General features: G+C 38.8%; 2 protein-coding genes across 2 annotated transcripts; one reads left to right on the top strand and one right to left on the bottom strand.

Annotated features, from left to right (window-relative positions):
* Positions 1–42,929: 42,929 nt before the first annotated feature.
* LOC106094376 (charged multivesicular body protein 3) lies at positions 42,930–44,472 on the bottom strand. Its single transcript, XM_013261587.2, has 3 exons — positions 44,291–44,472; positions 43,905–44,145; positions 42,930–43,835 (listed from the first exon to the last, which is right to left on the bottom strand). The coding sequence occupies exons 1-3, from the start codon at positions 44,333–44,335 to the stop codon at positions 43,447–43,449; spliced, it is 675 nt and encodes a 224-aa protein (XP_013117041.1). The 5' UTR covers positions 44,336–44,472; the 3' UTR covers positions 42,930–43,446.
* Positions 44,473–48,749: 4,277 nt separating this feature from the next.
* Positions 48,750–59,591, top strand: LOC106091541 (ATP-dependent RNA helicase SUV3 homolog, mitochondrial). Its single transcript, XM_013258086.2, has 9 exons — positions 48,750–49,231; positions 49,311–49,702; positions 49,762–49,873; positions 53,439–53,748; positions 53,806–53,940; positions 54,303–54,603; positions 54,670–54,849; positions 58,791–59,121; positions 59,196–59,591. The coding sequence occupies exons 1-9, from the start codon at positions 48,901–48,903 to the stop codon at positions 59,429–59,431; spliced, it is 2,328 nt and encodes a 775-aa protein (XP_013113540.2). The 5' UTR covers positions 48,750–48,900; the 3' UTR covers positions 59,432–59,591.
* Positions 59,592–72,089: the final 12,498 nt, after the last annotated feature.

Raw genomic sequence — 72,089 nt, 5'->3', positions numbered from 1 at the left:
CTAGATAGCGCAATTCTTATCCGATTTTAATGAAATTTTGCACGAAGTATTTTGTTATGATATCCAACAACTATGCCGAATCGCTTCATAAACTGATGTAGCTGCCATATAAACCAATCTGGGATCTTGACTTCTTGAGCCTCCAGAGGTCGCAATTATTATCCGATTTGCTTGAAATGATCTCATGATTATCAACATACGTGTTTATTATGATCTGAATCGTTCTTAAACCTGATACAGCTCCCATATAAATCGATCTCTCTCTATTTTACTTCTTGAGCCCCCAAATGGCGCAATTCTTATTCGAATTGGCTGATATTTTACACAGGTCTCCAACATATAATTTAATTGTGGTCCGAGCCGGACCATATTTTGATATCGCTCTAATAGCAGAGCATATCTTTTCTTTTATCCTTTTTTTGCTAAGAGGAGATGCCGGGAAAAGAACTCGACAAATACGATCCATTGTGGAGGGTATATAAGATTCGGCCCGGCCGAACTTAGCACACTTTTTTTTCCTGTTCTTACCGCATAGACGTTTTTCCTGTTCTTACGGAATAGACGTTTCTTTTCGCTTTTTTCTTCAGATTTTTTTTTGTATAACTCTACGTGGTATGCTACCAAGACTTAAATACTTCCTCTTGACCTTTTTATATAAAAAAGGACGTAAACTCCATTTAAAATTTTTAATATTTGAAATCTATTGTTTTGGGTCGGCAAACTTTTTCTCACGAACTAAAATTCCAAAAACATTCAAAGCGACTGCCTAATTCTTAGGGCCAGTTTTAACCAACCAAACATACAAATGAAACATCCAAAACTGTTAATAACCATTTACAAAAATTATTTAAGATAGACCCTTTTAAAAATAATACAAATTGGATTCATAAAGGTATTTTGCCCACAACAAAAGACCAAAAAGTTGGGAAAATGTTGGCTTAAAAATACATCTCTCTCCCCGCCATAATGGTTAGTCTATGGTAGTTTGGCCATTTTACAGTCAAGCTGTCAATATGAGAATTAGATATGTGTCCATGGCTGGCAAAAAAGAGTCCTAAGCAATTCACAAAACTGAAATGAGCATGCACAAACATAAAACCTGACTTGCATATCAAAGTGGTCAGTCACTTCAATTTGTATTCGAAATGATTTCCCTTTTCCTCAAAAAAAAAAAAGAAAATCTAAAAGTGATCCAAAATATGTAACCAACAAATGTTATGAAATGCCTCAAAATGCTAAGCACAAAACATGGAATGGTTATGACAGAGTCGTTTGTATAGATTTTATAAAAAGCAAAGGATAGAAATAGACATGGGTCAAAAGTGAGAGAGAGGGTAGGGTAGAGTTAAGGGGAAGTGAAGAAAGGGTAAGCATTTTCTTGTGTAAAAATCTGTAATATAATATAATTTCACATACGAGTATGTACGAGTCCATACTATTGCGTATGTTTTAGTATGTCTATATGAATGTATATGATGTATATCAGCAATTTAGTATATGTCATATCCCTGCAATAACATTATTCCTCGCTTTTGGTTTGGCTTCTTTCACAAATTCAAAAACCCACACAAACACACACGCGCAAACGTTGAGCAAAATACCACATAACAATTCGTTTTGCAATTATTTCCGTTTCCGGTTTGTGAAACATAACAGCTTTGCTTTTCGTGTGTATATGTGTTTGAGCGTGCGAGTATGGGTTTGACTTTTGAACAAAACGTGTCTAAAATCAACAACGCATATATCATTACAAGGGCTTAACCAGAAAAACCAAAAGAAACAAACCCAAAAATCAACTAAAATAAGCACCACAACACAATAAGCAAATTGTGGCCAAAATAGAAGTCAGAACTAGAAAACAGGCGAGACCATGTCACAAACGACTTTTCATTTCCTTCCGCTTTTTGACGCTTAGTAGATTGATCAGTTGGATTGTAAAATATCGGAATTTTTTGGAGGGCATGCCAAAAGGTCATCTACAATCATACATAGCAATATAAAAACGTAGAATGTTCTCAATAACTTGTGGACTTTTCAAGTGGAAAAACCAGTAAGGAAAGGCAAAAGTCGAGCTGTGCCGACTACACCTACCCTATAGGTACAGAGAGGGAGCTATTGGGTTGCCCAAAAAGTAATTGTCGGTAATATAGTAGTAATATAGTCGGCGTTGACGAATTTTTTCAACGGCTTATGACTCTGTAATTGCATTCTTTCTTCTGTCAGTTATCAGCTGTTACTTTTAGCGTGCTTTAGAAAAAAAGTGCGCGAAATTTTGTTTACATTTGTTTGTTTGGCCTCAATTTTAATATGGGTACCACATGTATTGAAAAAAGTTCATTTAACAAACCGAATCAACGCTTGTGATATGCACCTTAAACGCAATGAATTCGATCCGTTTTTAAAACGAATCATAACTGGAGATGAAAAATGGTTTGTTTACAACAACGTTAGTCGAAAACAATCATGGTCCAAGCATGATAAACCAGCTCAAACCACTTCAAAGGCTGATATCCACCAAAAGAAGGTTATGCTGTCTGTTTGGTGGGATTGGAAGGGTGTGGTATATTTTGAGCTGCTTTCAAGGAACCAAACGATTAATCCGGATGTTTACTGTCAACAATTGGACAAATTGAATACATCCATCAAAGAGAAGCGACCAGAATTGGTCAATCGTAAAGGTGTCATATTCCACCAGGACAACGCCAGACCGCACACATTTTTGGTCACTCGCCAAAAACTGAGTGAGCTTGACTGGGAACTTTTGATGCATCCACCATATAGCCCTGACCTTGCACCATCAGGCTACCATTTATTTCGATCTTTGCAGAACTCCTTAAATGGTAAAACTTTCGGCAATGATAAGGCTATAAAATCGCACTTGGTTCAGTTTTTTGCAGATAAAGGCCAGAAGTTCTATGAGCGTGGAATACTAAATTTGCCAGGAAGATGGCAAAAGGTTATCGAACAAAATGGCAATTATATATTTGATTAAAGTTCATTCTAAGTTTTACTAAAAATGCATTTACTTTCTTTTAAAAAATCCGCAATTACTTTTTAGGCAACCCAATATATCTAATTCCAAAACAATTTTGATGGACCTCGGCGGATGTTTTTACATGAGTTATCAAATTTCGGGCAATTATTTTCAAACTGTAATACATACGGTTAGCAAATGCCAACATAATTGCTAGATCTAAATCTGAACCGATTTTGACAAAACTTCTTAGATATTGTGGTAGGCATCAAGGAATGCGTAATGCCCAATTTTGGCAGTATTGGTCAATAAATGCGCTTACAGTGCCTCTAGGAGTAAAAATCGGGCAATATATACATATGAGAGCTATATCTAAATCTGAACCGATTTCTCCTTCCTGCCAAATTTCGAGAGAATATTACTGCAAATCGGACGAACATATGGGAGCTTATTCCAAATCTGTATCGATTTCTATGAAATTCACCCGTAATGTCGGGAGTTATAAAAAAATCCTTTCTGCCAAATTTCGAGAAAATCAGTTAACAAATGAGCATTTTATTGCAGTATTACTGCAAATCGGACTAACATATATATGGGAGCTATATCCAAATCTGAACCGATTTTTTCCAATTTCAATAAGCTTCGTCTCTAGGCCGAAAAACATGCCCATACCAAATTTGCAGACGATCAGATGAAAATTGTGACGTGTAGTTTGTACACAACATGGACAGACGGACGGACAGACAGACGGACATAGCTAAATCGAATCCGAAAGTAGTTCTTAGTCGATTGGTATATTCATCATTGGGTCTATCTCTTCCTTCTGGGTGTTAAAAACAAATTCACTAACTTATAATACCTTGTAGCACAGTAGTGATGCAGGGTATAATAAAGCATCAACAAAACAGGTGAAGGTGAAACTGTACACCCATCTCGTTGACAACTCTGCTATAGTCAAGGGTGGTCTGAGAAATATTTACTCCAACCGGTCATTGCAACACTTCCTTTACGAGGGCTGCTATATAAATTTCTGGTCTAATAATGAAAATGCTAATTTTTATCATCAACAAGTAAAAGCGTGTTATATTCGGCCGGGCCGAATCTTGGATCCATGGATTCTGCTAAAATTTTATTTTTTATTCTAAATACCAAACTTCTGTCAAACCAGCAAAAATTGAAGCTTCTAGGAACATGGATTCTGCTAAAAAATTATTTTTTATTCTAAATACCAAACTTCTGTCAAACCAGCAAAAATTGAAGCTTCTAGGAACCAAACAAGGATGATCGAGAGACGGCTTTACATGGGAGCTATATCAGGATATAAACCGATTCCGACCGTACTTGGCAAAGTTGTTGGAAGACTTAACGGAACACCACATGCATGACTTCCAAAAACTGTGACATGTACGGTCCAAATCGGTCTATAAACTGATATAGCTCCTATATAAACCGATCTCCCGATCTGACTTCTTCAGCCCTTACAAGCCGCAATTTTTTGTCCGATTTGGCTGAAATTTTACACGTGGTGTTTCGTTATGACTTCCAACATTTGTGGCATGTGCGGTCCAAATCAGTCTATAACCTGATATAGCTCCCATGTAAAGCGGTCTCTTGATCATCCTTGCTCGGTTCCTAGAAACTGCATTTTTTGCTGGTTTGACAAAAGTTTGGTATATAGCACAAAATTATGCCCTTCAACTAAATTTATTTTGTATAAATTTTTAGCAGAATTCATAGTGGTGGGTTTCCAAGGCTCGACCCGGCCGAACTTAGCACGCTGTTACTTGTTTCAAATTAATTTTTTTCAATTAACTGTAAACAACACAAGTTATGGTCGTACTTCAAAACGTCCTGAGCGCGATTATGCTAGAAAATGTCAAACTTTCCAATGGAATTGTCACATTGCATCTGTAAACACATAGTTTGCCTAGGCCAGAAACTTATTTATCAGCCTTCGTATCGCTTGAAACTCTTCCAGTTCTTCAGAGTACTGCCCAAAAACCCAGTCTAGGAGTCGATGTCCCTTGTATTGCCAGGGATATTGTATCAAATTATTTATAGTTGTAAAGTAAACCTCTCATTTATTTTTTACGTGCGGGAATAAAAAGAAGTCATCCGGTGCCAAGTCAAGACTGTACGGCGGATGACTCATTAAATCGATGTTTTTAGTGCTCAAAAATGCAGTTGTTTGAGCCGATGTGTGAGAGCTCGCATTGTCGGGGGAAAAAACGATCCGTTTTCGGCGGTTGGTTTTCCTGATTTCTTGGAAGACAAATGGCAAACAAGTGGTTGTATACCACTCAGAAATTACTGTTCTGTGATGAGCTAGCGGTACGATTTCGACATGTGCTTCGTGCGCGAGCAACTTTTGTTGGATGTGGCTCATTTTGAAGCACCCATACAGTCAACTGCTGTTCACTTTCGGGCTCATACGCGTAAATCCATAATTCATCGCCTGTCACGATGTCATAGACATGCTTCGAAGCACCGCTATCGTATTTTTGGAGCATTTCTTTCGACCAATCGACACGAGCCTTTTTTTGAGCGATTGACAAATTGTGTGGGATCCAACGCGAACAAATTTTTTTGACGGTCAACTGTTCATGCAATATTGACTGTATGCTGGTCCCACTAATGCCTAAGGTTGTCTCAATCTCACGATAGGTTACATGACGACCTATTAGTTGATGCACAACATCAATGGTTTTTGAAACAACAACTGATTTTGGACAACCTTCACGAAATTCGTCTTGGAATGAACTGCGAACTCGGTTGAATTCACCATACCATCGATAAACACTCGTCCTTGATGGAGCTTCTTCGCCAAAAATTTTACTTATGTTCATTCCACGTCGAAAGTTGTAAACAAACAAAAGCGTGCTAAGTTCGGCCGGGCCGAATCTTATATACCCTCCACCATGGATCGCATTTGTCGAGTTCTATGCGCAGTATCTCTTTTTAGGTAAACAAAGAATATTGAATAAGAACTGTTATGATATTGGAGCTATATCAAGTTATAGTCCGATTCGAACCATAAATGAATGCTGAACATTATAGAAGTCAAGTCAAGAAGCTAAATCGGGAGATAGGTTTATATTGGAACTGCATCAAGGTATTGATCGATTCAGACCATATTAGACACGTATATTGAAGGTCATGAGAGAAGCTGGTGTACAAAATTTCAGCCAAATCGGATGAGAATTGCGCCCTCTAGAGGCTCAAGAAATCAAGATCCAAGATCGGTTTATATGGCAGCTATATCAGGTTCTATACTGATTTACGCCATACTTAGCACAGTTATTGGAAGTCATAACAAAACATCTCATGCAAAATATCAGCCAAATCAGATGAGAATTGCTAATTGATCGGTCTATTGGCTCAAGAAGTCAAGATCCAAGATCGGTTTATATGACAGCTATACCAGATTATAAACCGATTTAAATCATCCTTAGCACAGTTGTTGGAAGTGATATCAAAACACCATGTGCAAAATTTCTGTTAAATCGGACGAGAATTGCGCCCTCTAAAGGCTCAAGAAATCAAGACCCAAGATCGGTTTATATGGCAGCTATATCAAAACATGGAACGATTTGAACCATACTTAGTGCAATTGCTGGAAGTGATACCAAACCACCACCAAAACATCACGTGCAAAATTTAAGTTAAATCGGTCGAGAATTGCGCCCTCTTTAGGCTCAAGAAATCAAGACCCAAGATCGGTTTATATGACAGCTATATCAAAACATGGACCGATTTGAACTATACATAGCGCAATTGCTGGAAGTGATACCAAAACACCACGTGCAAAATTTCAGTTGAATCAAACGAGAATTGCGCCCCCTAGAGGCTCAAGAAATCAAGACCCAAGATCGGTTTATATGGCAACTATATCAAAACATGGACCGATTTGGCCCATTTACAATCCCAACCTACCTACACTAATAAGAAGTATTTGTGCAAATATTCAAGCGGCTCGCTTTACTCCTTCGAAAGTTAGCGTGCTTTCGACAGACAGACGTACGGACGGACGGACGGACAGACGGACGGACATGGCTAGATCGACTTAAAATGATATGATGATCAAGAATATATATACTTTATGGGGTCTCAGACGCATATTTCGAGGTGTAGGTAGTATACCCCATCCTATGGTGGAGGGTATAAAAATAATCGCACGAAAATCTTCACGATTTAATTCCAATTTTTGGTCGAGATTAATCTTTTGTGTTACTGTAAACGTTCGGAATACGAATAATCTCAAAAATGTCAAGCTTTACGATAGAGCTGTCAGTTAGCAGATTGCAATACAAGGGTTGTCCAGTCCCAAAATATAAAACACAACCCATGTGTGTACATCTAAGCCAGTAATCTGCAGATTGTGCGCTTTGGTGTTACTTTCAAAAAGTAACACCAAAGAATTTTTTATCAGGAATTGCGTGTACCTCCCAAAATCCTTATTTATACCGTTTATATTACATCGAATATTGATCTGGGATCCAACAGCGTGTATACAGTTTTGGTCCTCTCGACATTCTGAGTGGATTAAGCCATGTCCGTCCGTCCGTGTGTCTGTCGGTCGAAAGCACGCTAACTTTCGATCAGAAGGATCTGTGAAAACCATTTTGATAGACCATTTGAGCCTACAAAAAATCAAATCTCGTTTGGCACCGAAAGCGCTCAATTTATTGCAAAAATGTTGCAAATTCTTGCAAAAAGCGTTCCGCAACCACCATATTCTACTGATTTGGTTTCGTGTAACTTCTGGATGTTCCCAAAACCCAGAGACCACTGGCGGGAACGCGTTTCGAGTCGAATGACAAGTTTCGAGGATTGGATGTTTCGAGGCTTGAGTTCAAAGATGGCCTATACCTTGACATAGCACCATTTATACCGATCTCCCGATAAGACGTTCATAAAGTCGTATTTTTCCCCCGATTTCAATGAACATCTGTTACGAGTTTGGATAAGGCTATCGCCTGATTTAAGCGTTTGAGCCCAGAAATGCTCTTGTACTACCAATTTTCGCCGTTACAGGGTGCTGCATGGACACCTCATCATCTGAGTATGGACCAGATCTCACCTTATTTGTATGCAGCTGCCACATAGCCCTGTTTTCCGTTTGATCCCTTAAAATTCGTACCATTTTTAGTCAATATCAGAACTTACACCCTTTTTCCTGAAATTTGAAGCAGTGGACTCACCCTTGTAACATTATTTGGCATCTGGACTTCCATGGATATATTCTGCATTCATAACAATTACACAGAACCGAGAAGAAGTAAATTAATTTTAAGTAATCCCCGGCAATTTTTGCAGTAATTAACTTGGTATTTATATATTGGAAAAACCTACCAAAAATTGAGGTCAGCCTACCAACGTACCAAAGAATAAAAACCTACCAATTTTGGTTAGAACCTGCCAAAAACGGCAACACTGATTTTGACATCGAAGAATTATTCTATTTTATGTACAATCTTGTGCAGAACGTTCTACTACTAGTATTTGAGAAATTCGCTGGGCACCGTACTCTTTGACATAGAATTCACCTTACGCTGTATAGCTTTAAGTAGAAAGAACGTAAAGCTTAGGGATCTATAAGCCTTCGATGTCTCATAGCTTGCCAAGTCGGCTTCAGTATAAATGCAACTCTTGCCTCCTGCCATGCCTCGAAAGTATATGCAATTCCTAGGTACGCTGTGAGTATTGCCAGATGAAGCGCCAGGCAATCCGCCTCCCGCTATAGTAACTCCCGACCTATCCTCCAGGTCTGGGTGACTTAAATGTTGGGATGCTCCTAAAGGCTTCCTTATTGTTGTAAGATTCTTGTGTTTCCGTGTATTCTGAAGTAAATGCAAATTTTGCCCATGAACATCCCACTAAGGAACAGGGGCAAACTTCTCACAAATCTATGAGTGCAGTCCGATTCATGTTTTAAGCTCAATGATAAGGGGCCTTCTTTTTACAACCGAGTCCGAACGACGTGCCGCAGTACAACACCTCTTTGAAGAAAATTTTTCATGGCATAGTACCTCACAAATGTTGCCAGCATTAGGAGGGGAAAACCACCGTTGAAAAAAAAATTGTTGATGGTCTCGCCTGGATTCGAACCTAGGGTCTTAAGCGTCATAGGCGGACATGCTAACCTCTGCGCTACGGTAGCCTCCAATATCAATGAGTGCAACCCGACTGAAGTTTTAGCTCCTTATTATTGAACTAAAACATCAATCGGACTGCACGTGCGTTGCCGTCTCCTTCCGATGTGGAGGTTTCTTGAAAACCTCAATTATTAGCTTTCCAGTAATCGGACTAGTCGATGACGGTATCGTCTCAGGCTGCCTCGTAATTAAGCTGGGATGGATTCCCCGCTTCTTCTCCCATCCTTGTATTCCCAATCTATAAAAGACAGTCTTGGACACTTACAACCTCATACCATAAATCTTGGAGTCTTATTATGGAGTCTCGGTCAAGGCCTGTGACAGGTAATATCTGTAGGTGAGTCTTTATCGACATGTAAGCAAATTCTTGGAGATAAGCCCAGAAGGAGATAAGACACAAGATCACAAATTATGGGCTCTGAACGCTTTAAGATTATGTTGCCCACTCTAAACATGAAAAGGTCAATGGCTTTGCTTTTGTGGTTTATACGGAAGTGTCACCAATTATACCCGCCTTGTAAGGTCACTCTGATTGGAAAACATGCGAAAAGTTGCAAGCAATGATTTTCGCAGATGCTGTAGAAACGTTAGGAAAGATGATATCTTCACTTTGACCTGTTCATTTGGTATAACAGTGGATTAAAATATCTAAGTGAATCTCATTCCAGAAGATGAAATACCCCATAACATACCCGTCCAGCAGAAAGTTCTAATAAAAAAAAAATATTTTCCAACTTATTGTACTCTCCGATGGTATAAGGACATACTTATGCATTCATAAGTAAATTGTCCTTCAGTTTTGTAAGTTGATTGACTTGATTGATTCCTTCTTAACTATCACAACAATAATGGAGAGGGACAAATGCTTTTCAATCAGGGAATCAATGTTTTAACTTTCCATGAATATGGACAGCACTGAATCGATGACTACGCTGGCAAACAACCCGCCAATAATCGTATTAGCTAAAATTGGTAATAAAAGTAAATTTTATTGTCATTTCAAGGAATGGAGAAACAATGAAAGAGAAACACCATTACAAAATCCAATAAAACAACCAATCATGGCTGCTGAGTTTGGTTGCCCCCGTTTCCTAGCGACAACAAGCCAATGATGATGACAGTGAGGTCGGCGACTAGGACTAGGACTACACATGCCTCCAGGATAAGGGGATATGTCCTGGCGGTAACAAGAACAACAGAAATGAATCTCTGATACGATTAACACGACTCTCACCAACGCAACGAAGCGCCACGATACAACAGTAATAGACGACCAATAATGGAAAATAATGGAAAATTTACAGCATTTTGAAAGCTGTTAAATGCCAAAAAGAAATTGTTTTTCTAGTCTTTCATCCTTACAGCAATTTCATGCACAGGCCATTGAATAGCTAGCCACATAGCCACCCTTCTTCCCAAATACACACACGCACACAGTGAGGCCAAATGGGCTCAGAAGGGGTAGGGGATATGGCAGCAAAACGATTGCCAAGAAGAAACATTCGAATTTTATTATGGTTCCTTTTTATGAAATTGTTTTAGGATTTATTACTTAAGTAAAGTCCTAGGCTGGCCTTACATCACCCCAGCCAACTCTACAATGGCCAACCAACGAATCGTAGACAAGAAATATGTCTTAACAATTTCAGATTGAAATTGGCCGGCAATCGTTCTGTTTTTCTCCTTCCTTGTTAGCTCAAGATATCCAAAGCAAGAAAAATACAGAGCAGAAAATAATTTTAAATAAAAAAGGGACACAACAATATTTCAAAAATAATGCCAGTTACCAAATGGTTATCTTAAGCAGGACATAACATAGTCCAGATGGGTTACTGTCTTCCCAAATACCATCATATATTGCAGGCATGTGGTGCATCATAAAACTAAAACCAAACCGAATACATGAAAGTTCCTTGCCGTTGTCATTGCGATTGATTGGCATATTTACTCAACAATTCGGCCAGGGATTAATTTAATTGAAATATTGGCAATCTTTGAAAAATACTATGATTTTGGGATACAGTTGGTATTAGAGTAATAGATATATATTTATACCTACAAGGAACAAAAAAAAATGGAAAATCAAACACTTTAAATCAACAAGTAAGTTAAGAAAGAATCTGTAAACATTTTAATGACTGTAGCTCAATAAGAGACATCCGATGCATATATCATAGCAAATCGCCTTAAAAGATCCAAATGACTTGCAAAGATTCGCTAATTCCTAATTCAAACAAGTCTTCGATAAAATAAGAACTTAGGGTTAGGTTAATGAGTAGTATGTTCATTCGAAGGACAGTCCGGTCCATTGTGGCAACCTGATAAGAAAAAGGTAAAACAAGTAAAACCGTGATAAGTACGGCCGGGCCGAATCTTATATACCCTCCACCATGGACCGCATTTGTCGAGCTCTTGCCACGGTATCTCTTTTTAGGCAAACAAAGAATAAAAGAAAAGAATTGCTATGTTATTGGAACAATATCAAGTAATGGTTCATTTCGGACCATAATTGAACTGAATATTGTAGACCATAGTAGAAGTCATTGTGTAAAATTTCATCCAAATCTAGTAAAAATTGCGCACTTAAGGGTTTGAAGAAGTAGAAGCGAGATCGGTTTATAGAGGAGCTGTATTAGGCTATAAACCGATTGATGCCATATTCGACACGTATGTTAAAGATCATGAGAGAAGCCGGTCTACAAAATTTCAGCCAAATCGGATAATACTTGCGCCCTTTAGAGGTTCAAGAAGGCAAGATTTCATATTGGTTTATATGGCAGCTATATCAGGTTTTGGACCGATTTGAATTATTCTTAGCACAGTTGTTGAAATTTATAACACCTCATGCAAAATTTCAGACAAATCGGATAAGAATTCCTCCCTGTATAGGCTCATGAAGTCAAGACCCCAGATAGGTTTATATGACAGCTATATCAGGTTATGGACCAATTTCAACCATACTAAACACAGTTATTGAAAGTCTTAATAAAACACCTCATGCGAAATTTCAGCCAAATCGGATAAGAATTGGGCCTTCTAGCGCTTCAAGGAGTCAAGACCCCAGATAGGTTTATATGACAGCTATATCAGGTTGTGGACCGATTTCAACCATACTCAGTTGTTGGAAGTCATAATAAAACACCTCATGCAAAATTTCAGCCAAATCGGATTAGAATTGTGCCCTCTAGCGGCGCAAGAAGTCAAGATCCAAGATCGGTTTATATGGCAGCTATTTCAAAACGTGGACCGATATAGCCCATTTACAATCCCAACCGACCTACACGAATAAGAAGTATTTGTGCAAAATTTCAAGCGGATAGCTTTTCTCCTTCGAAAGTTAGCATGCTTTCGAGAGACAGACGGACGGACAGACAGACGGACGCACGGACAGACGGACGGACGGACAGACGGACGGACGGACAGATGGACGGACGGACGGACGGACAGACGGACGGACGGACAGACGGACGGACGGACAGACGGACGGACGGACATGGCTGGTTCGACTTAAAATGTCTTGACGATCAAGACATAGACGAATATTTCGAGGAGTTTCAAACAAAATGACGAAATTAGTATACCCCCATCCTATGGTGGAGGGCATAAAAAGACCTGCTCCGACCTGAAGAAGAAACAGGGAGATAACGAAATATGAACAAGTAAAAGCGTGCTTAGTTCGGGCTGAATCTTCGGAACCCACCACCATTGATTATACAAAATAAACTTAGTTGAATGGCATAATTTTATTCTGCATAGCAAACTTCAATCAAACCAGCAAAAATTAAAGCTTCTAGGAACCGAGCAAGGATGACCGAGAGACCGGTTTATATGGGAGATATATCAGGTTATGAAATAAATTGGGCCGTACTTGGCACAGTTGTTGGAAGTCATAACAGAACATCGCATGCTATATTTCGGCCAAATCGGTCAAAAACTGCGTCTTGTAAGGGCTCAAAAAGTCAAATCGGGAGATCGGTTTATATGGGAGCTATATCAGGTTACAGACCAATTTTGACCTTACCGACTCTAGGTCAGGCATGCATGAGAAAGTGTTTAGGATTTTATCGATTCACTCGTCAAAACAAACCTGTCATATCCACGTTTTTGAGGAGAATTCCCGAAAAATCGCCCTTAAGAAGGAAAGCCTGTGTCCCAGTAGATCCGTGAGCAGAGCAGTTGTTCGATCATCCCATCCTCATCAATACAGCATCCACAGAAGTCGTTATAAAGATTTAGAGCGGGCCATATGGGCAATCGGGCAGTGCCCAGTTATGACTCCTGTAATCATACTCAGTGACCCCATATGAAGGGCCAGCAATTCTCTGTCTTCATTTGGTCGATAGTATACTAGTGTGTTCGGGCAATCGGACATCCATGCACAGATTTTTACCTCGCCACTCTGGTCATCTCCTCATAAGTTCAGTAATTCACCAAAAGGGACGTGTATAAGGCCGGCGACAGGGCTGCTGGGCATACTGGCCTTTCTTTTATATTCGAGAAGACTGACGAGGTCGGGAACACAGGGCGACACAATGTCATGTCAGATTTTGGGTAATTTCCCATAATGTTGTCATTTTTCAACAGTAGTTTTTACAGTTTGAACGTATTTGCTCGCCGAGGTCCATCAAAATTGGTTCAGAATGGGATATAGGTCCCACATTGTACTTATAGTGTAGGTGTAGGTTATTATAAAGTCGGCACCGCCCGACTTTTGCCCTTCCTTACTGGTTTTTCAATATTTTAGCAAGTTTTTGCAGTTTTAAATAACAAATTTCGTTGAGTGTAGAGATGTCGAGTGCCTCTAAATCCATCTTGGAGCCCTCAGTGAAGATCGAGGTCCCATCCACTTCAAACACAGTTTCCATCTTCTCTCCGAATCGATCTCGGCTACCTCCTCAGTCTACCCCCTGTATCCATAATATCCAGATTGGAGCAGTATAGTGACTTTAGCGGCACAGCTTCCAATATAGATCTCAACAAGTTGAATAAGCCTTCAACATTACCATTGCTCCATATGTCAGCTCTGGTCTCCCAATAGCCGTGTACATGAAGTACATGATCTTCGGGCTAGGTTAGGTTAAAAGTGGGTGTGGATATCAATCCGATGCCACTACGGACATAAACCTAAGCCAATATTCGGCATATTGTGTATATATATTCTTGATCGTCATGTCGTTTTAAAGACCGATCCGCCGATTTAGGGTTTTAGGCCCATAAAAGCCACACTTATTATCCGATTTTGATGAAATTTGGAACAGTGGGTTGTGTTAAGTCTTTCAACATCCTTCTTTAATTTGGGCAAGATCGGTCCAGATTTGGATATAGCTGCCATATAGAGCGATCCGCCGATTTAGGGTCTTAGGACCATAAAAGCCACATTTATTATCCGATTCTGCTCAAATTTGGGACAGTGAGTTGTGTTAGGCCCTTCGACATCCTTCCTCAATTTGGCTAAGATCGGTCCAGATTTGGGTATAGCTGCCATATAGTGACTTGTGTTAGGATAGTCGGATAACTAAAAATCAAACCACAATTGCCTTCTGAAGTTGATGAAAAAATAATCGTTATTTCAATTTTTCAAAAAGTATTTATCTTTTCATCTATAACAATCTTGTCCCCTTCAAAGTAATCTCCCTCAGATATTTTTTCCAATTTTTCCCCCTTTTTCCGATCCTTGAAACACCTCTGTTACACAAAACTTAATACAGTTTCTTTAATCCATTTTTTCGAATAGTAAAAAATCTAAGAGTACACCAAACACAACTAATCTCTTTATCTGTCAAAAACAAACTGACAATCCAAAATAGCTGATATTAACAACGAATATAACAGGCATGTGTACCAACATAACAGAAAACATGCGAAAATCTAACATACGTACTCACAAAATTTGATTTTTTGATCAGATCTCATTTCATTTTTAAGAACTACCTAGTAAAAAAATTTTGGAAATCGGATCATAAATGAAGATTTGGGGGACCGAACAAGTTTTCGAAGCGAGAGTGACCAATTTTAGGGACCAGGAGACGCCAGGACCATGGGTACTCTAGAATTTTGTACATGATATCACTCACAGCTCAGCTGTAACCATTTAAAACTTCAACTTCAACTTACTAATTTTGTGATTCTATCCCACAGTGCGACGTCGTCCGCATGTTGAAATCTCTCCTCCATTGTTGGAGAGACATCTCTATTTCTTGTAGCACTTCATATAGTCCCGTCTAAATCGGCCTCCCCTTAATGTATGTATGTTGTATGTTGTGCCCCTCTGAAATTCTCCGCTGTCAGTCCCTCCCTCACCTTTAGACCTATCAGTCGTTATAATGTTTTAAGTAAAAACGATGACAAATTGATTGACCTATAATCCTTTGCAGTACTGTGGTTTATTTTTGCCAAATTGGGGATAAAAGCCACCCGGACATCCCTCCACGCCCTTGGTGCATAGTCCTGTCCAGCCAATTGGAACTGCTGGTTAGTGCGATTTGCCCATACTTTCTCCTTCTCATTAATGCTGTCACGAACAAGATCATCCATAGATTCAGCCCTTCATTCAGTAGGTATTACAATGTCCAGATCGTCGAACTCTTCCTGGCTGCCTGGAAAATGTGTATCCAACCGTAGTAGTTATTCTCTTCAAAGAGCGTGCTGTTCTAGGATCCTTGGACTACACTTTGCGCTCTAGGCTCCTTACTATAGCCCTCTAATTCTTAGTAGAAATTGACCCAGGAACTCCTCTTCGCTCTCCTCATCTCTGCCTTAAAGGAAAACTCATTTCGCATGCAAGTGCGTTCCCGTTGAACGACATCCTTAGCGCGTTTTCCAATTAGACAGTGTGATCTGTCACGACGGACACGATGACTGAGATTTCTGTTTTAGCTAAACACAACTGGGCGGTAGACGTTTTCAAATTCACAGCCCATTTGTCACCATCTGTCATCCATTGGCCTTCGAGACATACATCCAAGAATAAGATTACCTGTCGCTAGAGTCGTGCCAGCACCAAGAACCAGTAGCCCAGCCCCAAGGACAGGTATTCTGTGATCGAGGGCGGTTTTTGATTTAAGAAATACGTTTTCCAACTCTTGACTATTCTTTCCCTTATCTTGTTTACTTAAATTTTGCAGAAAGCATTTTAGAGTACTATATTTAGTTATCTGTTGTCAATTTCTGGCATCAACAAACTTATGCCACCAATTGTATCCGAAGCCATCTACATGAAATTGTTGTCCAACAATCTGAGTGAAGAAAATTGCCATCATAAGAAGCAATTACACAAGCATCAAAAACAGGAAAAGGAAATTCCTTGAAATTGCATTTAATGTAGAAGATTTCATTTACGCCTTCCCCTGCGCTGATTGAGATCTTTTGTGCGACTACTGCTTGAAAATTCATCATTTTAATGTTCCCCCCCAGCCCCAAATGACATGAATATGAACCAAATGGAAATGGTTTGCATGCTTAAAAAAGTACCAATGTAATTGTAATGGCAGCGGTTATGCCTCCAAAACATCTGAAGAATACAAGAAAATATTAAATTTTTGATTACGGTCTTCTAGAGTACGTCAAGTACACATAACATCACTTAAAAGGACTCAATTTATCAAAACGAAAAAGTGAGCGAAAAATAGGAAAGAAAATAATACCCAAAGATAAAGTACAAAATAATAAATAAACCACAAAATTTTAATAACTTTGGACAAAAGAATCAACAAACCATGAGAAAATGTTTGCAACTACATTTCCAGGGCAAGACACAATGACGAGCGCAACGAAAAAAAAATGCCTCAACTGCTGATACTACTCTCCACACGGTCACAGTCTCCAACAAAAGGCAGCATTTCATAGATACATTAAAGATTAACGCTCAGCAGAAAATCAAAAAAGAAAAGAGCAAAAACATCACAGGGAAAACGCCTCATGCCTCATGCCTAACAGCAACAAAAAACTGAGAAAAGGTCACATTAAAAATGTTTAATAATCATAAGGCGGCAGAAATTTTGTGAACGCTGCAAAATTAAACATTTTGTAATCGCACGGTGAAAGTCGACAGCCAACTCGATGACAGTGTTTGCATTGATGTCCTTTTTTTTGAAATAAAAGCAAAACAAAAAGGCCGAAGGTACCACACCATCAGGAAAAGAAAATTATAAATGAATGGACATAATGTTTTTCTTCTTGTACGTCGAAGGAGATTTTAGAGTTTTGCTTAAAAGCCCGAGGTACACTCGAGAAAAAATCTATTCAAATTGCAAGAAAAACAACGATACATAATTTTTTTTTCTTTTCTTTCGAGACTAGCTCAATAAGGGACGCGTTTTGTAATTTGGTTTAGAATTACACATCAGCCATATGTGAAGGCCGTACGTTGGTATGTTGTACATGTAACGTATTTATTGTGAAAACGCCTCTATGATGCAAATACCACTTTGACCACGCTCGACAACCCTGTCTATTAGCTGTACTTTTCCCAATGCATGTGTTTTTGTGAAAAGGCAGATTTGTTGTATGCAAATTTATAATACTCCCATGGTATATACATGGTTCTGTGCATCTGTTGGAAGTTGTATCGATGACCTCGAACGCTAGACTGGGCTCCGTCGACTGAGCTCCGCCGAATTTTTTCATTTTCAAGTTTTTTTCCAGTTAGGGCGAAGGCCATTGAAGCCTAAACCTAATTACGAAACGCGTCCCATAGTAGTTAGTGTGTGTTGCGATCTCGGGCTTTCCTTTTCCATTTGCGAAACAAACAAATAAAAAAAAAATAATAATCTTCGCCCTAAAAGGCAATAAAGTTGAATGTGAAACAATATATAAATACTAGCTGGAACGGGCCCGCTCCGCTGCGCCCTCTTTTACCCTATATGGAACAAAATTTTCCTTGGAATTTTTTTTTCGACAATTAAAGAGCTTTTAGTGAAATACCCTGCTACAAAAATAGTATATCGCTTGACCAACAGTTCAACAATATAAGTGCCTTTATCTGAATCCCATTGGATCTTTATTGGTCTACGAATTTAAGTCTGGATGCAAGGTGTACTCCATTCTTAAAATACTTTTTTTCAGCCCGATATTTTCATGATGTCTGATTTTGGGTGTGTTTTCTGGAGTAAGGTGGTTCCCCAGACACTTGGCCCTGAAAAAATATCAGCATGGTGCTCTTCTCTCAAATACCATTTATTTAAAGCCTACATTACCAACATTGGTTTTGAGGGGAGTTAACAGGATGAGGCGTCCCCCAAAATTGGTTATCAAATTCATTTTCTAATCTCAAATACCTTTCATTTGAGCCACATATTGGCATGGTCGAAAAATGTTTACCATTTGGTGTTTTTGGGGTAGGGGTGATGCCCAAAATATAGGTTTTACATTTGGATATCAATTTCGTATTCTACTCCCAAAAACCTTTATTTGATGGTCAGTAAAAAATTTCTGTTTATGGGGTATTTTGGGAAAGGGGAAGACCCCCAGAAAACTGGTCCCGGAGGTGGGTATCAATTCTTGCTCTACCACCCAATTCCTTTCATTTAAGTCCCACATTGACATGGTCGGTAAATATGCCCGATTTAGGGGTTTTTTGGGGAGTTGGGTGGTCCCCCAAACACTTAACCCTGAAAATATATCAGCAACGTGCTCTATTCTCATATAGTGCCATTGGCCTTAAAATTGGGTATCAAATTCGTTTTCTGATCTCAAATACCATTCACTTTAACCCCTTATTGAAAAAGCCAGCAAATATGTGCGGTTTGGGGTATGGACCCTAAAAGCTATGAATATCGAGCTTTGTGAGCAAACACGTCCTACTTGGGGGTTGTTATGGTGGTCGGACGTCCCCTAGACAGTTGGTTCCGAATGTTGCACTCGGATTCATGATCTACTGCCAAATACCCTTCATTTTAGCTCCATTTTTCAATAGTCGGCAAACAAGACCGGTTTGGGTGGTGTCTGGGGGATGGGGCGGCCACTCAGTGACTTGGCTTTGAAAATATATATCAGATTCGTGTTCTACTCTAAAATACCTCTTATTTGAGCCTTATATTGCAATGGTCAGCAAATACTTCCTATTTGGGTGGTGTTATGAGGGTGGGGTGGCCCCATAGACAATTTTCCCGAACATTGATATCAGATTCATGCTTTACTTCCAAAGACCTTTCATTTGAGCCCCATATTGCTATGGCCGTAAATTTGTCTTCTTTGCGGGATGTTCTCAAGGATGGGCGGCCCCCAAACACTTGGTCCCACATCTGGATATCAGATTCGTATTTTACTCGCAAATACCTTTCATTTAAGTCCCATATTGCCATGGTCGGTAAATATGTCAGATTTAAGATTGCTACTATAAACGGGTTCAACGTATTATAAGGTATTTTAAAAGTTGTAGCCAAAGTTTCCATCTAATCTGAACGAAATTTCGGTTTTTCTGTAAGGAGAAAACGTTAGAGTAGGTTAGGTTTAGCGGCATCAGACTCACTAAGACGTTTTCGTACATTGTGATACCACAGGAGCAGAAGAAGGATGATGACTTCTAGTTTCTATCGATGAACCATCAACATCGCTTAAAAACCACTTTTAAAAGTTCACACCCGCTAAATAAGACAAGTTCTCAAAGAAATGCAAACCTAAAGAGAAACTCCTTCTGACTTCCAGTGCAGATGTTGTAGAGTCCATTCAAACTCGACGTAATCACAGCTTCTATATAAGTCATTACTTGCTACCTTCAATCTATCTGCATGTTTACCGATCAGGCAGTGACCTGTCATAACGCACACAATGAGTGAGACGTCTGTTCCAACCAGCGGCAGCAAAGCGTTTAACCTTTTCGATTCTTAATTTGGCTACATCATTTTGTAAGGCAAAAAAATTTTTCATATAGAGTTATCTCCCGTTTTAAGTTCTTGGGCCCACAAAAGGCACATTTATTACCCGATTAAGCTGAAATTTGGAATAGTGAGCTATATTAGGATCTTCAACGTCTTTGCCTTATATGATCCAGATCGGTATATATTTGGATATAGCTGTCAAGTATACTGATCTCCCCTTTAGGTCTAAGGCCCACAAAAGGCGCATTTGTTTTACGATTTCAATAAAATAAGCCGCAATGAGATATGTTAGGCCCTTCGACGTTGGTACGGAGTATGGTTCAGATCGGCCTATTTTTGGATATAACTGCCATATATACCAAACTCCCGATTTAAGTTCTTCGGGCCATAAAAGGCGCCCAACGAACCATACTTGGCTCTTTAACATCCCTGTTCAATATGGTCTAAATTGGTCTATATTTAGATATAGCTGCCATATATACCTAACTCCCGATTTAAGGTCTTGGGCCCATAAAAGATGCATTTATTATTCCATTTGGTTGAAATTTGGCACTGTTAGTTGTGTTGGGCTCCTCGACCTCGGTGACCAACATGGTTCAGATCGGTCAATATGTAATTTTATCAGTCATATATACGCATTTCCCGATTTAGGTTCGGGAGCCATAAAAGTCATATTTTTAACCGATTTCGCAGAATTTTTGGGGCAATGAATTGTATTTATCCACTACACATCCTGAATATGGTGTATATCGGACTCTATTTGGATATAACTACCATATAGACTAATCACCAGTGAATTGTTAAAAACCCTCTGTCCAGATCGGACCATTTCGATATAGCTGCTAAGGTTTCAAAAATAGTGCACTTTTCATCGGACTTGATGTAATACTGTTAATAAGTGCATCCAAGGTAGTGGGTTTCCAAAGTCCGCCCGGCCGAACTTATGCGTTTTTACTTGAAATTCCCTATAATTCCGAAAATCCTTAATTCTAGATTCCAAATCCTCCTCAGAAAGCATTCCTATTGGTAAAGCTGCACATTGTATTATTTCAGAGTCATGTATTTTTATTTTGTGTAAGCTTGAAACCATATAGAGCCAAGGATTTAGTTCGAAAAAGTAAAAAACCACCATGGATTCTGCTAAAAATTTCTACCAAATCAGTGGAAGTCGCAATGAATCACTCATGCAAAATGTCAGCTCAATCGGACAACAATTGCGGCTTCTGTGGACTCAAGAAGACAAATGGGAAATTAGTTTATAGATCGATTCGAACCATACTTGGCATGATTATTGGGAGTCGTAACAGAACACTACGTGAAAAATTTCAGCTCAGTCGCACAACAATTGCGGCTTGCAGACGATGGGGAGTATACTTATCTAGTCATTCCGTTTGTAACACCTCGAAATATTGATCTGCGACCCCATAAAGTATATATATTCTTGATCGTCTTGACATTTTAAGTCGATCTAGCCATGTCCATCTGTCCGTCTATGGAAATCACGATAGCGGTCGAACGAGTAAGGCTATCCGCTTGAAATTTTGCACAGATGCTTCTTAGCGATGTGGAGGCACCGTAGCGCCGAGGTTAGCATGTTCGCCTATGACGCTGATCGCCTGGGTTCAAATCTTTGCAGGAACATCAGAAAATATTTCAGCGGTGGTTATCCCCTTCTAATGCTGGTGACATTTGTGAGGTACTATACCATGTAAAACTTCTCTCCAAAGAGGAGTCGCATTGCGGTACCCCGTTTGAAATCGGCTATAAAAATGAGGTCCCTTATCATTGAGCCTAAAATTGAAGCGGACAGCACTCATTGATTTGTGAGAAGTTTGCCCCAGTTCCTCAATGGAATGTTCATGGTCAAATTTGCATTTGGACTTCTTATCGATGTACGTCGTTGGAGATTGCAAATGGGCCATATCAGTTTAGATTTGGATATAGCCTCCATATAAACCCTTGGGATCGGTTTGACTTCTTGAGCCCCTAGAGACCCCAATTTCATCCGATTTGACTGAAATTTGATACAAGGACTTAGTTTCTGACGACGAAAATCCTAAGGGGAGATCCGGATTGTGCGAAGACGAGGCTGTTATTGAAAGGAAGCAAGAAGGAGGTCAGTATTGCTATTGGTATCATAACGGGACACATAGGACTACGAGCTCACTTATGCAAAATCGGTGCAAAAAGTGATAGCATGTGTAGGGCATGTGGGGAAGATGATGAGACATTGGAGCATTTATTATGTCATTGCCCGGCTTTTACGGCTAACAAATACCGGCACTTAGATGGGGACACAATATCCGACATGAACCAACTAATGGGCGTGGAATGGAAAACAACTAAGGATTTTGTAAGTAGCATGGTATTCCTAACCTAGATTTTCTTTTTGGTCTTACTTTTAAGTATTAAGAGCGAACAACAAGCCGATTACTGGCTTAGGTGTATGCCCATAGTGGCATGGGGCGGGTTGATGTCCACAGCCTTTTCTACTTTACCTAACTTAATTTCTGACTTTAAATAGCAGAGCCAAGAATAAATTGAATAGGTCTGTAAACTGAAAGAAGCCTCAGTTTTCATCCGATCTTGCTGAAATTCGGCACAATAACTTCCGTTCTGATATCCAACATCTTTGCTGATTGTGATCCAAATCAATCTTTAGACTGATATAGCCCCTTTATAAACCGCGGATCCCCGGATTTGACTTCTTCAGCTCCAAAATCCTCAGTTTTTATCCAATTTGGCTGAAACTGGGCGCAAGTACTTCCAACATTCTTACCGAGTACTATTCGAATCGGTCAATAAACTGGTATACCCCCCACATAAACTGATTTGCGGATTTGACTTCTTGAGCCCCTAGAAGCCTTAATTATACCTTACACTTATTTTGTCATTCCGTTTGTAACACCTCGAAATATTCGCCTAAGGCCCCATAGAGTACATATAATCTTGATTGTCATGACATTTTAAGTTGCTCTAGCCGTGTCCGTTCGCAATTCTTATCCGATTTGATTGACATTTTGCACATATTGTTTTGGTATGACACCTAGAAACTGAGTCGAGTATGGTCTAAATCAGTCCATAACCTGATATAGTTGCTATATAAACCGATCTTGGGTCATGGTTTCTAGAGGGCACAATTCTTATCCTATATGGCTGAAATTTTACATGACGTATTTTTCTATGACCTCCAACAACTGTGCCAAATATGGTTCAAATCGGTTTATAATCCGATATAAATATGTAGATGTCATATAAACCGATCTAGGATCTTGATTTCTTATTCGCAATAATAATTCGATTTGGCTGAAATTTTGTACATCGGCTTCTCTCATGACCTTTAACATACGTGTCAAATATGGTCTGGATCGGTTTATCGCCTGATACAGCTCCCATATAAACCGATCTCCCTATTATACTTCTTGAGCCCTAAAGCCCGCAATTTGTATTCGAATTGGCTGAAATTTTATACAATGGCTTCTACTATAATCTCCAACATTCAATCCGAATCGAACCATAACTTGATATAGCTCCAATAACATAGCAATTCTTTTTTTATCCTTTGTCTAAAAAGAGATACCGTGAAAAGAACCCGACAAATTTGATCCATGCTGGAGGGTATATAGGGTTCGGCCCGGCCGAACTTAACACGCTTTAACTTGTTTCCACCTAATTTCATCTAAGCTGAAATTTGACATAAAGACATCTGCTATGACTTCCAGCGTCCTTACCAAGTATGAAACGAATCGGTCTATGTACTGATATAGGGCTATAAATACCGATTCCCCAATATGACAATTTGGCACGACCATAGCAGCCGCAACCAATTCCCGATTTATTTGTTATAAAATTATTCAAATACGAGCTGATTTAATAAAGGGAAATTTTTAGCTGAGTCCATGGTGGCGGGTATCCAAAATTCGCCCTGGCCGAATTTAACACGTTTTTACTTGTTTTAGGCTGGTACGAATAAATGACGACCACTTTTCACAGTCCCGATGGGAGGCACGGATCAGTATGGCTTTGGGCATCATAAAGGGACTTATAGAACTACGGGCGGGAGAGTAATAGCGTTTGTAGAGTTTGTGGGAAAAGCGACGCACAGTGGGCCAAATGGCAAAAAAATTGGAAATAAGTCTACAACTTTTTATCTGTTGATTTTAGCCATACAAAATGTTCTAGACATTTGTAGAGGAGGACATAGGCTTTCAGAAAAGTGCTGTTGTTGGTCCATATCTTTAATACAGGGTGAGCTACAGGGTGTCAAAGTTGACCACTTTTGACTTCTCCAAGCTTCTGGGGGCCATAACTTTTGATCTACTCAACCGATTTACATGATTTAGGACTCTAGAGAAAGAGCTTGACAAGATCTAAAAAACTTATGCATAAAGTACCATGCCATCGTGTACTGTTAAGGAGTTATGAATTGTTTAATTTTAAAATATGAAAATTTGGCCTTGGTTTTTTTCAGTGTTTTTTTAATAACTCCGTCAATTTTAAAGCTATAAACTTCATACTTCACACAAATTATGCCAGCATATGTGTGCATAAAATACAAAAGGAATCACGTGAATATCTTTAGCGGTTTAAAAATGGCATCGTTTTCAATATGAAAAATATTTTTTTTGTCAAAAAATTGCAAAATTTTTCAAAAAAGATACTCCCATTTCCTTTAAGTTTTCGCAAACTTTGGCCGTCAAAGCATTATCATTTCTTTCCATTTTCACAAAGTCGAGGTATTAAGAAAAGTTTTAAGTGCTAATTTGGCTAATTTCGATATCAAACAACACCGTTATCTTAAGACCAAAATGGCCAATTTTTTTACTAAACTTCAAAAGTTTCTCACTGGAAAAAAAGTTCCACGGGGATTTTTTCGCTTTTTTTGAACTTAAATGAAAGCTTAAAATGTTCCCAACATTTTAAGGTATGTCTCGCCATATCCTAGCCATAAATGAGATCGTAGCGATCAAAATACTGAAAAAAGTCAATTTTCAAGTAGTGCTATATTCATTGCTAAAAAACAAGTATTACGTCACATTTTATTGCAAAGATGTTAAATAAACTTTTATTTGGTAACACTTCTTCTACAAAACACAAAAAGAATCATGGAAATATCTCTATTCTATTCCATTTTATGGAACCGGCAATAAAAAAGTCAATTTTTCAAAAAAGTCGAATTTCCCAAATTTTGTTTTTGTTGTCCTAATTGCACATGACACACTATAGCCATATTTACGCAACATACCTTATCGTAAAGGAAATTTTCATACCTTTCCAACGATGTATAAAACATTTCTCAACTCGGATTCTATCTACTCTAAAATTCATTTACACTTCATTAAACTCTATATAAAAATGTCTATTTGTGAAATGGAACCTTATATGGGGCCTACACTAAAACATTGATAGATTTGCCCAGGGTTTACAATACAAATGTGTTAGAATAAAAAAAGGTCTCCTGCCAAAGTTTAAAAAAATTGGAATAAAAATATGTGTTTTAGAGCGAAAACACTTCGCATCGGCGTGCGTTTATATGTATATTAGCTACTCCCAAAATAAAAAAGCATTTTAGTTTTGTATTATTTGATTTTATTCTCTACCAAATAATCTAAGGTATCAAAATTTAAAAGCTCTTTAATTTGAATGGCATCGGGATCGTCCTTATCTATATCGTCACATATTTTTGGTAGCCATTTAGTTCTGATGCTGTATAGTACCGGATCAGACGATAACAATAAATATTGAAGTAAATCATAATTTTGGTTAAATTTGGTGCTCTTTCGGGTATTGAAAAGCCGGAACTGTTTAACATCTCTATTACGGGATTCCTGAGCTTCTTCTGTAAGTTCTCCTAACGGAAGTATGTTGTATTCCACAATTTCCTTGCCATGATGTAAGACTTTATGTACTGTCGGTGTTAAAGCTTTCCACGAATATAAATCAGATAAAATGTTTTTTGTGTCATTACTATAAGCTTCAAATTTGGTTGAATTTATCATCTTTTTGCTATTGATTACAGCCAAAATCACTTTGAATCGTCTTAGCAAGTGTTCATCAAGACCGGTTATTTTAGATGTCGATACGGGGTCCTCAAAAAACCGCCTTGCCGAGTTGCCATCATTTGTGCTTCCGTATCCGTAAAGAGGTTTATCTATTATAAGTCCCTTTTGTTTAAACTCCAACTGGATTCGATTCTTCTCTTCCTGCCTCATTTTGTGAAGATCTTGGTTGTTTCTAGCAGAGACATCGCGGTTTCCAGGGCTAGTCCGATATTTAAGGTCATACGATAAATGCAAACAATACTCCATGAATCGAATTCTACAGTGCAGGGGCGAAATACCGAAATTGAGCGCATTTTCGTTTACTAAATTTTCATCAGACTTGTCCTCGAATTGCCCATTCTTCTTGCCACAAATATTGCATCTCCAATTGGACATAACGCCAGTTAATGCGTTTGCCACCTTTCCATCGATCATAGTGAGTTGTAGTTGAAACGAAACTTTTATATTTCTTCCCAATTGGTTTATAACAATCATGGGTAATGCAGCAATTTCTTCCTTTATTTCGTTCACCAAAGATCGTGTTGTGTTCCGGTCTTCCTTTGTATACTCAAACCGAATTGGGCGACATAAATATTTTGACCCAGGTGTTCTATTTATCCATATATCTTGAAATGCATTTTCTTTCGATGATGAAGATTGGTCCTTGTACAATCTCATTCTCAATGGTACTAATGATGCCATGAAAATTGATGCGAAGTTGGTATCTATTTCTGTTTGTTGCTTATATTCGGAAAATCCAGATGATCCATCACAACCCCATTTGCTGATCAAAACCACTTCGGAATTATTACATGTGTTCAACTGTTCTTCAGTAAAATTAGAAATAATTCTAACAGCTGTATTTTCAACAAGATCAGCAAGTTTCACTCTTGCTTTTAATTCGTCCACGTATATATTTGATGGCACCATTTTCGTCCTGGTGTTGTACAATTTATGTTTTGAGGGTAAACAACCCCATCCTTTTTCACGAAGAGCCTTCCTCATTGTTGAGTATTTGTTTCTTGAGAGGCCTAGGTTCAAAATCAGGGCCAGTGCATCTTCCTCCGTGAATTCTGTAGTCGATTTTGGAGTTGGAATACTTTCTACCATTCTCTTTACCCTTTTCGGAGATGCTAATGGTAAAACATCGACAATTCGTCCAACATTTTTTGGTTGTGTTTTTAACAATGCTGTTTTGAACGTATCTTTTATTAAATTTGGCGGATGTGCCGCCAATAGTTCCTCTTGTTTTTTCTTTTTGGTTTTCTCCGTAACTTCGTCGTATGCTTTGCTAGGCCGGCCGGGAATCAGCGGTTTAATTTCAATAAGTAGATCCGATTTCAGCCACTTCTCATACATTTTGAAAAACTTGATTTTTGCGAATGAACATTCTGGCAACCTTCTCTCAAATGATTTGTAGAATTTTTCAAGTTTGTCTAAAGCGTCTTTATTTAGCCTTATTCCATATATGTGGTCCAAAGTGTAAACAAGTTCCTTAAATGACTCCGTGTATGATTTGGAATCATTTTTGATGTCCCATACAATTTTCGAAAGAGTGGAATACTTCAGTATGACTTCCATAACTTATAAATGTCCTTTACGCCTCTACAAAATATAATGAAGAAAATTTGGATTTTGTTCAAATATTTATGCAATATATTCACAATTAATGACCCATTTCAGGTATCAGACGCAATCGTAAAAAGGGGTCCAAAGTGCCTCTTTTTACTTACTCTTCTATAATTATTTACCTGGACTCGAATTTGGTTAAAAAAAATGACAATGAATTTTTTATGGGTAGGTTTTTTCACATTCATTGATACGGTGGATTTCCTGGGAATTCGACATAGCGAAACAGGTAACATTTGTCTGCATCAAATCTTAACACAAATATATATATATATGCAGGTATATTTCTAGGTTACTTTTTATTCAAAAATCATCAGCTTACATTAAAAATAGATGTAGGTACTATACAAACGCACGCCGATGCGAAGTGTTTTCGCTCTAAAACACATATTTTTATTCCAATTTTTTTAAACTTTGGCAGGAGACCTTTTTTTATTCTAACACATTTGTATTGTAAACCCTGGGCAAATCTATCAATGTTTTAGTGTAGGCCCCATATAAGGTTCCATTTCACAAATAGACATTTTTATATAGAGTTTAATGAAGTGTAAATGAATTTTAGAGTAGATAGAATCCGAGTTGAGAAATGTTTTATACATTGTTGGAAAGGTATGAAAATTTCCTTTACGATAAGGTATGTTGCGTAAATATGGCTATAGTGTGTCATGTGCAATTAGGACAACAAAAACAAAATTTGGGAAATTCGACTTTTTTGAAAAATTGACTTTTTTATTGCCGGTTCCATAAAATGGAATAGAATAGAGATATTTCCATGATTCTTTTTGTGTTTTGTAGAAGAAGTGTTACCAAATAAAAGTTTATTTAACATCTTTGCAATAAAATGTGACGTAATACTTGTTTTTTAGCAATGAATATAGCACTACTTGAAAATTGACTTTTTTCAGTATTTTGATCGCTACGATCTCATTTATGGCTAGGATATGGCGAGACATACCTTAAAATGTTGGGAACATTTTAAGCTTTCATTTAAGTTCAAAAAAAGCGAAAAAATCCCCGTGGAACTTTTTTTCCAGTGAGAAACTTTTGAAGTTTAGTAAAAAAATTGGCCATTTTGGTCTTAAGATAACGGTGTTGTTTGATATCGAAATTAGCCAAATTAGCACTTAAAACTTTTCTTAATACCTCGACTTTGTGAAAATGGAAAGAAATGATAATGCTTTGACGGCCAAAGTTTGCGAAAACTTAAAGGAAATGGGAGTATCTTTTTTGAAAAATTTTGCAATTTTTTGACAAAAAAAATATTTTTCATATTGAAAACGATGCCATTTTTAAACCGCCAAAGATATTTACGTGATTCCTTTAGTATTTTATGCACACATATGCTGGCATAATTTGTGTGAAGTATGAAGTTTATAGCTTTAAAATTGACGGAGTTATTTAAAAAACACTGAAAAAAACCAAGGCCAAATTTTCATATTTTAAAATTAAACAATTCATAACTCCTTAACAGTACACGATGGCATGGTACTTTATGCATAAGTTTTTTAGATCTTGTCAAGCTCTTTCTCTAGAGTCCTAAATCATGTAAATCGGTTGAGTAGATCAAAAGTTATGGCCCCCAGAAGCTTGGAGAAGTCAAAAGTGGTCAACTTTGACACCCTGTAGCTCATCCTGTATTAAAGATATGGACCAACAACAGCACTTTTCTGAAAGCCTATGTCCTCCTCTACAAATGTCTAGAACATTTTGTATGGCTAAAATCAACAGATAAAAAGTTGTAGACTTATTTCCAATTTTTTTGCCATTTGGCCCACTGTGCGACGAGACGGTGCGAACCAGTCTATGCTTAGATAAAGCTTTTGTATTAAAAATCTACCAATTCGACAATCAATTTCCTACAAATTTCTTTTTTTGTTTGGTTATAATAGCATGTTCTATTGTGACTTTCAGTAGCTATGGTTCAAGTAAAATGTTCTATATGGACCTCTGTCCTATCTTCGAAAGTACCCAGATCATGGTTGGTTTTAATTCGTGCCTATGTTATGAAAATCGTGGGAAGAACTTGCATAACGTGGTTAGGTTAGGCCGGCTAAAATTAGAGGGATTTTCTATGCAACCCAATTTTCTTTCACTCACGATTTTCGTTTTCATATTTTTTGCGGAATCGACTTTTCCTTTCTTCACAAAGCTTTCCATTGGGAAGGCGTCTGCTACACATACCACATTCAAATTATTTATCCTTGACACACTGAATTTAGTCGAGTGTTTTTCATTTGAATCTTCGTCCCCATTTAAATTCACGCCCCCGCAAACGAAACTTCCACCCGCCCACCAAAAGTATCATCTAAACATGTACACTTCCGCACATCCGGCTAAAATTGGTTTGGGTGCAAGATGGCACAAACAAAATAAGAAGGACTAACAAGCCAAATTATGGCAATTAAGTGACAGTATTTCATGCCACAAAATAACGGAAATACTGCTGATGCCGGGCTATTAAATATTTTTTTTTTTGCTTTTCATCTTGGGCATTATTCCTACCCGCAGCCTCTGCATGCGGCAAATACAAACGAACATAAATTAAGAAAAGTGCGTAGAAAAGCGCCTAATTTAGAGCAAAAATTAAATTAACTTTCATCCAAACGACAGCGAAACTTTAAAAAGGACCTTTTTTGCTTTTCAACTTTTGAATACTGAAGTTGTTGGTGCCGTGGGCAACGCACGTAGTTTGTGTGTGTGTTTGTGAGCATTAGAGGATAAATGATCATGTTGAGCAAAGTATAGACGGACAGTCCATTGATTAGGAAGATTCTAATTATAAAAGGCCTTGTCTCAAACTTGGCGTAAATAAACACATGACGTGGTTGACAGGCACGAGAAAAGTATTTACGAGTGTAAAAAAATTTAATATTAACCTTTTTGGCAACTCTACCAAAAGTTAAAAATTTAAATTCAACATAAAGGTTGCAGGGGTATTTTAAATACTAATTATAAATGATACAGAACTAAGAGGCGAATAAGGAGAATGGATGAAATAATATTTCCATAAATAAAGCTGCAAAGCCTGTATACAAATTGTATTCTTATAGAAAATTGTCGATATTCATGCATCTGTTTAAATCACGCCAGCCTTAGCACAGATAATTTTGCGCAGATTTGGTAGAATACTTTTAATAACACATTTTTTGGGAAATAAAAATACATCCATTTAAAAAAAAAATAGAATTAACATTTTTATACCCTCCACCATAGGATGGGGTATACTAATTTCGATATTATGTTTGTAACACCTCGAAATATGCTTCTCAGACCCCATAAAGTATCCATATTCTTGATCGTCATGTCATTTTAAGTCGATCTAGCCATGTCCGTCCGTCTGTCCGTCCGTCCGCCCGAAGGAGTAAAGCTAGCCGCTCGAAATTTTGCACAACTACTTTTTATTAGTGTAGGTGGGTTTGAATTGTAAATGGGCCAAATCGGTCCATGTTTTGATATAGCTGCCGTATAAACCTATCTTGGGTCTTGACTTCTTGAGCCTCTAGACGGCGCAATTCTCGTCCGATTTGGCTGAAATTTTGCACATGGTGTTTTGGTATCACATTCAACAACTACGTTAAGAATGGCTCAAATCGGTACATGTTTTGATATAGCTGCCATGTAAACCGATCTTGGGTTTTGATTTCTTGAGCCTCTCGAGAGCGCAATTATCGTCCGATTTGACTGAAATTTTGCACGTAGTATTTTGGTATCACCTTCAACAAATGTACTAAGTATGATTCAAATCGGTTCATAATCTGGTATAGCTGTCATATAAACCGATCTTGGAGCTTGACTTCTTAAGCCAATAGAGCGAGCAATTCTCATCAGATTTGGCTGAAATTTTGCATGAGGTGTTTTGTTATGACTTTCAATAACTGTGCCAAGTATGGCGCAAATCAGTATATAACCTGATATAGCTGTCATATAAATCGATCTGGGATCTTGACTTCTTGAGCCTCTAGAGGGCGCAATTCTCATCCGATTTGGCAGAAATTTTGTCCAATGGCTTCTCTCGCGACTTTCAACATACGTGTCTAATAGGGTCTGAATCGATAAATAGCTTGATGCAGCTCCCATATAAACCTATCTCCCGATTTTGCTTCTTGAGGCCCTACAAGGCGCAATTCTTATCCGAATGAACTGAAATATTACACAATGACTTCTACAATGTTCAGCATTCATTTATGGTCCGAATCGGACTATAACTTGATATAGCTCCAATAGCATAACAGTTCTTATTCAATATTCTTTGTTTGCCTAAAAAGAGATACCGCGCATAGAACTCGACAAATGTGATCCATGGTGGAGGATATAGAAGATTCGGCCCGGCCGAACTTAGCACGCTCTTACTTGTTTTTAATTACTCTTTTCAAAAAAGATGATTGACATTAATATTTTCTTGATTGCAGCAGTTTAATTAAAACAAGTAAAAGCGTGCTAAGTTCGGCCGGGCCGAATCTTACATACCCTCCACCATGGATCGCATTTGCCGAGTTCTTCTCCCGGCATCTCTTCTTAGGCAAAAAAGGATATAAGAAAAGATTTGCTCTGCTATTATTATATTATTACATGTTGGAGACCTGTGTAAAATGTCAGCCAATTCGAATAAGAATTGCGCCCTTTGGGGGCTCAAGAAGTAAAATAGAGAGATCGATTTATATGGGAGCTCTATCGGGCTATAGACCGATTCAGATCATAATAAACACGTATGTTGATGGTCATCCGTCGTACAAAATTTCAGCAAAATCGGATAAGAATTGCGCACTCTAGAGGCTCAAGAAGTCAAGACCCAAGATCGGTTTATATGGCAGCTATATCAGGTCATGAACCGATTTGAACCACTTGGCACAGTTATTGCATATCATGACAAAACACGTCGTGCAAAATTTCATTCCAATCGGATAAGAATTCCGCACTCTAGAGGCTCAAGAAGTCAAAACCCAAGATCGGTTTGTATGACAGATATATCAGGTTATGGACCGATTTGAACCATACTTGGTAAAGTAGTTGGATATCATGGGTTTGATTTAACAAGGGATACAATGAAATCTTCAACACGCTGTCTTGCATGCGCAGACGCGGAGCAAAAATGCTTGGTACTTAACGAGTGAATACTTGAGTGAGTATGAGCCAAGTATGGCCTGAACCTGAATGCCAATAATTTGCCTGTACCATCGGCCTTCTTGGCAAATAAATACGCTCTTTAAGGGGTTTTAATAATAAAAAGCGCATAGCTCCCAGAATTATTGAAAATCTTGGTGCGAATGATCCTAAAACTCTCACCATAAAAGGGTGAGGCTCCCATATTTGGGCTTGGAGATTTGCTGAACAGGCTACACCAAAGGCTCCACCACTCTATAGTCGGAAACGGCACAGCATATAGCCAAAGGGTGCGGTCATACCCAAAAGCATTAAGGCGAACAACAGTAATATAGGCCCAAGAACTTTTGTAAATGACGCTAAGGACAGCTTGGTGATGATAGTTCTCGACAAGGGAGAAGAACAGGGCTGAATCCCTAGGAACAGTTCGAGTACGATAGTCAATTGACTGTCATCTGTATATTCCGACGTCGTTACAAAATTAACCGGGCCCCCCAGGCGATGCAGGCTGAATCGAGGCCGATATAAAATAATGGCTTTCAGGGATCAACTTTCAATTTACATAGGTCGTTACGCCCTAAAAAAGAATGGTGAGATCTGAACAGGCGCAGCACTGCATTTAGTCAAAAAGGAAAATATTCATTCTTATGGACTAAGGGACTGCAGTCCTAATCTTTTAAACACCGACTGGAACATTGGTAGATTAGGTGAGGCTGATGGCGATCGGAGACATGCAGTATTCGTATTCGTACTAAACTAAAGGAGTTGTACCCTACGGATTCAACAAGCTGAAGGTCTATGGAAGCCCAGAAGGTCTATAGAAGCGGGGAAGGACGGATCTCAAAAGGTACTCCCATATCAGCGGCTAGTGAAGCGTCTAAGAAGGAATCGTCCACACCGTGAGTGTCCAGAGTCCTGAGGAAGAGTGGTTTCACTTTATTCTCAACTGCCCATAGATGCGTTAAGAAACTCATCGCGACAAGACCAAACGAATCTTGTGAAGGTGGAGTCCTGCTGGTGACAAGAAGATTTGACGTTGTTTCTATCCAGGAACCATGGGTTTTAATGGAGGAATGGTTCGAGGACTAAGTATTCCTAGATTTAAACTGCTCAAGTGAACGGGGAGTGGGAGACACAGAGCCCGTTTTAATGCAGAGAGTAGTCTACATGTTTTTCTTCTTCGAAGAAGATTAAAGATTCAGTAGAAGCACACGATTCAGAGATGCCACTTTCAAGCCTTAAGTTGCCACTTCTACAAGGGAAAGTGGCACTTCTCATTGAGGGAAGTGGTGCTAATGCAATCGCCAGATATGAGGAAGTTCGGATATCAACGAAAGCCGTGAGCTGCTTATCGAATATACTATAAGTTACAATCTGAATAAGAATTGCGCCCTTTGGGGGCTCAAGAAGTAAAATAGAGAGATCGATTTATATGGGAGCTCTATCGGGCTATAGACCGATTCAGATCATAATAAACACGTATGTTGATGGTCATCCGTCGTACAAAATTTCAGCAAAATCGGATAAGAATTGCGCACTCTAGAGGCTCAAGAAGTCAAGACCCAAGATCGGTTTATATGGCAGCTATATCAGGTCATGAACCGATTTGAACCACTTGGCACAGTTATTGCATATCATGACAAAACACGTCGTGCAAAATTTCATTCCAATCGGATAAGAATTCCGCACTCTAGAGGCTCAAGAAGTCAAAACCCAAGATCGGTTTGTATGACAGATATATCAGGTTATGGACCGATTTGAACCATACTTGGTAAAGTAGTTGGATATCATAACAAAACACGTCATGCAAAATTTCATTCCAATCGGATAAGAATTGCGCACTCTAGAGGCTCAAGAAGTCAAGACCCAAGATCGGTTGATATGGCAGCTATATCAGGTTATGGACCGATTTGAACTATACTTGGTTGGATATCATAACAAAACTCATCGTGCAAAATTTCATTCCAATCGGATAAGAATTGCGCACTCTAGAGGCTCAAGAAGTCAAGACCCAAGATCGGTTTGTATGACAGATATATCAGGTTATGGACCGATTTGAACCATACTTGGTAAAGTAGTTGGATATCATAACAAAACACGTCATGCAAAATTTCATTCCAATCGGATAAGAATTGCGCACGCTAGAGGCTCAAGAAGTCAAGACCCAAGATCGGTTGATATGGCAGCTATATCAGGTTATGGACCGATTTGAGCTATACTTGGTTGGATATCATAACAAAACTCATCGTGCAAAATTTCATTCCAATCGGATAAGAATTGCGCACTCTGGAGGCCCAAGATGTCAAGACCCAAGATCGGTTGATATGGCAGCTATATCAGGTTATGGACCGATTTGAACTATACTTGGTTGGATATCATAACAAAACACGTCGTGCAAAATTTCATTTCAATCGGATAAGAATTGCGCACTCTAGAGGCTCAAGAAATCAAGACCCAAGATCGGTTTATATGGCAGCTATATCAAAACATCGACCGATTTGAACCATACTTGGTAAAGTTGTTGGATATCATAACAAATCACGTCGTGCAAAATTTCATTCCAATCGGATAAGAATTGCGCACTCTAGATGCTCAAGAAGTCAAGACCCAAGATCGGTTTATATGGCAGCTATATCAGGTTATGAACCGATTTGAACTATACTTGGCACAGTTGTTGGATATCATAACAAAACACATCGTGCAAAATTTCATTCCAATCGGATAAGAATTGCGCACTCTAGAGGCTCAAGAAGTCAAGACCCAAGATCGGTTTATATGGCAGCTATATCAGGTTATGAACCGATTTGAACTATACTTAGCACATTTATTGGATATAATAACAAAACACGTCGTGCAAAATTTCATTTCAATCGGATAAGAATTGCGCACTCTAGAGGCTCAAGAAGTCAAGACCCAAGATCGGTTTATATGGCAGCTATATCAAAACATAGACCGATTTGAACCATACTTGTTAAAGTTGTTGGATGTCATAACAAAACACGTCGTGCAAAATTTCATTCCAATCGGATAAGAATTGCGCACTCTAGAGGCTCAAGAAGTCAAGACCCAAGATCGGTTTATATGGCAGCTATATCAAAACATCGACCTATTTGAACCATACTTGGCAAGGTTGTTGGATATCATAACAAAACAAGTCGTGCAAAATTTCATTCCAATCGGATAAGAATTGCGCACTCTAGAGGCTCAAGAAGTCAAGACCCAAGATCGGTTTATATGGCAGCTATATCAAAACATGGACCGATATGGCCCATTTACAATACCAACCGACCTACTTTAATAAGAAGTATTTGTGCAAAATTTCAAGCGGCTAGCTTTACTCCTTCGGAAGTTAGCGTGATTTCGACAGACAGACGGACGGACGGACGGACGGACGGACGGACAGACAGACGGACGCACATGGCTAGATCGACATAAAATGTCGCGACGATCATGAATATATATACTTTATGGGGTCTCAGACGAATATTTCGAGTAGTTACAAACAGAATGACGAAATTAGTATACCCCCCATCTTATGGTGGAGGGTATAAAAATACCTGGCTACTCAATAAGTGGAAATTGTAGCTATATCTAAAGGGTAATTTTTTAAGAGTCATATGAAAGTGGACGATGTCTTAATGAGGATGAGGAGGAGATGATGGGACAAATGATCTGCTCATGCCCGGGTCTACAGGATCATAGGCTTTCCATCCTAAGGTGGCAATTCTTCCCCGATCTCGGCGCACTTGGAGATGTGTCTCTGGGGAGTCTCCTCAAATATGTGGATAGGGTGGGTTTGATTTAACAAGGGACACAATGAAATCTTCAACACGCTGTCTTGCATGCGCAGACGCGGAGCAAAAATGCTTGGTACTTAACGAGTGAATACTTGAGTGAGTATGAGCCAAGTATGGCCTGAACCTGAATGCCAATAATTTGCCTGTACCATCGGCCTTCTTGGCAAATAAATACGCTCTTTAAGGGGTTTTAATAATAAAAAGCGCATAGCTCCCAGAATTATTGAAAATCTTGGTGCGAATGATCCTAAAACTCTCACCATAAAAGGGTGAGGCTCCCATATTTGGGCTTGGAGATTTGCTGAACAGGCTACACCAAAGGCTCCACCACTCTATAGTCGGAAACGGCACAGCATATAGCCAAAGGGTGCGGTCATACCCAAAAGCATTAAGGCGAACAACAGTAATATAGGCCCAAGAACTTTTGTAAATGACGCTAAGGACAGCTTGGTGATGATAGTTCTCGACAAGGGAGAAGAACAGGGCTGAATCCCTAGGAACAGTTCGAGTACGATAGTCAATTGACTGTCATCTGTATATTCCGACGTCGTTACAAAATTAACCGGGCCCCCCAGGCGATGCAGGCTGAATCGAGGCCGATATAAAATAATGGCTTTCAGGGATCAACTTTCAATTTACATAGGTCGTTACGCCCTAAAAAAGAATGGTGAGATCTGAACAGGCGCAGCACTGCATTTAGTCAAAAAGGAAAATATTCATTCTTATGGACTAAGGGACTGCAGTCCTAATCTTTTAAACACCGACTGGAACATTGGTAGATTAGGTGAGGCTGATGGCGATCGGAGACATGCAGTATTCGTATTCGTACTAAACTAAAGGAGTTGTACCCTACGGATTCAACAAGCTGAAGGTCTATGGAAGCCCAGAAGGTCTATAGAAGCGGGGAAGGACGGATCTCAAAAGGTACTCCCATATCAGCGGCTAGTGAAGCGTCTAAGAAGGAATCGTCCACACCGTGAGTGTCCAGAGTCCTGAGGAAGAGTGGTTTCACTTTATTCTCAACTGCCCATAGATGCGTTAAGAAACTCATCGCGACAAGACCAAACGAATCTTGTGAAGGTGGAGTCCTGCTGGTGGCAAGAAGATTTGACGTTGTTTCTATCCAGGAACCATGGGTTTTAATGGAGGAATGGTTCGAGGACTAAGTATTCCTAGATTTAAACTGCTCAAGTGAACGGGGAGTGGGAGACACAGAGCCCGTTTTAATGCAGAGAGTAGTCTACATGTTTTTCTTCTTCGAAGAAGATTAAAGATTCAGTAGAAGCACACGATTCAGAGATGCCACTTTCAAGCCTTAAGTTGCCACTTCTACAAGGGAAAGTGGCACTTCTCATTGAGGGAAGTGGTGCTAATGCAATCGCCAGATATGAGGAAGTTCGGATATCAACGAAAGCCGTGAGCTGCTTATCGAATATACTATAAGTTACAATCTGACGATATGTAATAAAGGAAATAAACCAATCCTTATCACACAGACAGGAGGTACCAGATGTTGGCTTTGTATCGGAAGATATAAGAGGAAGGATATGAGACTGGGAAGTGTTGAATGACAACAAATTGTCTGATCATCATTGTACAATATTAGTTTCAGCCTTGGAGAAAATTCGATTTGAGCAGTCAGAACAAATTTTGTAAGAGTCAACTTGAAGGTTCACAAGTAGGCCCTGGGCATTGTAGGGCCTTGAAGTTTTGGAACGCAAAAATTATTAATGTTATGAAATTGCCACCTCAATCGCCGAACTTTAATCCTATTAGAACCTTTGGATAACTGGAAAAATCTTTGGAGAAAAGTGCAAACCAAAGAAGATTTATTTAGAAATAGCCAGGGAAGCAATATCAACTGCAATCTATATATCTATATATATAAAAATTAATTTGTGTTTGTTTGTCGGTTTGTTTGTTTGTTCCGTATAGACTCAAAAACGGCTGATTTGATTACCTTGAAATTTTCACAGATTGTATAGGTTGGTCTGGAAGGAAACATAGGCTATATAATTTTTTGATATCGGGAGGGGAGCGGACCCTCTCCCTTACTCCAAAAGTACAACCCTAAATTAAAAGTGGAACGATCGGGACAATTTGGGAGTACGAACTTCATAATAAAAGTTGAGTCCAAGTACCTGGGAGGGGCGCTCCATCCCCAAAACCCCTTTGAAATAGGTTTATTTGACGATCATGACAATATGTGACTCAAATGAAAGGTTTTCGGGAGTAGATTTTGAATATAGTCAGTAAGTGGGAATAGGCTTTATAATTTACTGATAACGGAAGGGAGCGGACCCTCCACTGTTACCACAAAAACTCCACCCAACATCAAAAGTGGACCGATAAGGACAATATTGGGCTCAAATGGAAGGTATTCGGGAGTAGATTTCGAATCTGGCATACAAAATCAGATCGAAGTATAGGGGGTCACGCCACCCCTCAAAAACGCCATTAGACCCATTATGACTATATGATACCTGGCTGAACCGATTTTCTTAAAATTTTCATAGATTGTGTACGTTTGTCTGGAAGGAAACATAGGCATTAAAGTTTTTAGATATCGGGTGGAGGTGGACCTCCCCTTTACCCCAAAAACGCCACCCATATCCGAAAGTGGTTCGATAGGCACAATAAGGGTATCAAAATAAAGGTATTGGAGACTAGAAAACGAATATGGTATTAAAATTTGGGTCTAAGTACCCAGCGGGCACTCCCTGTCAAACTATCGATAATCGTGACATTCGATATTTTCGACAGTTTTAAAAATAAATATCGATAGTATCGATACTATCGTTAATTTCCCATCAACTATATTTCAAACGAAAATGAGAACTAAAAATTGGGAGACCGATTCATATAGAAGTAATATCAATGCACAGACCAAATAAAACCAAAGTTAATAAAGTCAGTTGGAAGTCATGAAGGAAATTATTGTACAAAATTTTAGCCTTATCGGATGAAAATTGCGCCCTCTATAGGTGCAACGCATCTTTGAGGATATATTCAGTGTCGGATTGTTATTTATGTTTAGTTTTGCAAAAACCTTTAACTTTTGCGATAGTATCCATGGCAAAAATATCAATCAATATTCAGTCAAAAAATTAAATATTGAAAGTGCCATCGATATTTTGCCGCCCACCCCCGATAAGCCCCCCAAATGGGAATATTACTCGATCATATTGCAGCTTGATGAAACTCAAATGTAAAGCATTTGAGAGCAGATTAAGAATATGACATTAAACTTTGTGTCCAAAAATCTAGGTGGTGCTTTACCTCCTAGCATCGCCTCCAATTTGACCCATTAAAACAAGGGGAGTCAAGTGATAGATATTTTTGAGTAGAATGCGTCATTCAAATTTATACTCAAGTAGCAGATGGGGTGTGGCGCACAACCCTCCTAAAGGCGCCCTCCACCTAACCGCGGTATACGCCAATCTTGACAACATGGGGTTCAAATGAACGTTATAAGGTTGTGGACTGCGTAAATGATCTCTTTATTCTACTCATATATCTAGCGGACCACCTCACCCCAAAACAGTCGATCAATCATAGTGACCTAACACTGTGTGATTTAATAATTTTAGGGACATAAATATATGTAGGCCGCCATATCCCGAAAATTATGACGTTCAGTGTGTTAGGAGATGCAAACCTTAACGTCAAGGTGGTCACCATTTTTGGCTCATCGAAAATGGACCTTCTTTTACAAGATAAGTCCAAACGACGTAGTTTAATTACTAAGAAGTGTCGCTACCGCACCAAATATATATTGTAGACCGACAAATTAGTTCTTTAGTTTAGTTTAGGTTGAAAAGAGGGCGCAGATATTAATCCGCCCCATGCCACTATGGACATACACCTAAGCCAGTAATCGACTAGTTGTGAGCTCTGAAAACTATAAAGTAACCTCTAAAATGACAATTTTAAGTTAGGAATTCCGTGCTACTTACAAAATCCTTAATTGTTTTCAATGCCACTCAACTAAGTTGGTTTATGTCTGATATTGTGTCTCCACCTAAGTACCGATATCTGTTGGACGCGACAGCTGGGCAATGACAAAGGAAATGCTCCAACGTCTCATCATCTTCCCCGCATGCCCTACACATGCTATCACGCCGCACCGATTTAACATAAGTGATCTCGTATTCCTATGTGTCCCGTTATGATACCAATAGCTATACTGACCTCTTTCTTGCTTTCTTTTTAGTTATAGTCTCGACTTCTCACAATCTGGATCCCCCCATAGCATTTTCGCCGTCCTACCGACCGTTTCGCTGTTCCACAATGTTGCATGCGCATTCGTCGCCCACTCCCTTAACTCGAACTGCGTCGACCCGAAAGGCTTCGGGTTAATCAAGTTTATTGACGGCAGTCCTCTGGCCTTCACCGCCAAATTGTCTGGGGAAAAAAGGAAAAAAGGGCCCCAAAAAATCGTTTAATATGACAGTTTGATTTGATTTAAATAATATAGTCCATTATAGACAACTACCACATGATGATCGGAAGCCACCGCAGCGCAGAGGTTAGCATGTCCGCCTATAACGCTGAACGCCTGAGTTCAAATCCTGGCGAGACCATCATACAATTTTCAGCTGTGGTTGTCCCCTCCTAATGCTGGCGACATTTGTGAGGTACTATACCATGTAAAAACTTCTCCTTAAAACAGGTGTCGCACTGCGGCACGCCGTTAGGACTCGGCTATAAAAAGAAGGTTCCTTATTATTGAGCTTAAACTTCAATCGGACTGCACTCATTGATATGTGAGATGTTTGCCCCTGTTCCTTAATGGAATGTTCAAGGGCAAAATTTGCAATTTGCATTTTACCACATGATGATCAATGTTATAGGCGTTAAGCCACTCCAAGCGTATGACACTAACATTTCATTTAGCACCATCTATTGGCTGTTTACTATTGGATGAACTGAATGGAGACGCCAACACGAACAGAGAGAGTGCAGAGTGGTAAAAATTTATCATATCGCATTTATCTTTTTTATGACAACCTATCGGTCCTTAATGTAAAGAAAATTCATATATAGGAGTTTAATTGCAGTTGTTTTAATTTTTTGTGGGTCTAAATAATAGGTGTTTTAGGTGGTTTAAATGTCTATCTTTGGCATAGATAAAAATAAAAATATATATAAAAAAATATCTATAGACTAAAGATCAACCTTCTGCATAGATTAAGAATAAGATACATATTTTTCGCGCGGTTCAAATCAAGGCGCAACGAAGCGGACAGGGCTCAGCTATAATTAATAATTGAAAATCCTCTATGAACAAAAGATGTGCATGTGTCATCCAGATTAAATATTCGTAACGAAATATTGATTTCAATAGTTTTTTTTTTTTGTATCTTAAATTGGGGGTGCTTTAATTCTGTCTACTTACATTTTCAAATATTTCTTTTATTAATTTAGTTTGCAATTTTTAATAATAATGACATAAATTAATAAAAATAAAAAAATTTAAAATTTTTTTCTTAAGAAAGTTATTATAAAAATGCACCGATTTGCTTAGATTTCGGCTGATACTGTAGATAAGGTTATAGTGGCAGTACTAAATCTGACTTACTTAGACAATTTTGCCTTTTGCGATACCACGACAGCGACAGATCACAACAATGTCAGAGCTTTTAAGCTAGGTGATGATGTCTACAGGAGATTTGCATACAAAATATGACAGCACATATCTGTCTACATGGTCTCCAGGGCCTCGGCCAGTGGTATAGCAGACCAGAAGAAATATATAAACCTCCTAAAGGAACAACAACAAATCTTAGTGGGCATTTTAGCGTGACCCTGTGTAATCTGATGATAGACGTCCTGACAATGATAGGATTAACGGACTTTTGTGCCCCCACTGTACCAATTCCTATACTAGCTAAACGAGAGTTAGGTTAGTTGGTTTCACTGGGCATCTTAATAGGTGATTGGTGTCTGGGGGTGTAGTGCCGTACTCAGAGCAGATATTTGCAATAAGATCATCTAACCTTGAACGATACAAGTTCAGTCTATCCGGATCTTAGTAGGGCCAGAGTGGTTCTGGTCCTCCCAGGCAGGTCTTTCTCGTCTTCAGCAAGGTTTATATTCGGTCGGTATGTTTAGATCGCACTAGTTACCGCATTTTGGTGGATATCCTGTAGACCTACTTTATATGTGAGACAGTTGTGAGCGGAACTGTGAGGTGTTGGCGGACTGCGTTCATTCGAGTGATAACACTATAGAAACATTTTTAACAACTGGCAGTAAACACATATAGACTAATAGTAAAGTGAGTTGGCTCGACAGTTGGCAAGCAGATTATTGTTGAAATCACCGATACTATTATTGCTGCAATTGTCCAATTACAATTGTCCAATACAACAAAAATTTTTTGCATACATTCCATTAATTTTGACATGAGAGGATTTCTAATAAATAGTTTTGTTTATTTTACGTTTGTTTTTCATATATTACAAAATATTAAATACTTAATGCATAAATAATTACGAAAGATTAAGCCATTAAAATTTGGTACGGAAACTAGTTAAAAACGTTAGTTAAGGTATAAGAAGCAAAGAAATTACTTTTAAATGCACACAAAACAATTGGCTGCAAAAATACGACTTGAATCGACAACATTATCAGTTTTCAATATAAATTTTCTTTTCAAAAGGATTTCGTTGAAATTGAAGAAAAAATAGTTAACAAATCGATTCGCAATGAGGTTTTAAAGGCCAATTATGTATGCACTCACTGATAGTAATAGTAAAAAATAATTGCCATATCGGAGGGGAACATGCTTATGTTCAACTTAATATCATACAAATTCTCACCTTGTACAAACAAAATGTTTAATGTGCAAATAAATCAAAGCTATCACGAAGGGCAAATAACGCAAGCATCTAAGCTAATTATTCGAAGGTGCTTTGCCTCTGGTTTTCCTTACGAGCGTAAAGAGGCCAGGCGAGATTGCATTTCCTGTAAATCTTCTTCGTCATCCTCTTCAGGATCATCTTCGACAGCGACGGCGGGTGTTTTTGTTTTCTCGGCTGCAGCCAGTTCTTGTGGGGGCAGGGGAGCTTCTCCCAACTTGCCATCGGTAATTTCCCAAAGAACTTTGTCCACCTCCTTAGCAGCCTCCTCCTCCATCTCTTCAGTATCTTCCAAGGAATCCATTGTTTCGTCGAGCATCTCCTCTATAATACCGGCCTTCATCATTTCTTTGGACATATCGCGCATGATGCCTGCGAGTTCCGGATAACGCACCAAATTTTGCATGGCCTGCATGACCTCGGTGGATTTGGAGAGGGATCCCGCTACGCGCAAAGTGGCTGTTATCAAGAAGCAAAATAAATTATTTTTCATACATACACAATTATGAAAGCCCAGTGCGTATTTACCCAATTGATTCTTCATTTGCAATTGAACTGAGTTTAAGTGAGCTTTTGTGGTATAAATTCGATTGATGGCTTTACGCGCTCCCACAATTTCCTTGGCAAGTATGACGCAAGTATCTCGATCGCCTTTAGCTGCGGCCTGTTTCAAGGACCTCTTGACCTTTTCCTCTTCACGTTGTATGCTCCGTATTTGCCTATCGAGTTGATTACCCTCCTTTCGTATTTTGTGTGTCCATTCTTGAACCTGAGGAAGAGTTAAAGTATATATCATTGTTTTGTTTTTGCAAAATCCAATCCGCCACTGTTGATGTCGTCATGCATCACAACCTTCAGTAGTTGTTCGCTTAGAAAATCCATAGATTTTCTCCATTGGATACATAAAAACCAACCTGCTCTTTGGGATCCTTGCTTTTCGTCTGTCCAAACAAACCCATTTTTGAAAATTCCTTTGGATTTTATGTTGTTTAAAGGCTCAAAAATTCAATTTTACTTCAAAAATGACTCATTTGCTAGGTGGTCAAATTATTATTTATTTTCGTTGGATGTTTGTTTTGACAAGTTCAACAGTGCTGCCAAGTTCCAAATCTATACGATATCAGTACCAAAGTATTATGTAGACATTACCAATAGTGAAGAAAAAGCGAGAGAAGAGTGAAAAAAGACGTAAAATCCCGACCAAAGTGATTCGTATTGAATTATGTCAGAGAACAGTATAATTACAAAGAAGTTTATATATTTTGAATGCATGAGCGATTCACTATTTTGATAGTAGGTGTGTTTTATTTACCCATTCAATCTGAGTATGCGCCTTTAGCGAAAGTTTCGGTTGCAGCCAAGACATTTATCACCACTAAAAAATAATTGTGTAGAAGACAAAGTGGCGATGAACATCGATTTATAATTTTGGCGGAATTTTAATAATTTTTGGCTAATAGAGGATTTTCTCGTTTAATTTGTATGGAGAAACATTCTATCCCCTATTAGCTAAACAGCAAAACTCATCGCTGTCATTATTCAATTTGAATGACTAAACTAAAAGAGGAAGAACGCAACATATTTACTCAATGATTAAAGGTTTTGGACTTGCAAAATTGCTTAGAATATTAATAAAATCATATTTATGAACTTCGAGGAACGTTTATTTAAAATTAAATGTCTTATTTTGCTTGTTTTGTTGATATTTGATTAGCTGCGTTTTGTTTTAGTACTATATAGTGCAGTGCTATGAAATTTATATGAAAACGACTTCTAGTCAGGGCAACAAAGTTCTGAATAAAACCCCATTTACACTGCTCATTAAAAAGGGAAAACATATAATCGAGCCATTAATTTAAAGAGCAATGTAAACGGGGTTTTAATTACCAGTGCAGTACCGCAATACCGTAACTTATAACGAACATAGTTTAGATAAATGTGTCAACAACAAAAAAAAAATAGTTTGCACTAACGGTTATGTTATTCTTTAACTCCACGTTAACAGAAATTGTTATCTATTTTTTCTCTCTGGCAACTCTAGCCAAAAATACAAAACACAGAAAGAGGAATCGACAAAAATCCATTCCTCTCATAACGTGAAATCCTTCTTTTATTTACTTAAAAACACCACAAATCTATATAAAATGTACACAATTATTTAGGAAAAGTGCTATCAATTAAAATTTATCCGTATAAAACTTTTGCGGGCATGTTTTTTTTTCATATTAAGAAACACACGCTTATAAATTGATTGTACACACATATCCGAAATGTTTTAAGAAAAACCTAGAGAGAAATATTCTTTAGCCATCGTAAATATTTATCTTTATTTATTTCGTTTAAGTAAACACCAAATAATTGTCCGTCGTTTAGTTAACGAATAGAAATTCGTTAGCGAAAACAGCTGATTTTAACAATGTCGATTATTAGGTTTGTTCGCGTACTTTTCCAGTAAGAATTTGCAGGGGAGTAAGAGCCATTTTACTCCCTTTAAAAAAATTTGCAAGCAAAAGTACGCGAATGACTTCCAGTGAAAATTTGCAAAACAGCTGATATTTTGTTTTGTTGGTTTTTTACTTACTTGCTTAGGAAAAGAATTGTTTTTAAATAAAAAATGCTGTCGATACTTGTAAGGTATTTTCTTGATATAAACTTCAAATTGTCGAACCGAGAGTGATAAGGCTAGAAGGGGAGCCATTCATAGTATCCATGATCTCCGTGCCCCTAGACAGCCATCGCAATTTACACGAAGCTACAAATGTCATCTGGGCGCCAAGTCGCTGGTCCCAGGCGGAAGCTCTACACTGGTGCTGAAGAATCTGGATCTGCCTAGAGTCGAGTACGCTACAACTGTCCTCAGCCTGTCCGAACTCTATTATAGTACCCAATGTTTAGAAGATGTGTAGTATGATCCCGCTACTGAAACCTGGAAAGGACATGAGCAAGAGGAAATCGTCCAGACCGATCTGACTTCTTTCATCAGTAGCCAAGATGCATGAGAGACTATTCCTTCATATCCTTCGTTGGATAATTTTCATTCGCCAAGCGTCAGCCTGCATTGGATTACAACTGCTTTACAAGCCATCACCGTACACAAAAGTAAAAACGTTCTCAAGTCCCTTGTCGGCAGCACTTGGTGTGCTGACAAAGAAACCTTGAACTAACCACCTAATGCTGGATATTGTGGCGAGACAAATTGCTGCCACTGATGTAAGGGAGCTATCTATTTGGTCATGTGGCTGCTACGGAGTGTTTTCATTGCAGATATCACAATTGACAGACTAATTTGCACTCATTTTTTCCAATCCCACTGTGCGTAACTTTTAACTGCCCAGCCAGACCCTTTAAATACCATGACAGCATCTTCCCTCCTTAACATATTTAAAGGAACGGTGTTGGTTTCATTGTATTGCGCTTTTTTTGGTGTGACAACATGACCTGGCCAACGCAGCTGTTGTATTTTGATGCGTGTAACTATGCTATCGTCGTCATACAGCTCGTGGTTCATACGTCGCCTATATTCTCCATTAACGCAAACTGGTCCATATGTTTACGAAGAATCTTTCTCTCAAATACTCCAAGCACTGCCTCATCTGCTTTCACAAGTACCCATGCTTCAGAACCATATAACAGCACGGGTAGTATCATTGTCTTGTATAGTGTAATCTTCGTCTGTCGACAGGTGGCCTTGTTTCTAAACTGCTTACTTAGTCCAAAGTAGCATCTGTTTGCCAGTATTGTTCTTCGCTTTATCTAAAAACTGGTGTCATTCGTTTCTGTTACGGCGGCGCCGAGGTAGATAAAGTTACTGACTGTTTCAAAGTTGTGGTTCCCAACTTTCTCCATTTTCTTTATCTGCTCGGTTTTGCAAGGCTTTTTGGGAGTTGAAACCATTCAAAGGCTGCAGTTACTACTTCCGGTGACCTACCTATGATATCGATCTCGTCGGCATAGAGGAGTAGACGAGCATGTGTTCTCTTGTGATGAGTGTGCCATATCTATTCACATCTGCATCTCGTATAATCTTCCCCAGCAGGATATTAAAGAGATCACACGATAGGCTGTCTCCTTGTCTGAAACCTTGTTTGGTATTAAATGGTTCGGAGAGATTCTTTCCTATTCTTACTGAGGAACGCGTATCAGCAAGTGTCATCCTGCTTACACACAAATGTGAGTGTGTGGACCATACTCAAATTCATATACATATGTTGTTGGAATTTCAACTAAAACCAATCCTTCGAAATAATGAAACACAAAACTATACAAAAAGAACCAATTCAGCTTTTATTTGTTAAAATAATTAAATTTTGTAGTATTTTCGTTGTAGTATATATTTTCCACCTCGAGTAAATACATGTGAACAAGATCACTAACACTAGCAAACACTTAGTTACAATTAGAAGTTTGGCGATCGCGTTTATTTTACATAAGAAAAAGACTTGTTGCGCAGCGACAGTGGTTGTGTGCTTTTTGGACGTCGTGAAATGTAAATTAAGCCTAGATTAAAAAACAAGTTATGGTGAAATTAACACTTTTCATCTATTTTTTTCGACTTGAGGTAAAATTACGGTAAAATTGTCAGCTGTTGTATTTTCATGTAACGGTTGCTTGTCATGAAACAGCTGACCTTTATAAAACATCTTTTTAAAGTTGCAAATTTCTGCTGGCAAAAAAGGTCCCAGTAGAAATTTGCAGGTTCTTTATTTTCGAACTGTTAAAATTTGCTCTCTCTCTTTCTCGTACTCTCTTCTGCTGGCAAATAAAGTACGCGGACGACTTCCAGAAAAAATTTGTGCACACATTTTTAAGTTTCCGAATACAGCTATTTTTAAAAGTGGCTACTGAATACCAAATTCGTTAACTTTTATGTTATCGCTTTTTAACTAAAAGATTTTCGTTAAAACACTACTGAATTCCATTACAGGTTTATGTAGAACACATGGCGAAACAACCAAAGATATCTCATTTGTAAAACAAATATAAATCATATGGTGCAATTCGCCATCTTGTCATCAAGCTGACCGACGTATTGCCAAAACACGCAAACAAATTTGTGTACGTGTGTGTATATGAGTGCGTACATGAACAGAGAATGGGAGAGAAAAGAGATAGCAACAAAGAGAATGCGAACAAAAATCTGATATTTTAATACTGCTATAAAATCAAAACAAAAATAAAAGAATTGTACTCAGCTGTTCGCATGACCTCACCTTATAAGTGCACCTGGGAAATGCAATAAAATTTTACGTTACGGTAAATTTGCAATAATTTAATATGCGCATAACCAGTATATGGAAATCAGCTGATTTTGGCAGCATTTTCTGCTTATTGCTTCTTCTGACATTTCGTATTATCAATGTTGAGGTTATGAGATGCGTTTTTGACATTAAGAAGTTTAATTGCATCACAAGTAATCAAATTTCGGTGTGATGCTGAATTTTATTAATTATTTCTGTAAATACACCTAATTAGTGAATGAAATTAACTGTGGAAAAATCTTCCAAGTGTCCTTTGTTATATTGCAATGCAAAATTCTCGAAAAAGTCTCCAGTTACTATGTACGGCTACACAAAATCTTTCACTAAAATGTCCACCAAGGCAAGCAAGAGATCTTGTGGTGATATCAAGCAGACACCTTTATGTTGGAGTGTCACAGCGGGCACGTAATAGGAAACAACCACCGACTAATGTCTCACAATTATTTAAACCTGTGCCAGTACAGCACAACGTGGATGAATTCGATGTTGGATCCGAATTGGCGGGCAAGCTGGAAAAGTCGGCTATATTAAAAATTCTTAATAAATTTACACAAAGAAGAGAAGTAAAGGTCCTTTGTACCGAGCACGGTCTGGACAGTAAGTAGAGCCTGTATATCATATATATTATAACTTTGAAAAAGCCTGAAGTCATAACTTTAGTGTTTCCTTTATTTAGATTATCTACAGCAGCAGGCATTTGCATCATTTCGGCGCTTTTGTATAGAATCGGAGAATTTACCCGTAGATCTTCACATAACATTTAGTGATATTTTTAATGGTGCTGGCCATGTGGATGACATATTTCCATATTTCATACGTCACGCCAAAACTATATTTCCCCATTTGGATTGTATGGACGATTTAAAGAAAATCTCCGATTTACGAACACCTGCTAATTGGTATCCTAGTGCTCGTGCTATAACACGAAAAATTGTTTTTCACGCTGGACCTACCAACTCAGGGAAAACATACCACGCCATGGAGAGATTCCTAAATGCAAAATCTGGTGTGTATTGTGGCCCTCTCAAGTTGCTGGCAACTGAAGTTTTTAATAAATCCAATGAAAAGGTAGACAAATACTATGGAACATTCTGAAGTGGTTTGCTAATTTATAGTTTATTTTTCAGGGTACACCCTGCGATTTAGTAACCGGTGAAGAGCGCAAATATGGAATAAATGAAAATACCCCTGCCGCGCATGTAGCCTGCACAGTAGAGATGACGTCCGTAAATACACCGTGTAAGTTCTATTTTTTTTTTAATTTGATCAGAAAATTTTCCAACTTACTCTCATCTTTAAAAATGTCATCTCGGCGATGGTTAAACCTAATGAGAATAGGAAACATAAACACACAAACACAAATAAGGCATAACTTTATTTCATTTCATTTTATTAATGGAATTCTTTAAGCCTTACGGCCAAAATATTGTACTGCTTTGTACTTTAGTTACCAAATATACTCCGATTTTTTAGTTCTTGTAAAAAAACACTATAGACATGGGACAAAACTACCACCAGAACTCTGATTTTCTTTTTTTTTAAAGATCTTATCTGTTCATACGTTTTCATAAGCTTAAATTTGCGTGGATCCCTAAAAATATATGCTCATTTTAGAAATTGATCCAAGAGCGCATTTTGGATCTTTATGTTATAGTTCATTGTATGAAACTGATGGGTGGATTCATTACAGGTAACATACCAAACCCTTGCCGCAAAATCCAAAGCAGCAACATCTAAGACTAGATCAGGTAAAGGGAGATACTTTAAGAAACCATGACCGTTATGGCGCTTTACCCTACTGACAGGCCATAATCGTCTGATTCTATGAGGCTTTAATGCACATCGCGCTTCATGGCTTTTACCCCTAGGCAACGACCAGTGGGACAAACCTTTCCCAGAGCATTTACTTTTAGCACGGTGAATAAGTATGCTCCCACTAGGATTATGAAGAGGTGCAGCAGTTCGCCAGACCACTTACCCATTATATTAATTATTGGCAAGGGACAGCTGTGAGCACCACGCAGGTAGGAGCATTGGGGTCCGATCTGTATGATGTTCATTGCTGTCACGAAAAGCTTAGCTGCGAGCTACCGGGCGCGTCCACAGGTTGCGGATAGTGAATTGCTCCATACAGAGTGGCTGCAACTGCAGTCGCGGACAATCAGCGATATCTAGCGCAGAGTCACAGTGAGAGGCCGGGCAGCACCCTCTCTTGCACAAATACTCAGTGCTTGTTATACTCGATATGACAGGCAAGTTATTGGAGCCTTTAAATAACCAAAGGCCACCCTGTTCCCGCGGCGATCGGTCCTTTGGGCCGGAACGAGCTTTCTTACCTACAGGAGTTTGACGATCGACATCTCCACATGAAAATGTGGCTACAACAACCACAACATCAAACAGAAGAAGGCAGATTGGGTCAGCTTCATAGTGTACACCAATCGCCGCTTTAGTGAGCTTACACATCCCTCAAATGTGCTAGTTGCCAAAAGGAAATTCCGTGACATTATTAACGCAGCAGCCGCTGGCTTTATACCAGCTGGTCAAATATCCCAAGTGCGGCCCAATTTCACGACACATGCAACTTTACGAGCGTGACGGGATTCAATGAGCTGCATTTAGAAATAAACGGGATAGTCAACGAACATAAGCGGAATAAGTGGCGGTAACACTTGGCACTTACATTAACTTAGATACCAGTTGTTGTTGTAGCAGTTTGTTGTGTTCTAACTTTCGTCTGCTTGATACTGTTGAGGGTCCAGATCCAGGAACTCCGCGACTAAGATGGGGTACGTCCACAGGAATCTTGGTATGAGGTGAGTGGGTCTGGCTGGATAGTTAAACAGGTGACGTGTATCGTTCGGTCCCTGGTTACAATCGGGACATACATCTTGCACGTCAGCATTAATCCTTGCTCTGTAGGAGTTGAGGCGGCTGCATCTGCCGGAACGTAATTGAGCCGGAACTACTCTGGTTTGCCGGGGGAGATAAATTTTTTCAGGTGCAATGGGAGGCGGTCGTTCTCCAAGGACTACATTCACTCGATAGCCGTTTACCGCATCTATTACCGTGTCTGCATGAATGTTGTCTGGGTCTGCTTGATATGCTGCTTGATCTAGAGGTTTTCTCTTGTAGCGCTGAACCTCATGCTCTAGATCATGTAGATATACCTTAAGGCTTCTGGGCGGTGGATATCTATCCACAAGATGATGATTTGGAGCGATAATAGCCAAAAGGTATTGCTTAGACTGAATGTAGTTATGTTTTCGCACTGGTAGGATCTTTGTCTCCTAATGGAGGTTGTCCACATGAGAACTGGGGAGACAGCACGTCGCAGTTCGGAGGGGGGCATTCTGACAGATCTGAATATTATTCCACTGCATGTCACCAAGCTGACTAGACCACACTGGCGCTGCATAACTTACCACAGAACGGCCAATTGCTTAGTGCGTGGTCAACAAGGTTTCTTTGTTTGCACCCCAAGTGCTGCCAGCAAGTGACTTGAGGACCTTGTTTCTACTTTTGTCTTTATTGAAAATTGCTGTGACATGTAGGGAGAATGTGTAAAATCTGTCAAATATGACGCCAAGTATTTTTGGACACTTGATGGTCGCAATCATTTCTCCATCGACTACTGTTCTTTCACTCTCTACTGTTATGTCACTCTCGAACCCTGGAAGAAGGGATGACAGAACCTCAGTTTTTTTGCCGACATAACTGTGTCTGACCCGAAGAGATGTGCCATGTTGTTTAACCGTCAATTTTTTTAGCATCCCGAGAGTGACAAGACTAGTAGGAGAGCCATTCGGCGTATCCGTAGCCTTAGAGTCGACTGACAGCCAGGGCTGAAACGCTGGGTCGTGAATTATCTGTGTGATCGCCATTCATTTGTGAAATTTGGGGATAAGAAGTCGAAACAATGTAGATTGAACCAAGGAGTTCCTCAAGGCGGGGTGATATCTCCGGCACTGTTTAATCTGTACTTATCCTCTATTCCATATCCTGTCGCCACATTCGTGTGTGGATTTAGCGATACTCATCAATCTCCTCGGTGAGCAAATTCTTTCTGTTCCATTGGACCAATCGCCGAGGGAACGTTAAATTAATTGTTAAATTAAAGTATTTAAGCAAGCGTCGGTTCCTCCAATTTAGACAATCCACTCGATACCGCTGATTGTCCGCGACTGCAATTGCAGTCACCTGTATACGAGGCATTCCACTATTCCCAACCTTTGGATACACCCAATAGCTTTCAGCTTCTCGTGATGACGGTGAACACCACACAAATCGGAGCTCAGAGTTCCAATCCGTGTGGTTTTCATAGTCATCCAATGTCCCCAGCACGATTAAGTTTATTTAAAGGACCCTAAAAAATGACTTGTGAACTCAAAACCCTTTTTGTTGATTTTGCAGTGGTCCAGTGGCATACTACGCTGAAAAGCTGGGTTCGAATCCTGGGGGGAATATACAAATTCAGCGTAGGTTATGCCAGCGTAATGCTGGCATCAATTGTGAGCTATTCAGCCGTGTAAAACATTTTTTTAGCAATGTCGCTCTGCGGTATGCCTTCGGACGTGGCTATAAAAATAAGTTTCCTCGTTATGAGCTAAACCCTTGATTGAGATGAGAGAAGTATCTCCGCTTTTCCTAATGTAATATATGTGGTTACATTTCAAATTGCATAATTTCCTTATTGGTTTCCAGGACTTTTGATAGCACCCACATTCGAGTTTCCAAAAACAGATTTTTTGTCCTGTTCCTGAGGTCACAACTAAAGATTTTTTTTCTAATTTGTATTTTATAGATGAAGTTGCTGTTATTGATGAAATTCAACAATTGAAAGATCCTCAAAGAGGCTGGGCTTGGACTAGGGCATTTTTGGGTCTTATAGCCGAGGAAGTTCATGTATGTGGAGAAGCAGGTTCTTTAGAGTTATTGGAGAAGATTTGTGAGACTACAAATGAAACAGTGGAAGTGCATAACTACACTCGTCTTACAGAGCTTACTATAGAAGATTCTGCTCTAGTAACATTGGATAATGTTCAACCTGGTGATTGTATCGTTTGCTTTAGTAAAAACGATATTTACACAGTTTCAAGAGAAATAGAAGCAAGGTGAGTACATATCTAATATTTGCATTAGTTATATTTGATATACATTTTTATTTGTAGAGGTAAAGAAGTAGCTGTTATATATGGAGGCTTGCCCCCTGGAACTAAGTTGGCACAGGCAGCTAAATTTAATGATCCTGAAAATAGTTGCAAGGTTATGGTGGCGACTGATGCTATCGGAATGGGTTTAAATTTGTAAGTAATTAAAATTTGCTTCCTTAGTATCTATTATCTTAGGCCATAAATAGGAAATAATTTTTATGAATCAGTATCTTAAAGAGTAAGGGATTTTTAATTTTCTCTTGAAACGTCTGAGTGATTTTTGATAGTGGACTATTATAACCTATTTGTTGCTATTGATGTCTATTTATTCACTATGTATTGCGTTTAACGGTCTTCTTACTTTTTATTAAACTTGTGAGTTGGGCAGCCAACCAGACACTGGGTCCTGAAAATTCTTTCAAATACCATTTTGAGTCCTATATTGTAATGAAACATTTTATTACCCTTAAAATGTTTTCTAGGCAAATTTTGACTTTTGTATTTAATTTTTTCAGGAGCATACGTCGCATTATCTTCTATTCGCTGGTGAAACCATCCATGAATGAAAAGGGTGAACGAGAAATCGATACCATTTCTGTGTCATCAGCCTTACAAATTGCTGGCAGAGCTGGACGTTTCCGCACACAATGGGAACATGGCTATGTCACGACATTTAAATCAGATGATTTACCAACGCTCCGGAAACTACTTTCGCAAACACCAGATCCCCTAAAACAAGCTGGCCTTCATCCTACTGCCGATCAAATTGAACTATATGCCTATCATTTACCTAATTCAACTTTGAGTAATTTAATGGTACGTAGCAAACGATTCCATACTTAAAATCAAAGGAAACACTAATTTTTTTCTTCATTTTTGTAGGATATTTTTGTTAACCTTTGCACCGTGGATGACTCGCTTTACTTTATGTGCAATATAGAAGATTTTAAATTTCTGGCTGAAATGATACAACATGTTCCACTACCCTTAAGAGCGCGTTATGTTTTCTGTTGTGCGCCAATCAACAGAAAAATGCCATTTGTTTGTTCCATGTTCTTAAAGGTATGTATAACAGAGAACAGATTGAAGCCATTCGCTTTTATAATGCATTCATATTTTTGTTGCTTTTGACTTGCCTTTATTCAACAATAGCAAGTAATGTTGTTGGTTTGAAATTCATTCATTGTTTTGATGAGTGCTTCTTTATGTATTTTTATAATGCCGTTACACCACAAGCAATAAAATGAAAGCTGTTGCACTGAAAATAATATATGATTCGCACCATTTGCTCAGTATTCGTTGGCTCAACAGCACCGCCCAATGTCAAGAGTGTACCGATCGGGACAATATGGAACTCAAATCAAAGGTATTTGAGAGTAGAGTACGAATATCATATTAAAAATTTGGTTCCATGTATCTAGGGGGCCGGCCCAAGCGCAACACCGCCCAAATCGGAATTTAGGACGATCATGCCAATGTGGGCCTTAAATGAAAGGTATTCAGGAGTTGATTAGGAATACAACATTAAAAATGAGGTCCAAAAAATGGGGGCCGCCATAACCCCCTAAACCAGTTCCTAAATTTGAGATTAGAAAATCTGAATCTGATATTCAATTTCTGGGCCAATTGTTTGGTTGGTCGCATCCAAAAGACACCACCGAATAGAAAATGTTTCGACCATGGCAATATGGGTTTCAAAGGAAAGGTATTTGAAAGTAGAACACTTAGTTGGTATCCGCTCTGCTGCCAAATGCCTGGACGTCCGCCACACCCCAAAACTGGATATTCTTACTGAAAATGTTAATATAGGGTGGACTCTTGGCACCAATAGTGGATGTCAAATCCATTTTCTACTTTCAAATACCTTTCTTTTGAGCCCCATATTTCCAAGATCGATTAATACAACTTAGGAGTTGGGCGGCCAACCAGACACTGGGTCCTGAAAATTCATTCAAATGCCATTTTGAGTCCCATATTGTAATGAATCCGATCATTACAATATGGGACTCAAAATGGTACGCCTGTTTTTAAAGGGTATTTGAGGAATGGCGGTCCCCAGACACTTCGAAACAAATTTTAGTACCATATTCATATTGTACTCTCAAATATGTACCTATTATTTGAGTCCCAATTGTCGATATCGGTCAATATGGTTATTTAAAGAGGGGTTTAGGGCAGAGACGCCTCCATAGTTACTTGAATCCAAGTTTTAATGTCAAATTCGTTTTTTACTCCTGAATACCTTTCATTTAAGTCCGTTGCGATGTGTCCATTTTTATTTTTGGGTGGTGCTTTTGGGGTAAAGGGAAGGACCTGCACACTTCCGATGTCAACAAATAATATAGCCCATTACTCCTTCCAGACCATATTCATAATACACTCCCGAATACCTTTCATTTGAGTCCCATATTCTCATGAAAGTCCAATATGCCTATTTGAGAAGGTTTTGGGGTCGGGCGGCGCCCTAGGTCCTTGGGCCCAATTTTGAATATCAAATTTGCACTCTTCTCCCAAATTCGTTTCAATTGAGTTCTATGTTGGGGTCTATTTTGTACCTGTAGAGCTATCGTAACCTAACTTCATTGAATGAAATCCTCTTGGTGCTGAAGAAGTCAAAAAGGTGATTGGTTTATATTGGGACAATATCTAGTTATGAACTTATCCAGACAATCTGGCGTGGTGTTGGAGGGCATTAGTGTTCTTTGTATACTAAATTTCAAAAAATCTGAAAGGAAAATCCAATTATAAGTCCTTTCGTAATGCCGATCGACATTTGTTTATAAGGCCGTACCGAGGCTTTGTCATATTACAATGCCAAAAAAATGTCTGGGTGAGTCGGATTTAAGACTGCCACCATAACTTAGTTTAGGTAAGAGTGGCAGTTCTTTACAGATTCACTTAGACAATTTTAAGTCCATTGTGATACCACAGTAGCGACAGACCAAGGCTTCTGGTGGGAATTGAAACACCCCACACTGGCAATCCGAGCAAGCTACCAACTACGCTACCGGGGCGCATCACTGCAACTTAGCCCACTTGTGTAAAAAGAGATGTGCAAAATTTCAAGTAGGCAGTTTTAATCGTTCAAACTCTTTGTGATTTAAACAGACTTTAACAGACGGATTGACAAGTCAAGGTGACCAAGAACATATTTCAGGGCGATCTAAACGGTGTTGCAAAATAGTTTACCCCATACAATGGGTAAATGAAATGTCATAACAAACATAGCCCTAGGTTTAGGTTTACTAATTCTTGTTTTTGTGGCAACTACGCCTTTTACTTTCAAGGTTTAGGTTCACTTGATAGTTCTCTTATATATTAAAATGAATTAATATTTGATAAAACTTGCATTCAAACATGTAATGATAAGCTCTGCAAAATAAAATATTTGGAAAATCTGTAATTTTTCGAATTCTTTAACCGGAACATACCTTATTTTCCGGTTATGATCATTTGTAGAGAGCGGGAATCCCGGAAAATCCCGAAATTGAAAAATATTTTTCGATTTCATACATAGTATGTAGCATCATATCCTAATTACTGTTCTATCAAAGCGAGCACAATAGGATCTATAGTCTGTTCGAACTGATGAATATTTACCTATAAGACCAGGCGGATTATTACAAGTCTCAATGAAGCTCCAGGTCAAAGTCGATGGACAAATATACCGACTGAGCAATCCTACTGATCAGCTTCGAAAGTCTCTCTCTTTGTCAGCCCATGCTTTTACGATAGGGAAAAAACAGTGACATGTCCTTAAGTCATGTCACAAAAGGACCTCACCGATCCACTAGCAATTGGCCGATCTGTGGTAAGTTATGCACAGATCGGCCTGAATAATATTCAGATCTCTCAGAATGCCACTCTCCGAACTGCGATGGGCTGTGGCCTCAGTTTTCATGTGGACCACCTCCATCCGGAGACAAAGATCCTACCAGTGCGAAGACATAACTACATGCTGTCTTAGCAATACCTTTTGGGCTATTATCGCAGATACCATCCAAATCATCATTTTGTTCATAGATATCCACCGCCCAGAAGCCTTAAGGTAGATCTACATGATCTAGAGCGTGAGGTTCAGCGCTACAAGAGAGAACCTCTAGATCAAGTGGCATATCAAGCAGGTCTAGACAACATTCATGCAGACACGGTAGCAGATGCGGTAAATGGCTACCGGGTGAATGTAGTCCTTGGAGAACGATAGCTTCCCATTGCACCTGAAGAAATTGACCTCCCCCGGCAAACCAGAGTAGTTCTGGCTCAATTACGTTCCGGCAGATGCAGCCGCCTCAACTCCCACAGAGCAAGGATCGATACCGACGTGCAAGATGTATGTCCCAATTGTAACCGATACACGTCACCTCTTTAACTGGCCGGTCAGACCCACTCGACTCAGACCCAGATCCCTGTGGACGCACCCCATCTTAGTCGCAGAGTTCGTGGGTCTTGACATTCAACAGAATCGAGCAGACGAAAGATAGAATACAATAAACTGCTACAACAACCGATCCACTTACAACATCCTTCTGCAGAACGGCGTCGCTTAAAATTAACCAGGCTCTGTATCTACATGATCTGGAACAAGAGGTTCAGCACTTCAAGAGAGAACCTCTAGATGCAGCAACAACAAAAAATAAAACCGAATAGCAACACTGGTGGGCGCCCTTCACCTATTTCAGATCATGAGAAAGTCTTGACCAGTAAAGATATATTAACTCAGGCCCAACTGAGACTTTAATGGCGAAACAGGCTAAACTCATGTCGGATGAGAATAGCCGGATCCTAGAGGCCCTTAACACCAATCATCTATTTTAATGTCCTGTAAAAAAGTCAAATCTAACTGCAGAATCACTATGGACGACTCCAATAGAAGTGACCAGGTTTCTGGGTTAGAGCTGACGCCTATAACTGTCTCAAAAATAATTTCTGAATAAAACAATTTGTATTTGCTTGCGTAAACCATCCTAAGCTCAACTATAATATATATTATTGTTTACTTTCAGATTGCTAGACAATACAGCCGAAGTGAACCGATAACTTTTGATTTTATCAAAAAGAATTGCGGTTGGCCCTTATCTCTACCAAAAACTATTGTAGATTTGGTACATCTAGAGGCAGTTTTTGATGTTATGGACTTATACCTATGGCTTAGTTATCGTTTTATGGATATCTTTCCCGAGGCAGCCTCTGTGAGAGCTGCCCAAGCAGAACTTGATGAAATCATACAACAGGGAGTTTTTCAAATAACAAAACTGTTGAAAAATACCGAAGCCAATCAGGGTACGGCAAATGGTGACACTACATACAACATGAGACGAATAGTACAAACTAAAGGTAGTTAAAACACATCTAAACGATTTTCTTACTTAAGTTCCCATAAATAAATAAATAAATTTGTACCATTTCAGAACCCCGCTTACCAAGTACCTCAAGAGGTCGACTGACTGATCGTCTCATATCTCAGGGTTTATTGACACCCGGCATGCTAAGCGAATTGCGTAAAGAATGGGATGCCCAGCAACAAGCGCTCAAACATAAAGAACAAAATCAAGATAACCAATCGAAAACTGATGAATTTCCAAATGATAGCGACGATGATGACTCAACGTATAACAAGAATATGCGAAAGAAACGTAGAAAATAAATTTATATCTCGTATATAAATATATATTTTTTATAATTAGACTAATTTGCCATTAAGAATTGTAACTCTTAATTTTATTTTACTTGTTTACAACTGATTGTTGTTATTTCATGTAGTATTTTTGTTACGAGTGCATGAAGAAATCCAAAGTAATAATTGCAATACCATATTTTGTGGTATGAATTAAAAAAAAATACCTATAAGAAAAAACTGAATTTATTTAGACTTTCTTACTCACTCTAAAAACAGATACTGATATTGCCTATTTTATTGGGTTGCCCAAAAAGCAATTGCGGATTTTTTAAAAGAAAGTAAATGCATTTTTAATAAGACTTAGAATGAACTTTAATCAAATATACTTTTTTACACTTTTTTTCTAAAGCAAGCTAAAAGTAACAGCTGATAACTGACAGAAGAAAGAATGCAATTACAGAGTCACAAGCTGTGAAAAAATTTGTCAACGCCGACTATATGAAAAATCCGCAATTACTTTTTGGGCAACCCAATATATTGGGCTCCAATTACCAATGCGGAGTTTGTGAGTTTGTTTCCAGTCCAGTGCACTGGTTTGAGCTGCTTTCGTAGCCGAGTCCGAACGGCGCACAGTAAGATGGAATAAAAAAATTGTAAAAAATTTGCCGTTTGAGAACGGGTACTGATATCTCTTTGAAATTTTAAATGGTTACAGCAGTGGTGTTAGCGAGATCATGTGCAGAATTTTAAGGAGTGTTGAAGATGTGAACAACATATGTCAACTTACCTGCTGCACCTCCAAAACTTCGGGCAAATTGAGTAATGATTAAGCCCTCCAGAGGTTTAGAAAATAAAATTGGGAGATCGGTTTATATGGCAGCTATTTCGGGTTATGAACCGATTTATATCATACTTTTTCAGTTGTTGGATATCAAAACAAAATATCGTTTGCAAAAGTTCAGCCAAATTGAATAAGTATTGCGCCCTCTAGAGGCTCAAGAACTCAAGAGCAAAGATCGGGTTGTATGGCAGCCATATCAGGTTATTGACTGATTTAAAACATCACAGTTGCTGGAAATCATACCAAAACGATGTGTGCAAAATTTCATCCAAATCAAATAAGAATTGCGCTCTATAAAAGCTCAACAGTGCTCATTTTTTTTGGCAAATATATACGTTTTAGTACATGTAAATACTAAAAGGAGTATGAATTTAGGTCTGTGTGATATCAGAATTCAAAATTTTAAGCAGAAGATGGGCTATATCGGAATATATCTTGATATAGCCGCCATATAGACCGATCCGCCGATTTAGGGTCTTAGGCCCATAAAAGCCACATTTATTATCCGATTTTGCTGAAATTTGGGACAGTGATTTAGGCCCTTTGACATCTTTTTTCAATTTGGCCCATATCGGTCCCGATTTGGATATAGCTGCCATATAGACCGATCTCTCGATTTAAGGTCTTGCGCCCATTAAAGGCGCATTTATAGTCCGATTTTGCTGAAATTTGGGACAGTGAGTTGCGTTAGGCCACTTGACATCTTTCTGTAATTTGGGCCAGATCGGTCAAGATTTGCATATAGCTGCCATATAGACCGATCTCTCGATTTAAGGTCCTGGGCCCATAAAAGGCGCATTTATTGTCCGATGTCGCCGAAATGTGGGACAGTGAGTTGTACTAGGCCCTTCGATGTCCTTCTTCAATTTGGCACAGATCGGTCCAGATTTGGATATAGCTGCCATATAGACCGATCTCTCGATATAAGGTTTTGGGCCCATAACAGGCGAATTTATTGTCCGATGTCGCCGAAATTTGGGACAATGAGTTGTATTAGGCCCTTCGACATCCTTCTTCAATTTGGCCTAGATCGGTGAATATAGCTACCGTATAGACCGATTTAAGGTTTTCGGTCCAATATTTAATTAATATTTTGGGGTCATAAAATACCCATTTTTTGTCCGATGTCGCCAAAATTTGAGACAGTGAGTTGTGTTTTTATTAGTGTAGGTCGGTTGGGATTGTAAATGGGCCAAATGGTCCATATAAACCGATCTTGGGACTTGACTTCTAGAGGGCGCAATTCTCGCCCGATTTGACTGAAATTTTGCACGTGGTGTTTTGGTATCACTTCCAACAACTGCGCTAAGTATGGTTCAAATCGGTCCATGTTTTGATATATTGGGTTGCCCAAAAAGTAATTGTGGATTTTTTAAAAGAAAGTAAATACATTTTTAATAAAACTTAGAACGAACTTTAATCAAATATACTTTTTTTACACTTTTTTTCTAAAGCAAGCTAAAAGTAACAGCTGATAACTGACAGAAGACAGAATGCAATTACGGAGTCACAAGCTGTGAAAAAAATTGTCAACGCCGACTATATGAAAAATCCGCAATTACTTTTTGGGCAACCCAATAGCTGCCATGTAAACCGATCTTGGGTCTTGACTTCTTGAGCCTCCAGAGGGCGCAATTCTCGTCCAATTTGGCTGAAATTTTGCATGAGGTGTTTTGGTATCACTTCCAACAACTGTTAAGTATGATTCAAATCGGCTCATAATCGGGTATAGCTGTCATATAAACCGATCTCGGATCTTGACTTCTTGAGCCAATAAAGCGCGCTATTCTCATTCGATTTAACTGTTTTGTTTGATTTCCCATAACTGTGTTAGTTAGTTAGTTAGTTATGGGAAGCAAATCGGTACATAACCTGATATAGCTGCCATATAAACCGATCTGGGATCTTGACTTCTTGAGCCTCTAGAGGGCGCAATTCTCATCCAATTCGGCAGAAATTTTGTACAACGGTTTCTCTCATGACCTTCAACATACGTGTCTAATATGGTCTGAATTGATACAGCTCCGATAAAAACCCATCTTCCGATTTTGCTTCTTGAGCCCCCACAAGGCGCAATTCTTATCCAAATGAACTGAAATATTACACAATGACTTCTACAATGTTCAGCATTCATTTATGGTCCGAATGGGACTATGACTTGATATAGCTCCAATAGCATAACAGTTCTTATTCAATAATCTTTGTTTGCCTAAAAAGATATAACGTGCATAGAATTCGACAAATGCGATCCATGGTGGAGGGTATATAAAATTCGGCCCGGCCGAACTTAGAACACTCTTACTTGTTTATCCTATTTCGTTGAAATTTGAAACAGTGAGTAGCTTAAGGCTTCCCGACATCTGACCCAAATATGGTTTAGATCGGACTATATTTACATATAGTTGCCACATATACCGATCTGTCGATAAAGGGTCTGAAACCCATTAAAGCTTTATTTATTACCCGATTTCGCTTAAATTTGAAACAGTGGGTTATTTTAAGCCTCCCGACATTTGACCTAAATATGGATTAAATTGGACTATATTTTGATATAGCTGCCATATAGACCGATCTCCAAATAAAGGGTCTGAAGCCCATAAAATCATTATATTTTAATCGATTTCGCTGAAATTTGAAACAGTGAGAAGCTTTACGCCTCCCAATATAGGACCCATATATGGTTGATATCGGACTATATTTAGATATAGCTGCCATATAGACCGATCTGGCGATAAAGGGTGTGCAGCTCATAAAAGCTTTATTTGTTACCCGATTTCTCTTAAACAGTGAGTTGTTTTGAGACTTTCGATATCTGAGTTTAATATGGTTTAGGTCGGACTATATTTAGATATAGCTGCAATATAGACCGATCTGCCGTTAAAGGGTCTGAAGCCCACAAAAGCTTAATTTTTTATCCGATTTCGCTGAAACTTGAAACAGTGGGTAGTTTTAGGTCTCCCGACATGCGTCCATAATATGGTTTGGATCGGACTATATTTGGGTATAGCTGTCATACAGACCAATCTCCTGATAAAGAGTATGAAGCTCATAAAAGATTTATTTTTTATGCGATTTCGCTGAAATTTTAAACAGTAAGTAATAATTTTTTTATAAAAGTTCCCAAATACCCATTTTTTGCATAGATGATTTCCGCCATTTTAATCCAGCAAAAAAAGAAATTTGAAAATGGAGCCACAAATGTAGATTTAGCAGCCCGAACAATTTTTCGAAATGGCGAGGTGACCAAATTCAGAGCTCTGCCAAGAGGCGCCCGGAGCACCTAGGGCCTTGAAATTTTTCGCATGACATCGCTAACATCTCAGCTTTAACTATTTTAAAATTCTCTATCCGTTCTCAAATTTATTGTTGTTGTAGTAGCAGTGTGTAGTACACTGAGGCGGCAGCCCTTGCCGATGAAGAAATTCATCGGGTCAATCCGGTACATACAACCGGCTGCCATGTGATTGATTTTTTTTTGTTTCCCACAGTGCGTCCCCATCGAATATTTTTTCTTCGAACGCATAACTGTCGATTTAATTGACTATCAGAAAGTCGGGGCCAAATTTTGGTTAGAAAGTAAAAAAACAAAAAGTTATTCATCTAAAAACGCGACGCGAAAAGATGTAGTTAAGGACCAATCCTCTCAGATTTGGTATAATAATGGTCCCTGATCATTAAGACAAAATTTTGATCGGACTGCACTCATTTGCGTTGCCTAAAAGTATCAAATCTAGAGCGAAAAGCACTTAGTTGGCATTACTGGCCCCCGCATTGGTAGGCCTACCTCCAACCAACTCAACTACCAGCGGAGTTCAAAGATCATTGCGAAGCGGTCCAAATGCTTTAGATTTAGTAAGGACTAGGTTAGGTTAGGTTGAAAAGAGGGTGCAGATATTAATCCGCCCATGCCACTATGGACATACACCTAAGCCAGTAATCGGCTTGTTGTGCGCTCTAAAAACTATGAAGTAAAAGAAAATTTTAAGTAAGGAATTCCGTGCTACTTACAAAATCCTTAATTGTTTTCAATACCACTCGCCTAAGTTGGTTCATGTCTGATATTGTGTCTCCACGAAAGTGCCGCTATCTGTTGGATGCGAAAGCCGGGCAATGACAAAAGAAAAGCTCCAACGTCTCATCATCTTCCCCGCATGCCATACACATGCTATCACTTGCCGCACCGATTTTACATAACTCAGCTAGTAGTCCTATGTGTCCCGTCATGATACCAATAGCTATACTAACCTCCATCTTGCTTCTTTTCAGTAATAGCCTCGTCTTCTCACGATCTGGATCCCCCCATAAGATTTTCGCCGTCCTACCGACCGTTTCGCTGTTCCACAATGTTGCATGCGCATTCGTCACCCACTTCTTTAACTCGGACTGCGTCGACCCGAAATGCTTCGGGTTAACCAAGTTTATTGACGGCAGTCCTCTGGCCTTCACCGCCAAATCGTCTGCCCTTTCATTAAAAGGACTAAGCTAATTTCATCTTCATCTTATTCATGTTGTATTCATGGCGATTGCATATTATACAGCTCTCCACATAAAAGACAAACACAGTTTAGGCTTATTTTCAGATTTTATTAACAAAATTTGATATAATTTTATTAGTAGTTCATATTCTGTATTCATTCATTAATTTTATTATTTTGTATTTTTTTTAGTATCATTCAGGGTATTTATTGGCAAATATTTTTTTGGTATTTTTCTTTTGGTTCCTTTTTTTTATCATTTTTTATTTGTTATTATTATTAATTTGTATAGTTTGCTTTTCTTTTGGGTCATACACAAAAGAAGTACACAGAAATGTTAGAGGTTTTAAAAATATGTTTCCATAGATATAATTGCATAAATCAAATAAAAACCCCGGATTTGATTATTTTTGTTATTATTATAATTATTTAAAAATTGAATTGTTTCATGAACATCAGATATAAAAATAAATTTTGTATTAAAAATACATAAGACTTAAAATAGTGCAATTTAATTAAAAATCTTTGTTTTGTTTTTGTTTATTTTACTAGAGATACAGTTTCAGAGATATTCTCTTTGCGTGTGGGTGACTGAGAATGGGAAAGTGGGTGTGGATGAGACTTTTAGTTTGTTAAATATTTTAAGAAAAATTATTAACCGTTTTTAAAAGAAAAAAAAAAAAAACGATATATATTTTAGTTCACTTTATGCATTAGAAAAAATCGAGTAGGTTTTATATGTTTGTAAAAACTGATACTTAAGAGGATAAAATGCCATCTTAGCAGTTACTTAAGTAAAATTAAAACTTTCCGATATAGAGTTTGTATGATTAATTTTTATTGAATCAACATTTAGGTTATCCAATTGAAGAAGTTTCCTCATATAAAAGCAACCATCCCTTTTCTAAAAGTGCTTATTTGAGTTATAAGACCAAACTATCGACAATTTGTATACCCTCCACCATAGGATGGGGTATACTAATTTCGTCATTCTGTTTGTAACTCCTCGAAATATTCGTCTTAGACCCCATAAAGTCGATCATGTTATTTTAAGTCGATCTAGCCATGTCCGTCCGTCTGTCTGTAGAAAGCACGCTAACGTTCGAAGGTGTAAAGCTAGCTGCTTGAAATTTTCTTATTAGTGTAGGTCGGTTGGGATTGTAAATGGGCCATATCGGTCCATGTTTTGATATAGCATCCATATAAACCGATCTTTGATCTTGACTTCTTGAGCCACTAGGAGGCGCAATTCTTATCCGTATTGGCTGAAATTTTGTATGACGTGTTTTGTTATGACTTCCAACAAGAATAGTTCATATCGGTCCATAAACTGATTTGGCTGCCAAACAAACCGATACGGGGTCTTGACTTCTTGAGCCACAAGAGGGCACAATTATTATCCGATTTAGCTGAAATTTTGCATAAGGTGTTTTGTTATGAATTTCAACGACTGTGCCAAATATGGTTGAAATCGGTCCATATCCTGGTATAGCTGCTATATAAACCGATCCGGGGACTTGACGTCTTGAGCCTCTACAGGAAGCAATTCATATCGGATTTTGCTGAAGTTTTGCATGACGTGTTTTGTTATGACTTCTAACAACTGTGCTAAGCATGGTTCAAACCGATCCATAACCTGATATAGTTGCCATTTAAACCGATCTGGGATCTTGACTTCTTGAGCCTCTAGAGGGCGCAATTCTCATCCGATTTAGCTGAAATTTTGCATCAGGTGTTTTAAGAATGGTTCAAATCGATCCATTACCTGATATAGCTACCATATAAACCTATCTTCAATCTTGACTTCTTATACCACTAGAGGGCGCTATTCTTATCCGACTTGGCTGATATTTCGCATGACGTGTTTTGTTATGACTTCTAACAACTGTGCTAAGCATGGTTTAAATCGATCCATAACCTGATATAACTGCCATTTAAGCCGATCTGGGATCTTAAGTTCTTGAGTCACTAGAGGGCGCAATTCTCATCCGTTTTGGCAAAATTTTGTACAACGGCTTCTCTCATGACCTTCAACATACATGGCTTATATGGTCTGAAGCGATCAATAGCTTGATACAGCTCCTATATAAACCGATCTCCCGATTTTGCTTCTTGAGCCCCTACAAGGCGCAATTCTTATCCTAATGGACTGAAATATTACACAATGACTTCTACAATGTTCAGCATTCATTTATGGTCCGAATCGGACTATAACTGGATATAGCTCCAATTGCAAAACAGTTCTTATTCAATATTCTTTGTTTGCCTAAAAAGAGATACCGGGAAGAAAGCTTGACAAATGCGATTCATCGTGGAGGGTATATAAGATTCGGCCCGGCTGAACTTAGCACGCTTTTACTTGTTTATATTTTAACAAAGCAAAAGCACGCAATGCGAGAAACTGCTGGTGCAATCGCCATACGGAAATGTGTCCGTCTGCTAATGGCCTATTTTATCTTTGCAGATCGTTGTTTTTACAAAAAGTCATTTCGAATCTTTGCATTAATAACAAGTCATGAAAAACAAAAGTAGGACGGAATCGTCTATATAATAACACCTCCTAGACTTTTAACTACATACTAAATCACGGCATGGGATGACCATGAGCACCACACGGGTTGGAACTCTGAGCTCCGATTTGTGTATTGTTCAGCGTCATCACGAGACTCAAAACCGTCTATATAATACCACCTCCGAGACCTTTTACTACATACTTAATCCTGGCATGGAATGATTATGAGCACCACACGGGTTGGAACTCTGAGCTCTGATTTGTGTGGTGCTACGGAGTAGCTCCAATGTGATACTCGAGTTGTTAGCGCCTTTATATAACCATTGATCATAACGTTCCCGTAGCGATCGGTTCTACGGACTGGAACGAGCTTGCTCACGGAACTTGACGAGGACCGCTACCTCCACCCACGAAAATGTGGCTACAACAACAACAATTAAATGTCAGAGTATAAAAAATCAATTTAATATTCAAAAGCTTTATCTAAATCTGATCTAATTTTGAGGATTCATACCTATTGACATGTCGAATAAAGTGTCTGTAAAATCAGACTTAAATTGTGGCTACTGAAGTTATTTGTAAAGATCAGTTCAGAACGTCCTTGGGCCAGAAAAGTAACACATGCGAAGTTTGATAACAAGCTGACCTCGATTACAAGAACACATGGACAGACAGACAACTGACGGACGTAGCTAATTGCAATCAGAAAGTGGTTCTAAATCGATCAGTATACTTGAAAAAAGGTCTAGGACGTCTTATTATATATAAACAAAAACATAATCAAGGATGCAGAGCCGAGCAGTATTGGTTCGACTCCGGAAAAGAAATTCGAACTCCACTCTGTCTCCGAACACTTAAAAATGCTATTTTTAAAAGGGGGGAAGGGGCTACCAAGGGGATGTGACAATTGTCTCAAAAGGGTGTTACCATTGTCATTCCGTTTATAATACTAGGAAATATTGATTTACGACCCTATACCCTATAAAGGATATACATTCTTTATCGTCTCAACATTCGATCCAGCAATGTTTGTCCATCCGGCTTTCAAAACCATGATAACGCCCGAGCGAATGAATCCATGTTCGTTCGTCTGTAATCACGATAAAGTCTTTACAAATAGAGATATTGACATAAGACTTTGAGCAGATTCCTTTAAGTTCGAAGATGGGATATATCGAACTATATCTTGAGATAGCCTCCATATAAACCAATCTCCCGATTTAAGGTTTTAGGGTCATAGAAGCCGAATTAATTGCCTGATTTCGCTGTGTGAGTTTCGTTAAGATTTGCGACATCCGTGCCGAGTGTGGTCTAGATCGGTCTGTACGTATTTGGATATAGCTGCCATGTTGACAGATCTCATGGTTTAGAGTCTATGCCCCGCTTTTATTGAACAAATTTCATTGAAATTTGGTACATTGAGTTGTATTAGACCCTTACACATCTTTCCTTAATATGGTAAAGTTCGAGCCATATATAGAACCCTCCAATCTCCCGATGTATGGGTTTGAACCTATATAAGGCCCATACCCAGAGAGTTGAATTAGACTCTTCGACTTCCGTGTCGAGTTTGGTTCTTATCGGATCATATTGATGCTCATAAATTTGAATTTTTGTTCGGATTTTGACAAAATGCGGTTTATATTTATAACACAACTTTTCCACAGTCGGACTTAATGCATTTTCACTTGTGTTTTTATATCCTTCACCATAGGATGGAGGTAGGTGTGTCATTTGGTTTGTAATACATCGAAGTATTGGTCTAAGACACCATAAAGTATATATACTCTTGATCGTCATAATTTTTTAAGACGATCTAGCCAAGAGAGCCATAGAAAAAAGTTGGGGGCCTAAACCGCGTGTCATGCATTGGGTATATATTGCAGTTGTCAGACCTATAATGCTATATGGTGTTGTAGTCTGGTGGACAAGGCTTCAAAAGTCCACCTACTGCTCAATACTTAACCGGGTCCAGAGGATGGCTTGTTTGTGCATCACAACCGCACTGAGGACGACACCCTCTGATGCACTGAATTTAATGCTACATCTTATGCCTCTGGACATTGTGGCTACCCAAATTGCAGCGGCCACTGCCGTGAGGTTAAGGAAGCTTTCTCATTGGTCATGTGGCGACTACGGACACTGTGTTATGTTTGATACAATATCCGATATTTCAGGCAGTGTGGGTTACACCCTACCTGAGCCGCTTTTTGATAAAAATTACTGAAGCACTATTCCTGATAGAACCGATATCTCTGGTAACAAAAGTTACATAGACATCTATCTGGATGGTTCCAAACTAAACAACCAGGTGGCCTTTGGGGTGTACTTTAAAGATCTAGAACTGGTCATATCGAAAAGGTTTCCCGACCACTGCAGCGTGTATCAAGCGGAGATCCTTGCTATGAAGGAAGTGGTGGAGGAAGTGGCTATGATATAATGTCATTATGACGATTGTCATAAATATCTTCTCAGACAGCCAGGCAGCCATTAAGTCCCTGGAGAACGTATTTTTGAAAACACAAACCGCCCTCGACTGCTGTAGATCTCTCAACGAGATGGCAGTTCAAAATTAGCCTGTTCTGGGTGCCGGGCCACATAGATATACCAGGGAATTGTAAAGCGGATGAGCTTGAGAGACTAGGAACTACCCTGCACCTTACAGGGATACTGGAATCTGTGTTTATGCCTCTAGCGATATGTAAGCTAAGTTTTCAAGACCAGGCCCGTGGGGCAACAATTGATAGATGGTCACAAAGAGAGGGCTGTGAGCATATCAAAATTATGTGGCCTAAAATAGACTTGAAGAGGTCTACTGCTTTCATTGTCATTGGTCAGAACAGACGTCTCAGTCAAAGGACTATAGAACGCATTCTGTGTGTGTCCCGTACTAGCAGTCAGAAGGAGTTCCACTTAAGGTTGTCATTTCTTTGACACCCTGTCTGATTTAGCGGATGAGGACATTCGTAAGTTGTTGGGCTTTTTAAAGCGATCTGGATGGTTCAACGGTAGGAACTACAAAACATATTTCTTCTTCTGTTCCTGTGGTATCACAATGGACGAAAACTTCTAAATGAGTCTGATGGCAGACTGCCACCTAAACTTAACCTAGTCATGTCTGTCTGTCTGTGTGTCGAAAGCACGCAAACTTTCAAAGCGGTAGTTGAAATTTTACACAAATACTTTCCATTAGTGTAGGTCGGTTGAGATTGTATATGGGCCATATCGTTCCGTATTTGGATATATACGACCCCCCGTTATACTTCTTGAGCCTCCAGAGAGCGCAATTCTTATTTGAATTGGCTGAAATTTTGTACTATGACGTTTTTTATGACATTCAACAGAAATGTACATGTATAGCAGCTATGTAAACCGATCTCCCGATGGCACTTCTTGAGCCCCTAGAGGGAGCAGTACTAAACTGATTTTGTACAACGACTTCTCCTATGACCTTCAACATAGGTACAAAATATGGTCTGAATCAGTCCATAACCTGATATAGCTTCCCTATAAATCGATCTCCCGATTTTACTTCTTGAGCCCCTGAAACTTTGCACAAATAACTTGTAATATTATTTCAAATCTGATATAGCTCCTATATAAATCGATCTCTCGATTGCACTTTTTAAGCGTAATTCTAGTGTTGGCTGAAATTTTGCATAGCTTCCGAAATTTTCGGTTGCAGCCAAGACATTTATGGCCAGTATAAGTTTTTTCGTCCGGAGGAATTTAGTTCAATGTCCAACAAAGACTGTGAAATCACAATGGACTACAAATCCTCTAAGTGAGTCTGTAGCAGAGTGCCACTATTTCCGAACCTAATCCATATCAGAAGTTCAAGACCGAAGCTACAGAAAATGATGGGTCCTATTAAACTCTAATACTATGGGCTATTATATGCAAAAGAAGCATGGGCACTGGCTTATTAAGATAACACAGTGTTTTGAGTATCTAGAGAAAACTATTGGGACAAATTTCGCGCATATCAATGAGTGATTTAAGCTCAATGATAAAGGATCTCCTTTTATAGCAAAGTCCGAACTGCGTGTGACACGTCTCCTCAGATGTTTTCGCCAGGATTCGAACTCATGCGTTCAGAGTCATAGGCGGACATGGTAACCTCTGCGCTACGGTGGCCGCCTATAAGGAGTCTTTAAGGATTATTAAAACTATCTTTTTGCTTTGATTGCAGAAACAAGAAGATGTACTTCCTTCTCCTCTTGCTCTGGCATCACAAAACAAGCAAGTGACAAGTAAAAGCGTGCTAAGTTCGGCCGGGCCGAATCTTGGGATCCCACCAAACTTCTGCTAAATCAGCAAAAAATAAAGCTTCGAGGAACCGAAAAAGAATGATCGAGAATCCGGGTTTACATGGAAGCTATATCAGGTTATAGGCTGATTTTGGCCGTATTCGGCACAGTTGTTGGAAGTCGTATCACAACACCGCAAACAAAATTTCAGCCTTATCGGGGGTTCAAGAAGTCAAATCGGAAGATCGGTTTATATGGGAGCTATATCAGGTTATAGACAGATTTGAGTCGTTTTTGACACAGTTGTTGGAAGCCATAACAGAACACTACATTTAAAGTTTCAACCAAATCGGACAAAAATTGCGGCTTCCACGAATTCAAGAAGTCAAATCGGGTGATCGGTTCAAATGGTTTATATCTAAATCTGAACCAATATGGCCCATTTGCAATCCCCAAGGACCTACATTGATATAAAGTATCTGTGGAAATTTTCAAGCGGCTAGCTTTATGCGTTCGACCTTTATCGTGATTTCGACAGACGGACGGACATGGCTAAATCGACTGAGAACGTCGAGACGATCAAAAATATATATATATATAATTTTTG

Source organism: Stomoxys calcitrans, chromosome 2 (assembly GCF_963082655.1).
Source record: "Stomoxys calcitrans chromosome 2, idStoCalc2.1, whole genome shotgun sequence".
Classification (NCBI taxonomy): Eukaryota; Metazoa; Arthropoda; class Insecta; order Diptera; family Muscidae; genus Stomoxys; species Stomoxys calcitrans.
Note: the sequence above shows the minus strand (reverse complement) of the source record. Positions and strands in the feature narration are given on the sequence as shown.

Coding starts and splice junctions, on each gene's coding strand:
- LOC106094376 (XM_013261587.2), bottom strand. CDS start 44,335: ATGGGTTTGTTTGGACAGACGAAAAGCAAGGATCCCAAAGAGCAG. Junction 44,146..44,290: donor GCAAGGATCCCAAAGAGCAG/GTTGGTTTTTAT, acceptor ACTCTTCCTCAG/GTTCAAGAATGGACACACAA. Junction 43,836..43,904: donor GCAAATGAAGAATCAATTGG/GTAAATACGCAC, acceptor TCTTGATAACAG/CCACTTTGCGCGTAGCGGGA.
- LOC106091541 (XM_013258086.2), top strand. CDS start 48,901: ATGCAAAATTCTCGAAAAAGTCTCCAGTTACTATGTACGGCTACACAA. Junction 49,232..49,310: donor TACCGAGCACGGTCTGGACA/GTAAGTAGAGCC, acceptor TCCTTTATTTAG/ATTATCTACAGCAGCAGGCA. Junction 59,122..59,195: donor ACGAATAGTACAAACTAAAG/GTAGTTAAAACA, acceptor GTACCATTTCAG/AACCCCGCTTACCAAGTACC.